Source organism: Urocitellus parryii, chromosome 4 (assembly GCF_045843805.1).
Source record: "Urocitellus parryii isolate mUroPar1 chromosome 4, mUroPar1.hap1, whole genome shotgun sequence".
In the NCBI taxonomy this organism is placed as follows: domain Eukaryota; kingdom Metazoa; phylum Chordata; class Mammalia; order Rodentia; family Sciuridae; genus Urocitellus; species Urocitellus parryii.
Window position 1 is genome coordinate 3,178,092 of NC_135534.1, and position 72,089 is coordinate 3,250,180.

At 39.6% G+C, this 72,089-nt stretch overlaps 1 protein-coding gene across 1 annotated transcript; it reads left to right on the top strand.

Moving 5' to 3' along the window:
- Positions 1-22,926: 22,926 nt before the first annotated feature.
- LOC144254550 (MARCKS-related protein) lies at positions 22,927-24,238 on the top strand. The gene has a single exon (XM_077797864.1). The coding sequence runs from the start codon at positions 22,927-22,929 to the stop codon at positions 23,530-23,532; it is 606 nt and encodes a 201-aa protein (XP_077653990.1). The 3' UTR covers positions 23,533-24,238.
- Positions 24,239-72,089: the final 47,851 nt, after the last annotated feature.

Below are 72,089 nucleotides of genomic sequence, written 5' to 3' on the forward strand. Positions count from 1 at the left end.
GACACAATAAAGATCTATTAAAATGTTAAGTGGATTTCCTTTAAGGAAGCTCTTTATTGCCTAATGATTCTTACTGTTTAAGGCAAGGATTAATTTTAGTAAATAAATTCACATCCTTGATTAAACACTAAATATATTAAACTGCTGACTTAAATCCCAAATTTGACAATTCTCCTTGGAGACTAAATTTGATTCAAAGACACTGCTGAAATTTACAAATTACTCTTTTTTTGCTGGATAGTTGTGAGATTTGGGAGAACATTGATGCTCTCCAAATTAAAGTCATACATTGATTTTGAGCAATAATGATTGCAAAATTTGTTGGAAATTCATTGGTATTATATAAGTTCTTTGATTATATCTATTATCCATAAAATAATGGTAAGATTTGCATGCTACTCCATACACTGGGAAGTAAGCTTAATCATATTTTATAAAAGACACTTAAGAGACACCTATTTAAAGGATAATATTCTGAGATATAGAGATATTTTGGGGCCTTTTCTCAAAAAGAGATTGAGGGCTCCCTGTAATTTCAACTAATGATATTATGATTTATACCAGTCTTTTAAATAAAAAAGGGGAAAAAGACAGAACCCCACAGGCTGCTGACTTAGATCTCATTTTTAAGAATTTATCTCCTTGGAGACTCAATTTGATTGATTCAAAGACACTGCTGATTCTTACACATTACTTTTGTTTGCTGGATAGTTGTGAGATTTGGGAGAACATTTTATTAGGATTGATATTCTTCAAATTAAACTTGTACATTGGATTTGAGCAATAAAAGTTGCAAACTTTGTTGGAAATTCATTGGTATTATTTAAGTTCTCTGATTGGACCTATTATCCATTAAAAAAATGTGGTAAGATTTACATACTACTTTCTATACTGGGAAGTAAGCTTAATCATATTTTCTAAAAGACAATTAAAAGACACTTATTTAAAGAATAGTATTCTGAGATATAGAGATATTTTATAATTTGAACTAATGGTATTATGATTTATACCAGCCTTTTAAATAAAGAAATGGGGGAACACTGGACCCCACGGGCACACAGTAGATCTTACAGATATTTTAAAAAATTTTTCTTAAAAATGTAATAATGTGAGTTTTACTTTCCTGAACATGATTCAGTAAATTAAAATCAGATTTCAAAGAAGAGTTTAAACCTGTCATCATGAAAATAACTGAAAAACCTGACACAGGAAGGTAAATCTCCCAACTGCAGAGTTTATAACCACGCAGCTTCATGAGCTTATCAGGTAAGTAAAAATTTTGAAGAGATTTCTTTGGATCCATTTCTCAGGTTCACCTTTAATGTGCCTTGAAGTGTGGACTGGAAAGCCCACCCATGTAACTAGATTAATTGTACTGACTGTAATGTTCAATTATACCTATATGTTGATCCCATGGTAAACAGGCTGTCTGGGAGTGTCTTTTGAGAAAAAGACAGCATATAAGAAACCTAAATCTGACAATCATGCTGGTCCTTAAAGATTAAGACTATATTTACTTATCTGGACATTTGTCAGAAAGATTATTAAAATGGATTTTTTTCTATACAGGCCAGTTATTTATATAAGATATCCACCAATGTATTATTGTCCTACTTATTCTACAATAGGAATTGGCACATTTCCTAAGTGGATAGATTGTGCAAATGTCTTGCCATTGCAACACAAGATATATAGAAATAGTGGATATATTTTAGGCTGGTCTCCTAGAATTGACATTGGTGATTATGCAAGGATGCCATGACACCTGGAGGTTTATTGTTAATAATCTAACCCTCAGTGAGAATGGCACCCAAAGAATGTTTTGAAGTTTGACTTTCACCTTCAAAATATTTACATTACTGACAGACCTAAAAAACTCCTTCAATATGAGAATTAAGAGAAAGGATGATGAATATTGTGTACCCTATAAGAATACAACTTATCTTATTGTATCACTAGTTATTGCCAGCTGACATTTCAGAGCTATAATATGCTGAAGTTAATGGTCAGGCTTTGAAACAGGTGCATGCCAATTAATCAGACCTAGGTACACTCCTATCTCATGATATTTGAAGTGACTATGTTAAATATAATTCTTTGCTTCTATAATTATAGCTTTTATGGCTATGTTTTAAACTTACAACATGTGAATTTCCTTAAGATTTTACTTAATTACTTCCAAGATCCTTCACAGTCAGATAGGTTTTAATGGAAGAATTGAACTAAGTTAAAATGTTCTAGAAGACAATGTAATGAATAATGCAAATGAGCCCTCTGCTCTATGGTTTGTAGAAAGGCTTAAATACCATGCCAATTAAATACATCTCTGTTACTATGGCCAAATTCAATACTTCCCAATAAAATCAGGAAAATATTAAAAATCTTCTGATGAGTTTTTGTCAGAGTAAACCTAGATCTTCCAAGTTAACTATGTTATTGAAGTGATATGTTTTCTACTAATTCCTTTCGTGTTTCAATAGTAGATTATGATGACCTCAAACCAAGAATCCAGTAACTGAAAGATATAATTCCCCAATTGCATTTAAATATTAAGAAAGGGGGAATATGTGGGGAGCCATTCAAAATGCATGCAGCTTTAAGTCCTGATGCTCCATAGGGATCAGAAAGATCATTGTAGTCTGGCACAATAGTGCAATAACTCATGACTTGGTCTTTTCTATCTTTTGGATAATAAGTTGTGGCCCTGAAGATGGTCCTAGGAGTAGGTGGCACCTAGAGGGGTTGAGCTATACTCACCTGTCCCCTTGTAATCATACCCCATGCTTCATTTGAATGGCTTCTTTCCAATAAAAGTGTTCAGCATGTGCTCCCTTCTCTCTTTTCACAGACCCCTAATGTTGGAGGAGACATCATAGAATCAAAGAAAAAGGTATTTCTCTGCCTCTGATTATTTTGCAAAGACTGATTCACCTGGAGTAACCTTGAGTGAGTCTCGACAGGACATGGGTGCATCTATAAAAGAATCATAAAGATGTGAGTACTGATATGAGATTAATACAAAATAAATGTTGCACCATAAGGAACATGTCAATGAATATCATGAAGATTATAGAAATCAATAATCTCTCAACAGGAGGTGACAGAGCTGAGCAGTTGTCCTTATAATAAGGCCTAACAAGGCCATAGAAGACAAGACTAAATTTGGGAATGTAAATCTTTAATATTGTCAGAATTATCAAGGATATAAACACAACATTTAGTTAAGCTCCTTAATGCCATCTGATTTTGTAAAATATCTTCTTATTGGAATGATCTCTCTTTTCATTTTAGCTGTATTTGTTAGGTATTCAAGATCAAGCTGGTCAAAGTGACCTTGTTCATACCTATCATTAAGAGTCACCCAAGCCCTCCCTCCCTCCCTCCCTCCCTCCCTCTCTCCCTCTCCTTCTCCCTCTCCCTCTCTCCTCCTCTCCCCCCACCCCTCTTTCCCTCTTCCACTCTCTCCCTTCTTCCCTCCCACTCCCCCTCCCCTGTCTCTCTCCTTTCTGATCATGTGAGCTGCTTTCTTCTGCCATGATGTTCTGCCTCACCTCAAGCTTCTAGAAATGGAGCCAGCCTTCTATGGACTAAGACTTCTGAATCCAAATAGGTCTGATGGATAAGCATCGCTCTGTCAATGGACTGAAACTACCTCCAAGCCACAGCCTGAAGCACAGTTCAACCCACCATAGACATGATAAGACATCTCCCAGAGCCGGAGCAGTGATGCCATATCAGAGCCGAGGTTGCCCCCTGAGCAGAAGTAATCTTCTCATGATCAGAACAGAACCATCCCTCCAGGGATGGTGACCTTTCCAGAGCCATACAGAACCAGTCCTGAGATAATGATCAACCAGAACAAGGCCTGACCAGAATGACCTCCCCAGCAGCGAGGCAAACCTCCTGTCTATGCAAGTCCCCAGGCCCTGCCTTCATTGCCCTTTTCTGTAAAACCACAAAGTTTCTGTCAGTCCCTGGAAGACAGATCTTTGGTCATTGCGCCCCAGTGTCAGTTTGTCCCAGCATGGCCATGTTGAAAAACTCCTTTCCTGGGCTAAGCTGGGGATGTCCCTTTGTGGTAGAGCACTTGCCTTGTATGTTGCAAACCCTGGGTCCCATGCAGAGAGAAAGAGAGAGAGAGTGTGTGTGTTCCAGAGCCAGTTCTCCCTTTCTCACCCTTTACCACAACTCATCTCTTTGATTGGCATAATGGGACAAGTGGCCAAGTTTGTCTCTTGGCACCCCCAGGACCTGTGCCTTTGCCCAAGGACTCTAGTAACAGTGCTCGATTTCAGCGATGCTGTCTCTGTGATGGTGTAGGCATTCACACCATGTTTGTAGAATTGATTTTGGTTGACAATGGTATCCTGAGAACTCACCCCATAATCCCTTCTCCTATGCCTCTCCATTCTTGGGCTGGGGCCTGTAGGAGATTCCAGCATGGAGGGAACATACTGGGTAGGTCCTCCTGCCTGGCACAGCAGGGTGATCCCTGAACCTTGTGAGCTTCAAGTTTTCCCTCAGATCTTAACAGCTGACTAAAATCATCTTGATGTGCTTCTGCTGTTTTCACATTTACTAAAAACAAACACACAGAGTACAGCAGTGTGGTACACTGGGCATGGTGGCAACCCTTTTAATCCCAGTGACTCAAGAGGCTAAGGCAGGAGGATCACAAGTTCAAGACCAGCCTGGGTAATTTAGCAAGATCCTTTTTAAAATAAAATTTAAACTAGGGTTTAATTCCTAGTACCAGAAAACAAAAGCAAAGTACAGCATTGTTAGATGCCACCCTGAGCTACTTATGGCCAACTCTGCCTCAACTGGTGGCAGCATGAGTGAGGGGATTTCAGTAGAGCACAGGAATTCTGGAGCCTGATGAACCTGGGTTTGCAATCTGGGTCTTCTAACCAGCTGTCCATCTCTGGGAATAACTGAACCTGTCTAGGCTGTTTTTTGTTTTTTGTTTTGTTTTTGTTTTGTTGTTTTGTTTTGTTTTGTTTTGTTTTTTGGTTTCTGGTATTGAACTCAGGGGCACTTGACCACTGAGCCACATCCCCAGACCTTTGTTTGTATTTTATGTAGAGACAGAGTCTCACTGAGTTACTTAGTGCCTTACCATTACTGAGGCTGGCTTTCACAATCCCACTGACTCAGCCTCCGGAGCCTCTGGGATTATAGGAGTGCACCACCATGCTTGGCTCTAGATTGTTTTTGTAGCAAAGGATGGAGCTAATGAAAGAGTTGTGGAGCAGGATGGTACAGGCCAGGAATGGGTTCTTATTCCTGGGTGTTGAATAAAATACCTGTGGTGTGGAACCAAAAAAAAAAAAAAAGTCACCCAAGTTTTCTTGTTTTATTGGGGTCTCTGTTGGGGAACTAATGAGCAGCTGTTTAGCTCTGCTAATGCCATCCACCAGGATAAGTCAAGATCTCACTGACCATGTGACTTTCCTTGGAAACACCAGGGATATCTATCTTTTCCAATGACTCTCCTCTTTTGCAGTATGTGTACTGATTGGATTTTTTAAGGTCCCTGTAATCCCCCTGATTGGGAGGTCATGTGACACAGAGTTGCAAAGCTCTTAGAGAAGTTCCCTTGTTCCCTGGGTTGAGCTGACTCACACAGCAAGAGCCAAATATTGGATTTCTTGTCCCCCAACTCCACCTTTTTAACTTTAATCTTTAAGCATTGATCTTAAACATTCAGCAAACCAGTCTTAAAGTAAGAGTACAGGGCTTTCACTTTAATGTTTATAACTTTACCCCTTTTATTTAATTGGGGTCTCTATTAGTATTGGAAGTTAGCATTATATACTATCTGTCTATAGCTGATGGCCTTATATTTAACTAATTTGGTTTGTTATATTGAAAGTTGTACTTTTGTAAGGAACTAACATATAGCAGTTAAAGTTTACAAGAAAAACTTAAAATAAATTAACAAGAGTAAAACATGTTTTGTTTGTATGTAATACTGAACCTTGTCTGAGTTATACATTATATCCTATGTTTGAGACCACAGTAATTTTTGTAATAAAACATCAATATTTTGAATACAAAATTAGTTGAATTCTGGCCTGATTGTGTTATTTAACACAAGATGACATTTATCTAAAATATGAGTTAAAGAAAGTCTAAGAGAGCTTTTAACTATTTTTGTGTGAAAAAAGTGGCAAAACATTTTTATGTTTTACAATATTAATCTTTAAATAGATCATGCTCCCATTATCTTTTAGAAATACATTTACATTTTTATCCCAGTGTAAAAAGTAACATAAGGTTTAGATTTGGTTACAGAATATTAAATGATATAAATGAATACTCAATAAAATTTGTTATCCTTATAAGTCTAAAATTACCATATGGACAACTTTAATTTGGAGATCACTAGCTTGATAAAATGTTATTTTAAAAATTTTGCTTTAAAGGCTTGTATACCTGAACAATATAAACACATTTAATATACAAAGAAGAGCAATAGAGTCATAATTACATTTATGTTTATATATTAATCAAGTTTAATTTTTGTTTTTAAAGAGAGAGAATTTTTTAATATTTATTTTTCAGTTTTCGGTGGACACACATCTTTTTTTAAATTTTTTTATGTGGTGCTGAGTAATGAACTCAGTGCCCCATACATGCCAAGCAAGCGCGCTACCGCTTGAGCCACATCCCCAGCCCCTAATCAAGTTTAGTTTTTAAAGGAATTTCTAGACTCTGTAATTTAGTACAATACTCTTAAGTAACAATATAAACCCTAGTTTTAACCTTAGTTGTTCTAGATAGTAAAACTTAACAGACTCAATGTTAAAGAGTAAATTAATATTTGAAGAAATATATTAATATCTTTATTTTTACTTATCTATGTTTTTATGTGATGCTGAGGATTGAACCCGGGTCTCACTCACAGCAAGGCAAGCACTCTACCACTGTAGATTAACTTTAATCTTTAAACATTGATCTTAAACATTCAGCAAACTTTACAGTCATCTACCACTGAGCAACAACCCCATCCCATGAAGAAATTCTTGTTCTTTCAACATATAGATTAAACTTTGATTTATATCAGTACACCAATATTTGACTTTAGGGGAAAACCTTCAATATATCAAACTGATTGTGTTACTTATGTTTAAACAACTAATTACACACAACCTTTTAAAATTTACCCTTTATTTACATAGATATTTTTATCACTTAATTAGATTCTCTTATTATTTACATTGATTACAACTTTACTACATAAAGACTCTCTTACCCAGTGTAAAGTCCTTGCTTATCATCTGGATGGCCATCTTAAGTGACAGTTGCCATCTTAAGAAAAGGTTTCCTGCCCAAGGGCCTTTCTGAGAAAGGTTCACCACTTCCTCATATCAGCCCTATCCTTCATCACCTACATTAGAACCCAGTTCCTCTAATTTCTGAGCTACCCCTATAAAAGTCACAAACCTGAAGCTTGTATTGCCTCTATCTATGGAGAGATGTGCCTTTATTTTTCAGCTTTGACACAGAAACTTTCCTTTGTATGTCTGCCTGGTCTTTGTCTTTTATTTCTAGCTCTCCCATCTCATATCCCAGTTCCTCACTTTTCTTTCACCAAGAAATTTTTTTAAAGTATATAATATATATGTTAATATAAAATTAAAAATATATATTTAAGAAATTATATATATATATATATATATATATATATATTTGTGTGTGTGTGTGTGTGTGTGTGTGTGTATGTGGTGCTGGGAATTGGACCTTGTTCATGCAAGTGAGCACTCTACAAACTGAGCTATATATCCTTGGACCACTAAATATATTTTTATACCTAGAACCTTTTAATTTTTTATTATTGATTTATGAAAACACCAATAATGTTTAAAAATGTTATCTTATGGAATTTAGGAGTTAACAGTACTTGATATTATATTTAACAGCACTTTAACTTTGTAAATTAATCAGATGTCTCTAACAAACACATTTATGATTAATCTCATATGTCAAATCTTTGTTTTTTAATTTAATTTTATTTTAACATAAATGGAGAACAACTTTTCATTTTCTTGTTGTACATGATGTAGAGTCACACCATTCATTCAATCATACCTGTACATAGGTAAATAATGTCCATCTCATTCTACCATATTTTCCCCACATACACACTCTCCCCTCTCCTCTTTCCCCTCTGCCCTATCCAAAGTTCCAAGTTCCTCCATTCTTCCCTTTTCCTGCTCCCATTATGGATCAGCATCCACATATCAGAGCAAATGTTGGCCTTTGATTTTTTGAGATTGACTTACTTACTTTACTTGATATTCTCCAACTCAATGTATATATGTCAAATCTAATTTATTTATTTTTAAAAACCAAGGTATCAGAGGAATGTATCAACAGCATTAGTAATCTCTTTCTTAGTGAAGAAGAATCCTAGAAACATTTTATAAACATCAAAATTTTAGTAGTTTTTTTGACCACCTAGATAAACCTGTGAGTTATTAATTTTAAAGACATATTTATTTTTATTTGTTTACCTTATTTATTTATTTTTCTTTTCTTTTTAAAAATTTATATATGCCAGTGGAATGCATTACAATTCTTATTACACATATAGAGCACAATTTTTTATATCTCTGGTTGTATACAAAGTATGTTCACACCAATTCATGTCTTCATACCTGTACATGGGATAATAATGATCCTCACATTCCACCATCATTAATAAACCCATGCCCCCCTCTTTTTCTCTCCAATCCCTCTGCTCTATCTAGATTTCATCCATTCCTCCTATTCTCCCTGCTATCCCACTATGAATCAGCCTCCTTATATGAAAGAAAACCTTTGGCATTTGTTTTGGGGGGACTGGCTCACTTCACTTAGCTTTATCTTCTCTAACTCCATCCATTTACCTGCAAATGCCATGATTTTATTCTCCTTTATTGCTGAGTAATATTTCATTGTGTAAATATGCCACATTTTTTAATCCATTCATCTATTCAAGGGCATCTAGATTGGTTCCACAGGCTAGCTCTTGTGAATTGTGCTGCTATAAACATTGATGTGGCTGTGTTTCTGTATATACTGTTTTTAAGTCTTTGGGGTATAGACCCAGGAGAGAGATAGCTGGGTCAAATGATGTTTCCATTCTCAAATTTCCAAGAAATCTCTATACTGCTTTCCATATTGGCTGCAGCTTTTTGCAGTCTCACCAGCAGTGTATGAGTGAACCTTTGTCCTCCACATTTTCACCAACACTTATTGTTTTTGAATTCATAATAGCTGCCATTTTGACTAGAGTGAAATGAAATCTTACAGTGGTTTTGATTTGCATTTCTCTGTTAGTGATGATGAACATTTTTTATGTATTTGTTGGTTAATTGTATATCATCTTCTGAGAAATGTCTCTTCAGGTCCTTGGCCCATTTATTGATTGGGTTATTTGGTTGTTTTTTGTTTTGTTTTGTTTTGTTGGTGTTTAGCTTTTTGAGTTCTTTATATACCCTAGAGATTAGAGCTCTACCTGATGTATGAGGGGTAAAGATTTGCTCCCAAGATGTAGGCTCTCTACTCACCTCACAGATTGTTTCTTTTGCTGAAAAGAAACTTTTTAGTTAGAGTCCATCCAATTTATTGATTCTTGATTTTAATTCTTGCACCACAGGAGTTTTATAAAGGAAGTTGGGGCCTAATCGCACATGATGGAGATTAGGACCTACTTTTTCTTCTATTAGACACAGGGCCTGTGGTTATATTCCTAAGTCCTCAATTCATTTTGAGTTGAGTTTTGTGCATGGTGAGAGATAGGGGTTTAATTTCATTTTGTTGCATATGAATTTCCAGTTTTCCCAGCACCATTTGTGAAGAGGCTATCTTTTCTTCAATGCATATTCTTGGCACCTTTGTCTAATATAAGATAATTGTAATTTTGTGGGTTAGTCTCTGTGTGCTCTATTCTGTACCATTGGTCTATCAGTCTGTTTTGGTGCCAATGCCATGCTGTTTTTGTTACTATTGCTCTGTAGTATAGTTTAAGGTCTGGTATAGTGATGCTGCCTACTTTACTCTTCTTATTAAGGATTGCTTAAGCTATTTTGGATCTCTTATTTTTCCAGATAAATTTCATGACTGCTTTTTCTATTTCTATGAAGAATCTCATTGGAATTTTAATCAAAATTGCATTAAATCTGTATAATGCTTTTGGAAGTATGGTCATTTTGATAATATTAATTCTGTCTATCCAAGAGCAAGGTAGATATTTCCATCTTCTAAGGTCTTCTTTGATTTCTTTCTTTAGAGGTCTGTAGTTTTCATTATATAGGCCTTTCACCTCTTGTTAAGTTGATTCCCAAGTATTTCATTTTTTTCAGGCTATTGCAAATGGGGTAGTTTTCCTCATTTCCTTTTATGAGGATTTGTCACTGATATACAGAAATGCCTTTGATTTATTGGTGTTGATTTTATATCCTGCTACTTTGATGAATTCATTTACTAGTTCTAGATGTTTTCTAGTAAAATTTTTTTGGTCTTCTAGATTTAGAATCATATTGTCTCACATAGTGCCAATTTGAGTTCTTCTTTACCTATGTGTATACCTTTAATTTCTTTAATCTGTCTAATTACTCTGGCCAGTGTTTCAAGAACTATGTTAAATAGAAATGGTGAAAGAGGGCTTCCCTGTCTTCTTCCAGTTTTTAGAGGGAATGCCTCCAGTTTTTCTCCATTTAGAATGATGTTGGCCTGGGCTTAGCATAGATAACCTTTATGATGTTGAGATATGTTCCTGTTATTCCTAGTTTTTCTAGTGTTTTGAACATAAAGGGGTGCTGTATTTTGTCAAATGCTTTTTCTTCATTTATTGAGATGATTATATGATTCCTATTTTAAGTCTATTGATGTGATAAATTAGATTTATTGATTTTCAAATGTTGAACCAACCTTGCATTCCTGGGATGAATCCAACTTGATCATGGTGCACAGTCTTTTTGATATGTTTTTGTATTTGATTTGCCAGAATTTTATTGAGAATTTCAGCATCTATGTTCATTAGAGATTTTGGTCTGATGTTTTCCTTTTTTGATGTGTCTTTGCCTGGTTTTGGAATCAGAGTGATATTGGCCTCATAGAATGAGTTTGGAGGTGCTGCCTCTTTTTTATTTGCTGAAATAAATTGGAGAATATTGGTATTAGTTCTTCTTTAAAGGTCTTGTAGAACTTGGCTATGTATCCATCCAATCCTGAGCTTTTCTTGGTTGGTAGACTTTTGATGGTGTCTGCTATTTCATCACTTGAAATTGACCTGTTTAAATTGTGTATATCATCCTAATTCAATTTGGGCAAATTATATATCCCTAAAAATTAGTTGATGTCTTCAATATTTTCTATTTTATTGGAGTACAAGTTTTTCAAAATAATTTCTGATTATCTTCTGTATTTCTGTAGAGTCTGTTGTGATATTTCATTTTTCATCACATACGTCTGTGATTTGAGTTTTCTCTACTTCTGCTCATTAGCATGGCTAAAGGTCTGTCAGCTTTATTTATTTCTTCAAAGAACTAACTTTGTGTTTTGTCAATTTTTTCAATTGTTTCTTTTGTTTCAATTTCATTAATTTCAGCTCTGATTTTAATTATTTACTGTCTTTTGCTGCTTTTGGTGTTGATTTGTTCTTCTTTTTCTAGGGCTTTGAGATGTAGTGTTAAGACATTTATTTGTTGACTTTTTCTTCTTTTAAGGAATGAATTCCATGCAATGAACTTTCCTCTTAGAACTGCTTTCATAGTGTCCCAGAGATTTTGATATGTTGTATCTATGTTCTCATTCACCTCTAAAAAACTTTTAAAAATCTCCTTCCTGATGTCTTCTGTAACACATTGTTCATTCAATAGCATATTATTTAGTATTCAGGTGTTGGAGTGGATTTTATTTCTTCTTTTATCATTGATTTCTAATTTCATTCTATTATTATCTGATAGAATGCAGGATAGTATATCTACTTTTTTATATTTGCTAAGAGTTGCTTTGTGACATAATATATGGTCTGTTTTAGAGAAGTATCCATGTGCTGCTGAGAAGAAAATATATTCTTTCATTGAAGAATGGAATATTCTTAAATGTCAGTTAAGTCTAAGTTATTGATTGTATTATTGAGAGCTTTTGTTTGGAAGATCTATCTAGGGATGAAAGAGGTGTGTTAAAGTCATCCAAAATTATTGTGTTGTGGTCTTTTTGACTCTTGAACTTGAGAGAGGTTTTTTTGATGAACATAGCTGCTCTGTTGTTTGGGGCATATATGTTTATAATTGTTAAATTTTTTGGTGTATGGTTCCCTTGAGCAGTATGTAGTGTTCTTCTTTATCTTTTTTTTAAATAAGACTTTATTTTTAAGAGCAGAACTAGCTTCACAGAAAACTTGAGTGATTTCTCTCATAACTCCTAGCCCCCTCTTCCCCCATCAGAGTGGTAGATTTATTGCAGCCGAAGAACCCACACTGACACAGCAGTGTCAACCAAAGTTTATAGTTGATATTAATCTTCACACTTGGTGTAGTGCATGTATAGGTTTTGACAAATATAATGATATGTACCCCCATGATGGTGTTATACAGAGTAGTTTCATCTTCATAATAACCCCCTGTACTTCTGTATGTCAGTCCCCTTTAACTAACCCAGGACAATTGTTAATGCTTATTTATTTTTATTGTTGGATAGTATACATAATTTTTTTCATTTTTTTATTAGCTACACATGACATTACAATGACCTTGGCAATTCATATATTTGAATCAATTGGGGTAAAATTTCTCATTTTTCTGATTGTACAGATTGCAGAATCACACTGGTCATAGAGTCACCTACATGCATACAGCAATTATAATGTCTCTTCTATTCTGCTGCCCTTCTTATCCACACTTCCCCTCTCCTCCCCTCCCATAATTTCTCTCTATCCAATGTAATGTGACACACTTTTTTTTCTTTTTCTCCTCACAACATCATACGTGTATTCTATATAACGATGAGGGTCTCCTTCCATCTTCCATGCAACTCCCCTTCTCCCTCCTTTTCCCTCCCACCTCTCTTCCCTATTTAGTGGTAATCTTCTTCGCATGCTCTTCCTCCCTATCCCATTTTGAGTCACCCCCCTTGTATCAGAGAAGACATTTGGCATTTGTTTTTTAAGGATTGGCTAACTTCACTTAGCACAATCTGCTCTAATGCCATCCATTTCCCTGCAAATTCCATGATTTTGTTATTTTTTAGTGCTGAGTAATATTCCATTGTGTATAAATGCCACATTTTTAAAATCCATTCATCTATTGAAGGGCACCTAGGTTGGTTCCACAGTCTAGCTATTGTGAATTGTGCTGCTATAAACATTGATGTGGCTGTGTCCCTGTAGTATGCTCTTTTTAGTTTTTTTAGGTATAGTCCAAGAAGGAGAATAGCTGGGTAAAATGGTGGTTCCATTCCCAGCTTTCCAAGAAATCTCCATACTGCTTTCCAAATTGGCTGCACCAATTTGCAGTCCCACCAGCAATGTATGAGTGTATCATTTTCCCTGCATCCTCACCAGCACTTATTGTTGTTTGACTTCATAATGGCTGCCATTTTTATTGGAGTGAGATGGTATATTAGAGTAGTTTTGATTTGCATTTCTCTGATTGCTAGAGATGATGAGCATTTTTTCATGTATCTGTTGATTGATTGTATATCCTCTTCTGAGTAGTGTCTGCTCAGGTCCTTGGCCCATTTGTTGATTGGGTTATTTGGTTTTTTGTTGTTTAACTTTTTGAGCTCTATCTGATGTTTGAGGGGTAAAAATTTGTTCCCAGGATGTAGGCTCCCTATTCACCTCACATATTATTTCTCTTTCTGAGAAAAAAATTTTTAGTTTGAATTCATCCCATTTGTTGATTCTTGGTTTTAACTCTTGTGCTATAGGTGTCTTAAGGAATTTGGGGCCTGCCCCCACGTGATGAAGATTAGGGCCAACTTTATCTTTTATTAGACACAGAGTCTCTTGTTTGATTCCTAGCTCCTTGATCCATTTTGAGTTGACTTCTGTGCATGGTGAGAGAAAGGGATTCAATTTCATTTTGTTTCATATGGATTTCCAGTTCTCCCAGCACCATTTGTTGAAGATGCTATCCTTTCTCCATTGCATATTTTTAGCACCTTTGTCTAATATAAGGTAGTTGTAATTTTGTGGATTTGTCTCTGTGTCCTCTATTCTGTACCATTGGTCTACCAGCCTGTTTTAGTGCCAGTACCATGCTGTTTTTGTTACTATGCTCTATAGTATAGTTTAAAATATGGAATCACAATACCACCAGTTTCACTCTTCCTGCTAAGAATTACTTTAGCTATTCTGGGTCTCTTATTTTTCCAGATGAATTTCATGATTGCTTTTTCTATTTCTGCAAGGAATGTCATTGGGATTTTGATAGGAATTGTATTGAATATGTAAAGTGCTTTTGGTAATATAGCCATTTTAATATTATTAATTCTACCTATCTATGAGCAAGGTAAATCCTTCCATCTTCTAAGGTCTTCTTCTATTTCTTTCTTCAGGGTTCTGTATTTTTCATTGTATAGATCTTTCACCTCTTTTGTTATGTTGATTCCCAGATAATTTATTTTTTTGAGGATATTGTGAATGGGGTAGTTGTCCTCAATTCAATTTCAGAGGATTTGTCACTGATATACAGGAATGCCTTTGATTTATGGGTATTGATTTTATATTCTGCCACTTTGCTGAATTCATTTACTAGTTCTAGAAGTTTCTTGGTTGAACTTTTGGGGTCTGCTAGGTATAGGATCATGTCATTGGCAAATAGTGCTAATTTAAGTTCTTCTTTTCCTATATGTATGCCTTTAATTTCTTTCGTCTGTCTAATTGCTCTGTCTGGTGTTTCAATAACTGTGTTGAATAGAAGTGGTGAGAGAGGGCATTCCTGTCTTGTTCCAGATTTTAGAGAGAATGCCTTAAATTTTTCTCCGTTTAGAATGATGCTGGCCTGAGGCTTAGCATATATACTTTTTACCATGTTGAGTTAATTTCCTGTTATCCCTAATTTTTCTAGTGTTTTGAACATAAAAGTATGCTGTATTTTGTCAAATACTTTTTCAGCATCTATCGAGATGATAGTATGGTTCTTATCTTTTAGTCTATTGATGTGGTGAATTACATTTATTGATTTTGTATATTGAACCAGCCTTGCATCCTGGGGATAAATCCCACTTGGTCATGGTGCATAATCTTTTTGATATGTTTTTGTATCCACTTTGTCAGAATTTTATTGAGAATTTTTGCATCTATATTCATTAGGGACATTCGTCTGAAGTTTTTTTTTCTTTGAAGTGTCTTTATCTGGTTTTGGAATCAGGGTGATGTTGGCCTCATAGAATGAACTTGGAAGTACTCCCTCTTTTTCTATTTCCTGAAATAGATTGAAGAGTATTGGTATTAGTTCTTCTTTAAAGTTCTTGTAAAACTCTGCTGTATATCCATCTGGTCCTGGGCTTTTCTTGGATGGTAATCTTTTGATGGCTTCTTCTATTTCCTCACTTGATATTGGTCTGTTTAGGTTGTTTATGTCATCCTGACTCAATCTGGGTAGCTCATATGCCTTAAGGAACTTATTGATGCCTTCACTATCCTCTATTTTAGTAGAGTATAGAGTTTCAAAATAATTTCTAATTATCTTCTGTATTTCTGAAGTGTTTGTTGTGATGTTGCCTTTTTCATCCCGTAAGCTAGTAAATTTGGGATCTCTCTCTTCTCTTTGTTAGCATGGCTAGTGGTCTGTCAATCTTATTTATTTTTTCAAAGAACCAAATTTTAATTTTGTCAATTTTTTTGATTGTTTCTTTTGTTTTGATTTCATTGATTTCAGCTCTGATTTTAATTATTTCTTGCCTTCTACTGTATCTGCTGCTGATTTGTTCTTCTTTTTCTAGGGCTTTGAGGTGTAGTGTGAGGTCATTTATTTGTTGGCTTTTCCTTTTATTAAGGAATGAACTCCATGAAATGAATTTTCCTCTTAGTACTGCTTTCATAGTGTCCCAGAGATTTTTATATGTTGTATCTGAGTTTTCATTTACCTTTAAGAATTTTTTAATTTCCTCTTTGTTGTCTTCTGTAGCCCTTTGTTTCATTTAGTAGCATATTGTTTATTCTCCATGTGATGTAGGAATTTTTTTTCTTATTTTATCATTGATTTCCAATTTCATCCCATTATGATCAGATAAAATGCATAGTAATATCTCTACTTCTTTGTATTTGCTAAGATTTGCCCTGTCACATAATATATGATCTATTTTTGAGAAGGATCCATGTGCTGCTGTGAAAAAAGTGTATCTGCTTGATGTTGGGTGGTATATTCTGTATATATCAATTAAGTCTAAGTTATTAATTGTATTATTGAGCTCTATAGTTTCTTTATTCAACTTTTGTTTGGAAGATCTGTCCAGTGTTGAGAGAGGTGTGTTAAAATCTCCTATGGTTATTGTGTTGTGGTCTATTTGACTCTTGAACTTGAGAAGAGTTTGTTTGATGAACGTAGTTGTACCATTGTTTGGGGCATATATATTAATGATCATTAAGTCTTTTTGGTGTATGGTTCCCTTGAGCAGTATGTAGTGTCCTTCTTTATCCCTTTTGATTAACTTTGGCTTGAAGTCTATTTTATTTGATACAAGTATGGACACCCCTGCTTGCTTCCCAGGTCCTTATGAGTGGTATGATTTTTCCCAACCTTTCACTTTCAATCTGTGTATGTCTTTTCCAATCAGATGAGTCTCCTGTAGGCAGCATATTGTTGGATCTTTTTTTTTTTAACCCAGTCTACTAGCCTATGTCTTTTGATTAGTGCATTTAAGCCATTAACATTTAGGGTTACTATTGAGATATGGTTTGTTCCAGCCAGATTTCTTTATATATATTTTACTTAACATGATTTGTTTTTCCTCTTTGATTAGTTTTTCCTTTACTGTACTACCTCCCACTGTTGGTTTTTATTGTTATTTTTCATTTCCTCTTCCTTTAATGTTTTGCCAAGGATGTTTTGAAAAGCTGGTTTTCTAGATGCAAATTCTTTTAACTTTTGTTTATCATGGAAGATTTTTATTTCATCTTCAATCCTGAAGCTTAATTTCACTAGGTTGGAACCCATTTTCTTTCAGCATTTGAAATATGTTGTTCCAGGATCGTCTAGCTTTCAGAGTCTGTGTTGAAAGATCAGCCATTATCCTGATTGGTTTTCCCCTAAATGTAATCTGCTTCCTCTCTCTTTTGGCTTTTAAGATTCTCTCCTTACCCCAGGGCAGCAGAGGAGGTGGCTGCAGCCGGATCGGGGAGCGCTGCTTGCTGCGGCTTCTCGCGCAGCCAGTGCCTGAGGCGGGGGCGGCGGCGGCAGCAGCGGCGGGGCCTCAGGGTGAAAAGAGTTCAAAAATCGTTATTAAATTATTAAAATCTGGCTGCTTAGGAATTACAGCCACAGAAGAAAATAATGCAAAAGGGAAATAGAACGAGTATCTTTGAGGGTTACTTATGGAAATTGTGGATTACCTGGACATCTTAAGACCCAGGAACCCGTTTATTAAGAATCTGCTGTCTTGAAAAATGCATTTTATGAATGCTTTGGATTAAGAAGGTGTAAACAGTGGTTTGTCAAGATAATCTGAATCAGTTCCCTCGCAATTGCCCAGATGCCAAAAACTGGCAAGAACTCGTACTTGGAGTGGTCATCCTTCAATAGGAAATACAGAGCTACCTATGTACTATATCATTAATTCTTAACTGCAAATATTGAGAGCAAAAAAAAAAAAAAAAAGATTCTCTCCTTATTCTGTATGTTGGGCACCTTCATTATTATGTGTCTTGGTGTGGATCTCTTATGATTTTGTACATTCGGCCTCCTGTAGGCTTCTAGGATTTGGATTTCTGTTTCATTCTTCAAGTCTGGGAAGTTTTCTACTATTATTTCATTGAACAGGTTGCTCATTTCTTTGGTTTGGACCTCTATACCCTCTTGTATCCCAATAACTCTTAAGTTTGGTCTCTTTATGTTATCCTATATTTCTTGGATGCTCTGCTTATGGTTTCTTAATAGTCTCGCTGAGCTGTCTATGTTCTTTTCAAGTTGAAATACTTTGTCTTCGTTGTCTGATGTTCTATCTTTTCATACTGCTCATGTTTCTTTCCAGTTTTGTGAAACTGTTGTGTTAATTATTTTCCCCTTATATATTTATATTGCTCTTATATAACTCCAAAATCCCTGTATCAGCCTCAGAACCATGCTGGTAACCATGCCCCCATTGATGGGTTTTAAGGGCTTCCTCCTCTGGTCTCTATTCTTTATCTTTTTGATTGACTTTAGTTTGAAGTCTACTTTATTTGATATCAGGTTGGAAACTCTTGCTTGCCTCCATGGTCCATGTGAGTGGTATGATTTTTTTTCAACCCTTCACCTTCAGTCTGTGATTCTCTTTTTCTATGAGATGAATCTCTTGGAGGCAGCATATTGTTGGGTCTTTTTAAATACAATCTGCTAATCTATGTCTTTTGATTGGTGAGTTTAGGCCATTAATATTCAGAGTTATTATTGGGACATAATATGTATTCCCAGGCATTTTTGTTGATTTTGGTATTTAACATGACTTGGTTTCTCCTCTGATTAGATTTTCCTGTAGTGTAATCCCTCCTTTTGCTCATTTTTATCATTGTTTTTTATTTCTTCTTCTTGGAATATTTTGCTGAGGATGTTCTCTAGTGCATGCTTTCTAGTTGTAATTTTTTTAACTTTTTTATCATAAAAGGTTTTTGTTTTATCACCAATCTAAAACTTAGTTTTGCTGGATACAAGATTATTGATTGGCATCCATTTTCTTTCAGAGCTTGGTATATGTTGTTCCAAGATCTCTTGGCTTTGATGGTCTGAGTTGAAAAGTCTGCTGAGATACAAATTGGTCTCCCTCTATATGTGATCTGATTCTTGTGTATTGCGGCTTTTAAGATTCTATCCTTATTCTGTAAGCTAGGCATTTTCATTATAATGTAGATATGTTGTAATTTTGTACATTTGGTGTCCTGTAAGCCTCTTGTATTTGGTTTTCCAATTCGTTCTTCATGCTTGGGAAATTTTCTGATATTATCTCATTGAATAGATTGTACAGTCCTTTGGTTTCAAACTGTGTGCCTCCCCCTATCCCAATAACTCTTAGATTTGGTCTATTGATGCAGTCCAATAATTCTTGAATGTTCTGTTCATGGTTTCTAACTTTCTTCACTGTGTGGTCAACTTTATTTTTTTAATTGCATACTTTGTCTTCATTATCTGACGTTCTTTCTTCCAAGTGGTCTAGTCTGTTGGTTATGCTTTCTACTGAGTTTTTTATTTGATTTATTGTATCCTTCATTTCAAGTATTTCTGACTGTTTTTGTTTTGTTTTGTTTTGTTTGAGGCTCTGTCTTTGTCTTGAAGTAATCTTTTGGTACCTGTATTTACCCTCTTATCTCATTGTTGGAGTGATCAATTTTTGCTTGTATTTGCTCATTTAGGTCATTCTTTAATTCACAGATCATTTTAATTATGAACCTTCTGAACTCCTTCTCTGACATTTTATCAACTTTGCTGTCCATGAGTCTGTTATTATAGTGTCCTGGCTTGTTTGGAGCACTTTCTTTCCTTGTTTTTTTCATGTTGTCTGTATGTCTTCTTTTATTGCAGTGTGGGTCTGAGATATTACAGCTTCTTCCCTATATTCTTCCCTATATTCTTGGTGCCTCTCAATATATACTACTGCATCCTGGATCTGGGTCCTTTATAAGTTGGAGTGGCTGTATCTGGGCTGCTGGTCTTGACCTCCTGTGGTAGTCTGCTGGTCGGAAGGGGTGGTTCTGCATCCAAGGCAAGGCTCTGGCAGTGTGTACCTCATCAGCAGAGTGGTGAACCAGGCCTACTGAAATCCTGGATCCTGCTTGGGCTGGTGTGGGCTGTCTGGGCTGGATCTCAGCTCCCACGCTGTAGTCTACTGGTCAAGAGGGGATGTTTACCTAATTTAAATCAAACCATTTAAATCATGTGAGCCGAAGGTATTTGAATTCATTTTTTAAAACTTTAACCTATGAGTTTATGTGCCAGTTTTGATACTAAACATGTAGGGGCTGGGATTGTGGCTCAGCAGTAGAGCAATTGCCTAGCATGTGTGATTTACTGGGTTAAATCCTTAGTACCACATAAAAATAAACAAACAAAATAAAGGCATTTTTCTATCTACAAGTAAAAAATTAAAAAGCAAAAAAACAAACAAAAAAACCACATGTAGACATGACAATATTTTGGTGAACATCACATACAAAACAAACAAAAGCCTTGAAGCCTTTAAAAATCTATTAGATTGAGAGATAAATCTTGTAAGTTGTCCACTACACAAAGCAGAGTGTATATATAATAAAAGTCTATAGCTGTATAAACTAGGTCTGATTAGAAAAAACACATTAATCTAGGTGCAGTGGATCAAAATCATGAACTCAAAAATACAGAATTTTAAAAACAAGATTCCTGGAAAAAATAACATTGCCTTTAAGAGTAAAACAGCATGAGAAAGCAAGAAAGAGACACAGGGAGAGAAAGAGAGTGCACTGAAACCATTGTTTCTGTGTCTCAGCCAGGGAGAAGGTAAACTAAAACTTTTATTCAGTTTCAGATTGGTCCCCTCTGAAGACTTTTGGCAGCTGTTTACATTCCAGTGCAGGCCTTAGTGAGCTGCCTAGGGCTTTTTAACCATTTTTCTCCAGTTGACAATCAGGCCACTTTTGCATTAGGTTTCCCATGACAACGCTAACAATTTAAAGAACTGGCAGAAATAGAAGGAAGGTTAAAGTGAAGAATTTGACAAGGTCTGAAGATGGGGGTTTCTGAGTTGCTGATGAGTCCAATCTGTCAAAATAAAAAGAAAGTAGGTGCTGGGGTAAACAGACAACAATGTCAGGAACAGATGGATGGACATGAACAAACAAGGGACAGACAGTGGTGGGCAAGACACTGTCTCTTCCAATACCCAGACAAAAGACTTTCATCATGGCCCACTTACTGGCTTTCTGGGTTAATGACCAAGGTCCCATCAGATACACTTTCACAAAGTGCTGGGGTTACAAGTTTGATTCTCATCATATCTGGGTTTACAGGCATGAGCCACACAACATACATTCAGCAGCCTTGAATTGGTCACTGCAGGGGTTCCAGAACCTCATGGAGCAGAAGGCGTCCAAATTTGAGAGAAAGGGCACACATCTCTGTGTCCAAGGATCTGGAATACTGGTGTGCTCACAGCCCAGACTCCAGGAATCTTACTGGATCCTCCAAATGTTGTGGTGCATTTGAAATGAAACATAAGTTCAGTTTTGAAGCAAAAAATAGAAATTTAATCAATGGCAGGTCTGGGGCAGTAACCAAATTGCCTCTGCAAATCTCTATGCCTTGCAGAAGGCAAGATACCTCTTTTATAGCCTGAAACCACAAGCAACCAGTAAGTCAAAACAATAGCAATGTATGAAGTGGACCAGAATGACCCAGTACCAGATAGAGAACACTGTCCAAGAAAAATGGGAACTAAAAGAGAACATCATACAAATGTATTTTTTTAAAAAAAAATTCTTTGTTTTATTTATTTATTTTTTAAATGTGGTGCTGAAAATTAAACCCTGTTCCTCATGCATGCAAGGCAAGTGCTCAACCACTGAGCTACAACCCCAGCCCACAAATGTATTTCTTAATAATACATTGTATATGAATAATAGGAACATGTTTCAAACACCCTGGGTTGCCAAACTGGCTGTGCTTAGCAGGAGATGGCAGATGCAGAGTTTTCTCAAAGAGAAGCATTTCTTAGATGAAATGAAATCTCAGATTAAAATGGAGTTTATCAAGTTAAGGCACATACAGTTTGTTCCATAACATTGCTCAGAGTCTCAGTGGATATCATGGTCTCCTTCAGACTCACAGACATGATCAGAAAGTTCTCTCAGAAAATTGATGTTTTCTTTCCTTTTCTCAGAAATTTTAGGGGAGGTCTTGAACACTCCCACCATGTCAGTGTGATTAAGGATGTTCTCCAGGTTTTCAAAGAACAAAAGGACTAGCTCAGCGACACAGTGAAACTCATTTCCAGATTGGCTCTCAGATTGATTCAGGGCATTATGAAGTGCCTCAATCATATTTAATGTTATTTGTAGAGTCTCAATTGTGATTAGATAGTTCCACAAGAACACACTGGGTTCGGGGTTTTTCCAGGATCTCACTAAATCTCTGAACCTTTCTCACATTCTCAGTGTAGTTATTGTCATTCCTAGGGTGACAGGGCTGCTGAGGGCCAACCCAGAGTCTGAGTATGCCCCCAGGACGTGGGTGCCCAGGACCTTAAGCAGAATCTTTGTGATGTCATTGCCTTCTAAGACAATCAGTGAGCTATTGTATTCACAGGTTACTTTGATGACAAGGACCTGCCAAAGAATTTTAGTGGTGCAATGGCCTTCTTCAGGGAACCAGAGAAGCTCAGGGTCTTTCACAGTGTCTGTGGGACTCAAGCCCATCCTAGAGTCTCAGAAGGTTTCGAGGAAATTTAATCTTGTTAGAAAGGTCCACATTATCTTCATCATGCTAGAAATGTTGCCCACTGTTTAGAAGGGGTCCAAGCTTCAACCAGGATCTCACATTCATAAATTTCATTTACTGGCATTCTGGCGCGGAGCGCGGCGGCGGCGGCGGGCGCAGCTAGCGGGTCGGCCGCGGAGCGGGGGTGCAGCTCGCTTCCCCCCCCCATACCCCTCCCCCTCAGGCGCCAGCCCCACCCCTCCGCCCGCCGGGCCGACCCCGCCGGACTATCCCCTGCGGCGCGAGCCCGGGGCGGCTCCGGGCGCCCCCCAGCAGACCCCCCCACACTATGGGCAGCCAGAGCTCCAAGGCTCCCCGGGGCGACGTGACCGCCGAGGAGGCAGCAGGCGCTTCCCCCGCAAAGGCCAACGGACAGGAGAATGGCCACGTGAAAAGCAATGGAGACTTATCCCCCAAGGGTGAAGGGGAGTCGCCCCCCGTGAACGGAACAGATGAGGCAGCTGGGGCCACTGGTGATGCCATCGAGCCAGCACCCCCTGGCCAGGGCGCTGAGGCCAAGGGGGAAACTGCTCCCAAGGAGACCCCTAAGAAGAAGAAGAAATTCTCTTTCAAGAAGCCTTTTAAATTGAGTGGCCTGTCCTTCAAGAGAAATCGGAAGGAGGGTGGGGGTGATTCTTCTGCCTCCTCACCCACAGAGGAAGAGCAGGAGCAGGGGGAGATCGGTGCCTGCAGCGAGGAGGGCACTGCCCAGGAAGGGAAGGCTGCTGCCACCCCCGAGAGCCAGGAGCCCCAGGCCAAAGGGGCAGAGGCCAGTGCTGCCTCCTCCAAGGGAGGAGACACAGAAGAAGAGGCAGGGCCCCAGGCTGCAGAGCCGTCCACTCCCTTGGGGTCAGAAAGTGGCCCTGCATCAGCCAGCGTTGAGCAGAATGAGTAGCTGGGTGGGGACAGGTGGGTGATCTCTAAGCTGCAAAAACTGTGCTGTCCTTGTGAGGTCACTGCCTGGACCTGGTGCCCTGGCTGCCTTCCTGTGCCCAGAAAGGAAGGGGCTTGTTGCCCCCTCCCAGCCACGTTCCCTTTTCTCCTTTCCCTCCTGTGGATTCTCCCATCAGCCATCTGGTTTTTCTCTTAAGGCCAGTTGAAGATGGTCCCTTACAATTTCCCAAGTTAGGTTAGTGATGTGAAATGCTCCTGTTCCTGACCCTACCTCCTTCCCTGTCCCCAGCCCTGCAGAAGGCAATTGCTGGTTTTCTCTCCCAGTTCTTTTCCAAGTAGGTTTTGTTTATCCCACTCCCCAATCCCTGAGCCAGAAGTGGGGTGCTTGTACTCCCAAACCCTGAGTGTCCAGCCTTTCCCCTGTTGAGTTTTTAGTCTTTTGTGCTGTGCCTAGTGGCACCTGGGCTGGGGAGGACACTGCCCCTGTCTAGGTTTTTATAAATGTCTTACTCAAGTTCAAACCTCCAGCTTGTGAATCAACTGTGTCTCTTTTTTGACTTGGTAAGCAAGTATTAGGCTTTGGGGTGGGAGGGAGGTCTGTAATGTGAAACAACTTCTTGTTGTCTTTTTTTCTCCCATTGTTGTAAATAACTTTTAATGGCCAAACCCCAGATTTGTACTTTTTTTTTTCTAATTGCTAAAACCATTCTCTTCCACCTGGTTTTACTGTAACATTTGGAAAAGGAATAAATGTCATCCCTTTAAAAAAAAATAAAAATAAAAAAAAATAAATTTCATTTACTTTTGCCTAAGTGGTGTTCAAAATATTCTTAGATTTTTAAGAAGGCAGAGGGCTATTCTTTACATTGACAGATGTGTGCATAACCTTCCCAAAATTCATAGTGGTACCATTGCCTTTCCAGAATCTCAGTGTGGATTAGCACCATCCACAATATCATCATCTACTCAGGGTCTTCCAAAGGGTCTCAATATTTCTCATTCCAATTTGCAGGGGAACACTGAGTTTCAGAGCCAAAATCAGAGGCTCTTATTATTTTAGTCTTTTACAGGTTGTTAATTGGGCTCAGTTCTATTCTTCAGAGTCTGTGTGATGCTCAGCACTTTCTTTCAGCCTCAGAGCAAGGCTCTGAATCTTCCCAAAGGAAACAGTGGAGTGGGTTCAGGGCCATTCAAGGTTTCTCAATAAATTTCAGGGCATTGCCCAGCATCTCTGTGGAGCTAAGTTCTCTGTGGAGCTAATTCTCAGCATCAAAATTGTACTTAGCATCTTCTCACAGTTTGATTGTGTGTCAGGGCCTTCCTCATAATCTTAGCAAGGACAAGGACCTACCCTACTATTTCAGTAGATTTAAGAATTTTGCACAATATTTAGTGGTGCTCAGATTCTTCCAAAGTATTCTGGGAAAAAAATGGCCTTATCTACTGTCTCATTGAGGAAAAGAGCATTAACCAGTGTGTTACTATAACAGAGAGATATTCCCCTTGTCAAAGTGGTGCTCCGGGCTTTCACCATGGTGTCAGCAGTACTTAGGGATACCCCCATGTATTTTAGTGAAAGCTCAGGGCTTTCTCCAGAGTCTCAGTTGGCTCAGTGCTTTCTCCAATGACTTATAAGGGCTCAGGAAATTCTCTAGGGTCTTTTTTGAGATCTTACATATGAGTTGGTGTCAGATTTTTCCCCAGAGTTTTTGTAAGGCAAGAGGACTTCAATAAATACATTTACAGTAGGGTTCAGGGCCTCCACCTTGGTCCATGTGAAATTGTGGATCTTTCCCATCTCTTTGTGTCTCAGTGCTTTTCCAGCTCATATATGAAGATCACGGCTTCCCCATGTCCTTCAGTGGGCCTCAAAAGCTTACACTTTGTATCTGTAGTTCTCGGGACAATCTCCAAAATATCAGAGTGACACAGGTCAGGTCTCTCCACAGGATTTCAAGGGTATTCACAAGTTTCCGTGAGTGTTGTATCTCACAACTAAAACACTCAAGGTCACTCCAGGTGAACTGGGTTGCACAAAATAATCACACAAGGGACAGAGATACCTTTTTCTAAGGGTCCTGTGATGGCTTTTCTAATCTTAGAGATCTGTGGAAAGAGCAAGAGAGAGAACTCGTGCTGAACCCTTTTACTGGGGAGAAGCCATTTAAATGAGGTAAGGAGTCATGTTTCGGGGGGTGAGTTTAGCTTCCTAATGTCTGCTGTCGGTAGATTGACTGACCTCTGGGGAGGCTATGTGCATCTCAGGAGCTCTGTGGGATCATCACACAGTAAGAGAAAAGACTGGAGCAAGACCCACCCTTACCAAGGGACACAATCAGTTTATTCCACTTTGTGCACTCAAGGCCCATAGTTCACACACACAGCCCATGGCTGGCTTTTGCCATATCTCCACCTTCTCACTACTCAAGGCTAAAGGGTGCTCATTTCCTATGTGGCAGCTCCTGACACATGAGTTTGTGTTATTCAAAGGTCTTTTAAAAAGTCTCTTGGCATCAGGTCCTTTATTGGTTTGTAATTGGTATTCAGAGCTTTTACCAGTATATCACTTGAATTTAGGGATTTTGCAGGTCTCTAATGAGGTTTGTGGACTCTGGACTCTGGTACTGATTCAGTGGATTGTGGATTCTTGCCAAGGGTTTCAGTGGTTTTCATGGTCTCCTGTAGTCCCAGAGTCTTGCTCAGGGTGTTCCCTGAGAATCTTAGAGTTCTTTTTCCAATGCTTGTGCATTCAGTTGACCTCTTGGACATTTCCAGCAACTGAGTGTGGTTCAGGAAGTTTCCCAGATATTTAAAGAGCCAAAAGCTTTGCCCATTGCCTCAGTAGAACTCATGGCCATACCAGGCTCTTTGTTTTCTCAGGACTTTTTCAAGTGTCTTAGTCATGTTCAGTGCTACTCCCAGAGTGTCAGATGAGATTAGAAAGTTCTCCAAAGGCACACTGTGTTCAGATTTTTTCCATGGCCTCAGTAAAGATCAGCACAGTTTCCAGGATATCCATGGAGTTCCTTGCCATGCCAAGGGTCACAGTGTTTCTCAGGTACAGCCAAGTATCCTACTGAGTCTCAGGGCATTCTCCATGGTCACATGTGCCCAGAGCCTTCATGAGAGTTTTAATGGCATCATTGTATTTCCAGACATTCAATAAAGCTATACTATCCCCCAGGAAACAATAATGGCAAATACTTACCCTAGAGTCTTAGTGACACTCAGGGAATATGAGGGGATTAAGGTCTTTCCCAGTGTCAGTGGGCCTCAGGACCTGCCCTAAAGTCTCAGGGGGGCTCAAGAACTTTGCAGAATTTTAACCTTGTTTAGAAAGGTTCACATCATTTTTATGGTGCTTGTAATATTGCCCAGTGTTTAGAAGAGGTCAAGGCATCAACAAGAGTCACAGATTCATTAATTTTTTTATATGACAGCAGAATGCATTACAATTCTTATTACACATATGGAACACAATTTTTATAGAATGTATATTCACATCTATTTATGTCTTCATACCTGTATTAGGATAATAATGATCCTCACTTCTACCATTATTAATAACCTCATGCCCCCTTTCTTTTTCTCCAACCCCCCTGCCCTATCTAGAGTTCATCCATTCCTACCATTCTCCCTGTTCCTTTCACACTATGAGCCTCCTTATATGAAAAAAAATACATTTGGCATTTGGTTTTGGTTTTTTTTGGGGGGGGGATTGGCTAACTTCACTTAGCATTATCTTCTCTAACTCCATCCATTTACCTGCAAATGCCATGATTTTATTCTCTTTAATTGCTGAGTAATATTCCATGGTGTATATATGCCCCATTTTTTTATCCATTTATCTATTTAAGGTCTTTCCCGGTGGCATTGGACCTAAGGCGTACCCTAGAGTCTCAGGAAGGCTCAAGAACTTTGCCAGATTTTTTAATCTTGTATAGAAATGTCTGCATGGCCTCCATGGTTCTTGAAATATTGCCCAGTGTTTAGAAGACACTCAAGGCTTTGACAAGAGTCATAGATTCATTAATTTCATTTACTGTTGTCTCAGTGAGGTTCAACTATTCTTCAGATTTGTAAGAATGCTAAGGGCTATTCCTTAGTTTGACAGAAGTGTGCACAACCTTCCCAAGAGTTTTGATGGTCTTACTGTCTTTCTAGTCTCTCAGTGCCAATCAGTACCTTTCATAATTCCATCATGTTCTCAGGGCCATCCCAAGGGTCTCAATAGTTCTTATTGCCTTTTGCAGGGAAACATTGAATTGCAGAGCCAACCTCAGAGTCTCTCATTATTTTGGGGTCTTTTTCAGGTTGTCCATGAGGCTCAGTGCTATTCACAGAGGCTCAGTGATGCTCAGTCCTACTTCAAGCCTCAAAAAGAGGCTCTCAATATTCCCAAAAGAAACACTGAATTCTGGGTATTTAATTCTGGGAAGTTTTTATAACATGAATTTTACAATTGTGACAGGGTACAGCCAAGCATAGTCCAAGGGCAGATAGCAGATTTATTACCTACATTTTTTAACATCTCAAGGTAGGGAGCAGACTCAGATTTCAACATCAAAGTTAATGAGGATCAACTGGGATTTCAGGGGGGTAGTTATTTGGTCAAGGAGAGCTGGGCATGAGTAAGTTCAAATAAAGAGCAGGAAGCAAGTTTTTTTTTTATTGTTGTTATTTGTTTTGTTTTTTGTTTTTTCCTAAAAAACAAAACATAGTTAGGGCAAATAGAAATCTTAGCATTTTATAGTAAACCAGAAATGAATTTTTTATGACCTTGTGACAAGATGGCTCCTAATCTGAAGATGGAATACAGCTGGGTTCATCACCATGACAAAAAAAACTTTTACTGTCCTGGGCTGGGGTTGTAGCTCAGCTGTGGAAGGCTCACCTAGCATGGGAGAGGCCCTGGGTATGATCCTCAGTACCACATAAAAATAAATAAATAAAGATATTGAGTTGGACTACAACTAAAAAATAAATATTAAAATGAAAAACTTTTACTCTCCCTCTTTCTTTCAATATACCAATTCAAAATACACTATTCCACAATAGTCTAATCCACAATATGCTAAACCATATTTCAAGAGAGGGCCAAACATCCACTAGTTACCCTTTGATTCCACGAAACAAGAATGTTACAGGTGCAAGTTCCGGCTGAGTCTGACACAGGTGGTGAGAATGGAGTTCCTCTTTGTGGAATGGACTGGCTGTGGAATAAAAGCTAAGAAAGGTAGGCTGGTGAAAAAACCACAGGACACAGAAAGTAATTTTAAAAGTGGAGGCAAATCTGGCTAATCTGGCTAGCTGATCTTAGGGATAGTGCTTCCACACTAAAAAGAACAAAATGATCCCATGCTTGATTTATTTATATCAGAGAACATCAAAGGTTTTCCATGAAATGTTCTTTGCAAAATAAGGTAGGCGGTAGGCTGTCCAGTTCCCAATGTGTTAGCCCAACTCTGGAGCTACAAGAGGGGTCTTCCTAGGAGAGCAGAGAAAGAGGTCATGTACCTTGGGCAATCTAATGCATGTGGGGAAGCCATAGATAGTTCCCAAAGATAAATCTCCATGGCTTGATACCAAGAGAAGACCCTCAAAAAATTCATGGGTGGTTCTCCACAGAGGGGAGCACAGGGCTTTCTGCAGAGTCCTAGTGGTGTCATTGACTTTTTGGGCACACAATAAAACTTGAGCCTTCCCAGGTCACACTGAAAATGAGGGCCAAGCCTACTAAATGTAGAAGAGTAGCTCAGAAGTTCTCTGATGTCAGTAGTACTCAGAGCCTGCAGTAGAATCTCAGGTGTGTGCAATGCATTTCCTAGAACTTGTCTCTTATTTAGATGGTCCACATGGTCTTCATGGAATTTTGAATATACCCCAGTGCTTAAAAAGTCTCATATTGATCAATTTAATTGACTATGGTCACAATACTGTTCAAAATCTTCTTCCAAATCTTTGAAAGGTAAGACCCTTTCCTGAAGTCGACAGATATCTACAAACTTTGTTGAGAGCCACAGCCAAAGGGGCCCCAGCAAACTTCCAGCTGCCAGCAAACTTCCAGCTGTCGGCTGATGATTGGCTCACAGTGGCCCCAGCAACATCTAGCTGATTGGCTCCTCTGCGGTGATGTTCATTGGGCTGTTTCCCTGCCCTTCAATGCCGCAGTCTGGCTGGGCACAATTCAGGAGCCACTTGTCAAAAGAAACAAACTTTATTTTTAAAACTACAAACGCCAAACAAAACAGCTCCTCAGGAAAAACCCTCAGAGCCCAACTGCCACCACCGGCTTCCACAAGCCTCTCCACACACCAACCACCACCTCCCACAATCCTCCTGCTCTTGAGGCCGATTGGTTAGGTCGCGTGGGCGGAGCCAAAGAAGTCCCCCAATGAGCAGTTCCGTAGTCTGAAGGGCAGGGAAACAGCCCAATGAACATGACCGCAGAGGAGCCAATCAGCTAGATGTTGCTGGGGCCACTGTGAGCCAATCATCAGCTGGCAGCTTGAAGGGCAGGGAAACAGCCCAATGAACATGACTGCAGAGGAGCCAATCAGCTAGATGTTGCTGGGGCCACTGTGAGCCAATCATCACTGGCAGCTTGAAGGGCAGGGAAACAGCCCAATGAACATCACCGCAGAGGAGCCAATCAGCTAGATGTTGCTGGGGCCACTGTGAGCCAATCATCAGCCGGCAGCTGGAAGTTTGCTGGCAGCTGGAAGTTTGCTGGGGCCCCTTTGGCTGTGGCTCTCAACATCTCCCCCTCTCTGTTTAAACAACAAGCATGTGGCTTAGGGACCGTGCCTGCCTTAGGTTGTCCAATACTACATATGGTCCTTACCCGTCTTCGGATGAGCTGACCTCAGGGCGTCAGCCTCCTGTCTTAGGTTGGTACCATTGTAATTGGATCTTACCCGTCATTGACTACCGGTCCAGTATACAGCCACACCTGTGGAGAGGTACCAGCGGGGGGGTGAGGTTCTTTGCCTCACCTCTGTTGGCCCCCAAATAGCTGAACGATCATTACAAGCAGAAGGGAGGAAGATATACCAAATCAATACTCCAACACTACCACAAGTCGCTGCACCAACAGATAGTTCACAATGCATACAAGTGAGTTTACAATGCATACAAGTGACACATAGTTTAGGCAAGTTCTGTAAGCGGTTCAGTGATGGCTATTGCAGAAACTGTAGATTAGTTTTATCTTTGTCTTCACCGGCACAGGGATGAAGATAGGAATTCTGGCAATAATGGCTAAAGAAAAAATTATATAACATTCTAGAAGGTACTAAAAGAAAACAATTTTCTTAACAATTCTTCACTGGCACTGGGATGAAGATAGAAATTCTGGCAATAATGGCTAAAGAAAACATTGTGTAACATTCCAGAAGGCACTAAAAGAAAACAATTTTCTTAACAATTTACATTATCTTCACTGGCACTGGGATGAAGATAGGAATTTTGGCAATAATGGTTAATATTAATAATTGTGTAACATTCTAGAAGGCACTAAAAGAAAACAATTTTCTTAACAATTTACATTATTTTGAAAAGAATTATTAAATATAATGAAAAGAATAGGTGAAAGTAAACAAACAGATCTGTTAACCTTCTTAACAGTTATTTACCCAATTTAAATTAAACCATTTAAATCACGTGAATAAAAAAAAATTTTTGGATCCATTTTTTTTTATGAGCGCTCAATCATATATGATATATGGACATATGTACATTCAAACATATAACACAAAACACAAGTGTGCACACATAATATAATACATACAACACATAACATAATAGTAAAGGCCTTATAACTTTTTACAGGTGAAATCTCCATTGCAATGTTTAAATACTCAATAGTCAAAAAAGAAAACAAATAGAACTGATCAGCAAAACATTAACCTAGGTCTGTATGAGCTCAAAAAACAAAATAGAACTTCATGATATGGGAAAGGGCAATAATAAAACAGATATTGAAAAAAGCATCCTGGTTCTGTCGCAGATGTAAGGATAGCCAAATTGGAGTTTTGGATATCAGCTATTATTGATTTGAGCCAAATCATCTTCTTTTTGGTCTGTAGAATTCGCTTTAGTTAATCTCTCTGGAATCCAAATTGGCTGCTGTTCTCCCTGTGGAAACACACAAACAGACCCTCGACTCCAGACAATCACTGGGTCAGGATTTTAGTTAATCTCTCCGGAATCCAAATCGGATGCTGTTCTTCCTGTGGAAACATATAAACAGGCCCCCGACTCCAGACAATCACTGGGTCAGGACCTTGGTTAATCTCTCTGGAATCCAAATCGGCTGCTGTTCTTCCTGTGGAAACACACAAACAGACCCCCGACTCCAGACAATTACTGGGTCAGGACCTTTCCATTGTCCTGGTAGAATATCTTTCCAAAGTACCTTGGGCTTATGTACATTTTTTGGACACATATGCCTTTCTGCAGCACTAAGTCCTGATGAATCCAAATTTAAAAAGTTTAGAGTAAAAAGGGTTATTTTAAGTTTATCTTTGGGGAATATATACCCCTTCCCAATTCCGTCTTTTTGCTTTAATAAGTACATTTTAATAGTTTGATGAGCTCTTTCAACTATGCCTTGTCCCTGTGGATTGTATGGGATTCCTGTTATATGAGTAATGCCAAATGATGAACAAAATTGTTTAAAAGAAGTAGACGTATAACCAGGGGCATTATCTGTTTTTAACTGTTTTGGAATGCCCACAGTAGCAAAATTTTGTAAGCAATGAGCTATAACATCTTTAGTTTTTTCTCCGGCATGAAGGGAGCCCATCAAAAATCCAGAAGAAGTATCAACTGTAACATGCAAATATTTTAATTTTCCAAATTCTGGCAAGTGTGTGACGTCCATCTGCCAAATATGGTTAGGTATCAATCCTCTAGGATTGACTCCAAGATTAACTTGTGGTAAAAAGGTCACACAATTTTGACATTGTTTTATTATTTGTCTAGCTTGCTCCTTAGTTATTTTAAAACGCTTTTGTAAAGTATTAGCATTGACATGGAACCTTTTATGAAAATTTATAGCTTCTTCTAGTATAGAGAAAATATGTACGTCATGTGTAGTTTTATCTGCTAAATCATTGCCCAAACTAAGGGCTCCAGGCAATCCTGTATGTGCCCTGATATGTCCTATAAAGAATGGATCTTTTCTGTCCCAGATTAAACTTTGTATAGTGGAAAACAAAGAAAAAACAGTAGAAGAAGGCGAAATCCTACCAGCATCTTCAAGGGATACTATAGCATTAACTATATACTGACTATCAGAAAATAAATTAAATACAGAATCTTTAAACATCACAAAAGTTTGTAATACTGCATTAAGCTCTACCTTTTGAGCTGATTGTTTGGGTACTAAAAATGTAAAAGTTCGATCAGGTGTAACTATTGCTGCTGTACCATTATTTGACCCATCAGTGAATATATTTGGAGCATTCATGATAGGTGTTTTTCTTGTCATTTTTGGAAAAATTACAGGATGCAATGACCAAAAAGACAATAAAGGATTAGATGGTAAGTGGTTATCAAATGAAACATTAGATTTGCACATGATTATTGCCCAAGTATTTAACTCATTAGCTAATTCATCAATTTGATTCATAGTATATGGAGTAATAATTTTATTAGGAGAAATTCCAAACACTGCCTTTGCTGTTTTTATTCCTTTGAGTATTAATTGTCCTACAGCCTCAGGATACCTAGTAAGAATAGTGTTAGGAGAATAAGATAAATGTATCCATAATAATGGACCTTCTTGCCAAAATACTCCTGTAGGAATATTTTTTGTTGATAGTACAATAAATAATAAAGGCAAACTTATATCAATTCTATCCAAATGCATATTTTCCATATATGTTTCAATGATTTTTAATGCCTTTCTTGCTTCAGGCGTCAACATTCGGGGTGAATTTGGATCTGATGGACCTTTTCGGATATCAAATAAAGGTCCCAATTCTCCTGTTGGAATACCTAGATAAGGCCTTATCCAATTTATGTCTCCTAATAACTTTTGAAAGTCATTAAGTGATTTGAGTTGATCTACTCGTATTTGAATTTTTGGTGGACGGACCATGGTTGAGGATAATAGAACTCCCAAATAATTAATTGGAAAATTTAATTGTACTTTATCTATTGCTATCTCTAGATTATAATTTTTTAATAAGTTTGTAAGTGTGGCATAACATTCTAGCAATGTGTTTTTAGCTTTGTGTGCTAATAATATGTCATCCATATAGTGAAATATTTGTAGCTCAGGATTTTGATTTCTAAGTGGCTAGATTACTTTGTTAACATAAATTTGACACATAGTTGGGCTGTTAGCCATCCCTTGAGGGAGTACTTTCCATTCATATCTCTGATCAGGACCTTCATGATTCAGTACAGGGATAGTAAATGCAAAACGTGGACTATCCTCAGGATGAATTGGAATTGAAAAAAACAATCTTTAATATCTATAACTAAAACATACCAAGTTTTTGGCAAAGCAGACAACTGAGGAATCCCCGATTGAGCAGGTCCCATAATGACCATTTCATTATTAATGGCTCTTAAATCTTGCAATAATCTCCATTTACCAGATTTCTTTTTGATGACAAAAATGGGAGTATTATGGGGAGATACAGAAGGTTGTATATGTCCTTCCACTAATTGTTGTTTGACCAGATCATGGGCTACTTGTATCTTTTCTTTAGTCAAGGGCCACTGAGGAACCCATACTGGTCTTTCTGATTTCCAGGTAATTTTTATCGTCTCAGTGGCCCTTTGTGAAAATCCAACCCATGTCTGTCTGTTCCTTGATTTATTTGTATTGGTGCTGCTATACCTTGTTCTTGTTTTTCTAATCTTTTTCCTTTCCTAAAACCTTGTCTAGCCATAATAGTGGGTGCATTTTGATTGATATTATTTGTTAATGTTAAACCTAATTGATCTAAGACATCTCGTCCCCATAAATTTACAGGAAGATGATCCAATACATATGGCTGTATAGTTCCTTCACATCCTTCAGGATCCTTCCAATCTAATACCATTGCAATTTTATCGGGATTATTCGCCACTCCTAGGCCTCGAAGCGTTTGAGTGGCTTGTTGTAATGGCCAATGTTTTGGCCATTCTTGACGAGAGATAATGCTAAGGTCTGCACCTGTATCCATTAACCCATTAAATTCATGTCCTTGAATATTTAGTTTTAGCATGGGGCGAGAATCTAAATTTAAAGAAAGCATAGCCCAATCTACACCTGTGGAGCCTAATCCCTTGGAACCTCTTTCTACAGCATGACTGGAAAATTTATCATGTAGGCATGGTATTATTAGTAACTGTGCTATTCTATCTCCTGGTGAAATTACTGATATACCCTTTGGAGAACTGGCTATAATTTTTATTTCACCTTCATAATCGGGATCAATTACTCCAGGACTTATCAAAAGTCCTTTTAGAGTAGAAGAGCTGTGTCCCAATAATAAGCCTACTGTTCCTTTGGGAAGAGGTCCTTTCACCCCTGTGGGAATGATTTGAACTCCCATCTCTGGAGTTAGTACTGATTTGACGGAGGCGCAGATGTCCAACCCTGCGCTCCCTCTAGTCTGTCTGACGAGGGATCTGATGCCCTGGGCACTACCCTGATGGGGTTGCTGGGGTTGCTGGGTTCCTCCAGAGCTCCGTATATTTGTGGTTTGGGGCCCCGGAGCATTGGGGTCCCCTGTCCGTTTTTTGGCAACGGAGCCTGATGCCTTTGTCCACGATATTGTGGATAAAAACCTTGTCCTTGCTCGTTTTTTGATAATGGAGTACCCTCTATGGTGGTTTGAGAACGGCATTCATTAGCCCAATGTCTCCCTCTACGGCATCGTGGGCAAATACCCGGTATTCTATTCCTTTGATACCTAGTATTGTTAAACCCTCCTCCTATGGGGCAATTCCTTTTAAAATGTCCTGCTTGTTGACAATTGTAGCATGTTCTTGGCCCGGCATCTAAAGCCTGTTTTACTGCAGCTGCCACAATTTGCCCTTGTTCATTAATGTCTCTGGCATCTAAAGCCTGTTTTACTGCAGCTGCCACAATTTGGCCTTGTTCATTAATGTCTCTGGCATCTAAAGCCTGTTTTACTGCAGCTGCCACAATTTGCCCTTGTTCATTAATGTCTCTGGCATCTAAAGCCTGTTTTACTGCAGCTGCCATGACTTGCTCTTGTTCATTAATGTCTCTACACAATTTAATATATTTGTTTAAATCTTCCTGTTTCCATGGTCTAATGATATCTCTGCACCAACGATTCGCTTGGTCATAAGCCAGTTGTTTTATTAATGGCATTGCTTGTTCTGTATTCCCAAAAACTCTGGTAGCTGTTTGAATAAGCCTATCTACAAATTCAGCATAAGGTTCATTAGCTCCTTGTATTATCTTAGATAATTGACCTTGTAAACCTCCATGTCCTTGTAAAGTCTTCCATGCCTTAAGTGCATCTACAGCAATTTGTGCGTATACACCAGGATCATATGCAAGTTGTTGCTGCCGATCCTCATAAGGTCCCTTTCCTAACAACATATCTAGATTTCTCTGAGGATAACCAGCTGCTGCATTTCCCATAGCCGTCTCCTTGCAAAATTCCTCATTAGCAACCTTCCATAACAGGTATTGTCCTCCAGTTAGCACAGCTTTACACATATTAGCCCAATCTGCTGGCGTCATATTTAAGTTGGTAATGGATTCGATCAAGCTTACAGTGAAGGGTGCTTGAGGACCATAGGTTGTTACAGCCTCTTTTAGCTCCTTCACTGTTTTGTAAAATAAACCCTGGTGAATTCGCTGCCCTCCTACCTCAAATACAGGGCATACTTGAGATCCTGTCTCAGGATCCCAACTATCAACTGCGGGGGTTGGGAGCCTCCTAGCATATGGAGGTGGTGCTGTTGGTTGGAGACTTTCACTCTCTAATAGAAAGATGTTATTAACAGTCTCCTGTTGTAACTTTTCCCCTGATGGCTTTTGCTGCTCTAAACTTCCTTCCTCTACCTTTGTCTGAACTGAAGGCTTTGGACTAAGCAAACCAGATACGTTCGCCCACAATGTCAATGTGCCAACTGGCAGAGTCCCTGGGTTGTACTTTTCTATTCTTTTTAAATCTTCACCATGATGGTTCCATTGTGATATATCTAACAACTCCTCCTTAAAAAGCCATGGGCTATATTTTTGTATTGTATCAACGTATGCCCTGACTGCTCTTGATTTTACTGGGATGCCTCCTTCGTCTAACAATTTACTTAACACTCTTTCGGTTTGTTTTTTACTAATTGCTGATCCCGTATTTCTACTATAATACAACCCAGCAAGATAACACCAAAGCAAACCGAGACAGAATCCAATAAAAATGGAACAACAAAATTTCATTATAGCCTTTCTATCCTCCTGACATGTGCATCCGTCCTTTCTCCCTATCTGTTCCTCAGACGTAAATAGTTTTTCCTCAAATGTGAGCGGTTTTTCTTCCGTCTCACTCATCTCCAGGGACTGAAATGTCCATCCTTCCTTTCTCCCTATCTGTTCCTCAGACGCAAATAGTTTTTCCTCAGATGTGAGCGGTTTTTCTTCCGTCTCACTCATCTCCAGGGACAGGCAACTTAAAACAAAAATGAAGCAAAACAAAAGAGTAAACTTAGAATGGCTACCCATCCTCTCGCCCTGCCCTCAGGGGCGAGCAGCTTACTTACCCTCAGTCGCTCCCCATGCGAGCCACCAAATGCCGCAGTCTGGCTGGGCACAATTCAGGAGCCACTTGTCAAAAGAAACAAACTTTATTTTTAAAACTACAAACGCCAAACAAAACAGCTCCTCAGGAAAAAACCTCAGAGCCCAACTGCCACCACCGGCTTCCACAAGCCTCTCCACACACCAACCACCACCTCCCACAATCCTCCTGCTCTTGAGGCCGATTGGTTAGGTCGCGTGGGCGGAGCCAAAGAAGTCCCCCAATGAGCAGTTCCGTAGTCTGAAGGGCAGGGAAACAGCCCAATGAACATGACCGCAGAGGAGCCAATCAGCTAGATGTTGCTGGGGCCACTGTGAGCCAATCATCAGCTGGCAGCTTGAAGGGCAGGGAAACAGCCCAATGAACATGACTGCAGAGGAGCCAATCAGCTAGATGTTGCTGGGGCCACTGTGAGCCAATCATCAGCCGGCAGCTGGAAGTTTGCTGGCAGCTGGAAGTTTGCTGGGGCCCCTTTGGCTGTGGCTCTCAACAAACTTGTCATGACTCTCAGTGTTCTCCTAGCCTTCCCAAGCTCTTAGTGCATATCAGCACCATCCATGTTTTCCCCATGTGTTCGGGGCCTTCCCAAGATTCTGAAGTTCATGGTGTAGTTGGAAGAAGAACACTGTGTTTGTCAGCCACCCTGAGAGGCTCCTTTTCTTTCAGATTATTTTTGAGGTTGTCCCATGGGCTAGATCTCTTCTCAGAATCACCATTAGCTCTGTGTTTCTTTTAGACTCAGGGTGAGTCTCTGAATCCTCTCCCATGAAACACTGAGCCCAGGGAACTTGAGCCTTGCTCTACAAATCACAGGGCTTTCACAGAGTCTCTGAGAAGTTCCATGCCTTTAGCAGAAACAGAGTGTCACAGCATCTTCCCCAGAGGTGAGTGTATTTGAATGTGTGTCACAGCCATCCCCCAAATCCTAGTCGCTTCTAGGGCACACACTACTTTATCAGTGGATTGAAGAACTTTGCACGCCATCTAGTGGTGCTCAGGTTCTTCCACAGCATTCTGAGAAAACAAGGGGTGATGTGAGGGTTTCAATAAGAAATAGAGCCTTGCCCAGTGTGTCATTATAACTGAGAGATACTCCCATTGTTCTTGTGGGGCTCAGGGCCTTTCCCACTGCATGGGGGTCACTCAGGCTCCCTCATGCTTTTGAGTGTAAGCTCAGGGCTTTGTCCAGGGTCTCAGTCTGGCTCAGTGTATTGAGAAATGACATCCAGGGGCTCAGGGATTTCTCTGGAGCCTTTAATAGAACCTCAGGCATGATTGATTCTCAGATTTTCTTCCCGAGCTTCTGAGAAGCTAAAGGCTTTGAATAAATAGATTAAGAGTGGGTTTCCAGGCTTCCACCAGATCCAAGTGGGGTTGTGAGTCTTTCCCAGGGTGCCCCATGTTTTCATGCTTTTCCAGCACAACAATACAGCTCCTGGGGTTCCCTTGTTCATTAGTTGGCCTCAATGCCCTGCACAGTGTATCGGTAGTGCTCAAGACAATGTCCAGGATTTCAGTGTAACTCTGGCTTGTATAGTATTTTGATGTGAGATCACAAGCTTTCCATGAGTTTGGGTGACTCACATGCCTTCAGAAAGGTCTCTGGGTATTCAGGGCCTTCATTGGTTTCCAATAGTTATTCAGGCCTCTTCCGAATGTTTCACTGGAATTCAAAATTTTTGCAGGTCAGGAATGAAGTTCATGGACACTGGTACAGATTCATTGGATCGTGGGTGCTTTTTTTAATATTTTATTTTATTTTATTTATTTTTTTATTTTTTATTTATTTATTTATTTATTTTTATTGGTTGTTCAAAACATTACATAGTTCTTGATATATCATATTTCACACTTTGATTCAAGTGGGTTATGAACTCCCATTATTACCCCTTATACAGATTGCAGAATTACATCAGTTACACTTCCATTGATTTACATATTGCCATACTCATGTCTGTTGTATTCTGCTGCCTTTCCTATCCTCTACTATCCCCCCTCCCCTCCCCTCCCCTCCCCTCTTCTCTCTCTACCCCCTCTACTGTAATTCATTTCTCCCCCTTGTATTATTTTTCCCTTTCCCCTCACTTCCTCTTGTATGTAATTTTGTATAACCCTGAGGGTCTGCTTCCATTTCCATGCAATTTCCCTTCTCTCTCCCTTTCCCTCCCACCTCTCATCCCTGTTTAATATTAGTCCTCTTCTCATGCTCTTCTTCCCTACTCTATTCTTAGTTACTCTCCTTATATCAAAGATGACATTTGGCATTTGTTTTTTAGGGATTGGCTAGCTTCACTTAGCATAATCTGCTCTAATGCCATCCATTTCCCTCCAAATTCTATGATTTTGTCATTTTTTAGTGCAGAGTAATACTCCATTGTGTATAAATGCCACATTTTTTTATCCATTCGTCCATTGAAGGGCATCTAGGTTGCTTCCACAGTCTTGCTATTGTGAATTGTGCTGCTATGAACATCCATGTAGCAGTGTCCATGTAGCATGCTCTTTTTAGGTATTTAGGGAATAGACCAAGAAGGGGAATAGCTGGGTCAAATGGTGGTTCCATTCCCAGCTTTCCAAGAAATCTCCACACTGCTTTCCAAATTGGCTGCACCAATTTGCAGTCCCAACAATGAACAAGTGTACCCTTTTCCCCACATCCTCGCCAGCACTTGTTGTTGTTTGACTTCATAATGGCTGAGAATCTTACTGGAGTGAGATGGTATCTTAGGGTGGTTTTGATTTGCATTTCTCTGACTGCTAGAGATGGTGAGCATTTTTTCATGTACTTGTTGATTGATTGCATGTCCTCCTCTGAGAAGTGTCTGTGCAGGTCCTTGGCCCATTTGTTGATTGGGTTATTTGTTATCTTATTGTCTAATTTTTTGAGTTCTTTGTATACTCTGGATATTAGGGCTCTATCTGAAGTGTGAGGTGTAAAGATTTGTTCCCATGATGTAGGCTCCCTATTTACCTCTCTTATTGTTTCTTTTGCTGAGAAAAAACTTTTTAGTTTGAGTAAGTCCCATTTGTTGATTCTAGTTATTAACTCTTGCGCTATGGGTGTCCTATTGAGGAATTTGGAGCCCGACCCCACAGTATGTAGGTCATAGCCAACTTTTTCTTCTATCAGATGCCGTGTCTCTGATTTGATATCAAGGTCCTTGATCCATTTTGAGTTAACTTTTGTGCATGGCGAGAGAAAGGGATTCAGTTTCATTTTGATGCATATGGATTTCCAGTTTTCCCAGCACCATTTGTTGAAGATGCTATCCTTCCTCCATTGCATGCTTTTAGCCCCTTTATCAAATATAAGAAAGTTGTAGTTTTGTGGGTTGGTTTCTGTGTCCTCTATTCTGTACCATTGGTCCACCCGCCTGTTTTGGTACCAGTACCATGCTGGTTTTGTTACTATTGCTCTGTAGTATAGTTTGAAGTCTGGTATCGCTATACCACCTGATTCACATTTCCTGCTTAGCATTGTTTTTGCTATTCTGGGTCTTTTATTGTTCCATATGAATTTCATGATTGCTTTCTCTATTTCTACAAGAAATGCCATTGGGATTTTGATTGGCATTGCATTAAACCTATAGAGAACTTTTGGTAATATCGCCATTTTGATGATGTTAGTTCTGCCTATCCATGAACAGGGTATATTTTCCATCTTCTAAGATCTTCTTCAATTTCTCTCTTTAGTGTTCTGTAGTTTTCATTGTATAAGTCTTTCACCTCTTTTGTTAGGTTGATTCCCAAGTATTTTATTATTTTTGAGGATATTGTGAATGGAGTGGTTGTCCTCATTTCCATTTCAGAGGATTTGTCGCTGATATACAGGAATGCCTTTGATTTCTGCGTGTTGATGTTATATCCTGCCACTTTGCTGAATTCATTTATTATCTCTAATAGTTTCTTTGTAGTCCCTTTTGGGTCTGCTACGTATAGAATCATGTATTCTGCAAATAGTGATAATTTAAGTTCTTCTTTTCCTATTTTTATGCCTTTAATTTCCTTCGTCTGTCTAATTGCTCTGGCCAGTGTTTCGAGGACTATGTTGAACAGAAGTGGTGAGAGAGGGCATCCCTGTCTTGTACCAGATCTTAGGGAATGCCTTCAATTTTTCTCCATTCAGAATGATGCTAGCCTGAGGCTTAGCATAGATTGCTTTTACAATGTTGAGGTATGTTCCTGTTATCCCTAGTTTTTCTAGGGTTTTGAACATAAAGGGATGCTGTACTTTGTCGAATGCTTTTTCTGCATCTATCGAGATGATCATATGGTTCTTGTTTTTAAGTCTATTGATGTGGTGAATAACATTTATTGATTTCCGTATATTGAACCAGCCTTGCATCCCAGGGATGAATCCTACTTGATCATGGTGCACAATTTTTTTGATATGTTTTTGTACCCGATTCGCCAGAATTTTATTGAGGATTTTTGCATCTAGGTTCATTAGAGGTATTGGTCTGTAGTTTTCTTTCTTTGAAGTGTCTTTGTCTGGTTTAGGAATCAGGGTGATGTTGGCCTCGTAGAATGAATTTGGAAGTTCCCTCCTTTTTCTATTTCCTGAAATAGCTTGAAAAGTATTGGTACTAGTTCCTCTTTAAAGGTTTTGTAAAACTCTGCTGTATACCCATCAGGTCCTGGGCTTTTCTTAGATGGTAATCTTTTGATGGTTTCTTCTATTTCCTCAATTGATATTGGTCTGTTTAGGTTGTCTATGTCCTCCTGACTCAATCTGGGCAGATTATATGACTTAAGAAATTTATCGATGCCTTCACTATCTTCTATTTTATTGGAGTATAAGGATTCAAAATAATTTCTGATTATCTTTTGTATTTCTGAAGAGTCTGTTGTGATATTGCCTTTTTCATTCCGTATGCTAGTAATTTGAGTTCTCTCTCTTCTTCTCTTCATTAGCATGGCTAAGGGTCTGTCTATTTTATTTATTTTTTCAAAGAACCAACTTTTAGTTTTGTCAATTTTTTCAATTGTTTCTTTTGTTTCGATTTCATTAATTTCAGCTCTGATTTTAATTATTTCTTGCCTTCTACTTCTTTTGCTGTTGTTTTTCTCTTCTTTTTCTAGGATTTTGAGATGAAGTATGAGATCATTTATTTGTTGTTTTTTTCTTTTTTTAAGGAATGAACTCCAAGCAATGAATTTTCCTCTTAGAACTGCTTTCAATGTGTCCGATAGATTCCGATATGTTGTGTCTGTGTTTTCATTTAACTCTAAGAATTTTTAAATTTCCTCCTTGATGTCGTCTAAAACCCATTGATCATTCAGTAACCTATTGTTCATTCTCCAAGTGATGCATGATTTTTCCTTCCTTCTTTTATCATTGATTTTCAGTTTCATTCCATTATGATCAGATAAGATGCATGGTATTATCTCTACTCCTTTATATTGTCTAAGAGTTGCCCTGTGACATAATATATGATCTATTTTTGAGAAGGATCCATGTGCTGCTGAGAAAAAAGTGTAACTGCTTGATGTTGGGTGATATATTCTATATATGTCAATTAAGTCTACGTTGTTAATTGTGTTATTGAGTTCTATAGTTTCCTTATTCAATTTTTGTTTGGAAGATCTGTCCAGTGGTGAGAGAGGTGTGTTGAAGTCTCCCATGATTATTGTATGGTGGTCTATTAGACTCTTGAACTTGAGAAGAGTTTGCTTGGTGAACATAGCTGCACCATTGTTTGAAGCATATATGTTTATGATTGTTATGTCTTGTTGGTGTATGGTTCCCTTGAGCAGTATGTAGTGTCCCTCTTTATCCCTTTTGATTAACCTTGGCTTGAAATCTATTATATTTGATATGAGTATGGACACTCCTGCTTGTTTCCGCAGTCCATATGAGTGATATGATTTTTCCCAACCTTTCACCTTCAGTCTATGTATATCTTTTCCTATCAAATGCGTCTCCTGTAGGCAGTATATTGTTGGGTCTTGTTTTGTGATCCATTCAACTAGCCTGTGTCTCTTAATTGGTGAGTTTAAGCCATTAATATTTAAGGTTATTATTGAGATATAGTTTTTTCTTCCAGCCATATTTGTTTATTAATGTTACTAAACCTGATTTGTTTTCCTCTTTGATTATTTTCCCCCCTTTACTGTCCTACCTCCCACTGTTGGTTTTCATTGTTATTTTCCATTTCCTCTTCCTGTAATGTTTTGCCAAGGATTTTTTGAAGAGATGGTTTTCTAGCTGCAAATTCTTTTAACTTTTGTTTATTGTGGAAGGTTTTAATTTCATCTTCCATCCTGAAGCTTAATTTCGCTGGATACACGATTCTTGGTCGGAACCCATTTTCTTTCAGTGTTTGAAATATGTTATTCCAGGATCTTCTAGCTTTCAGAGTCTGTGTTGAAAGATCAGCTGTTATCCTGATTGGTTTACCCCTAAATGTGATCTGCTTCCTTTCTCTTGTAGCTTTTAAAATTTTCTCCTTATTCTGTATGTTGGGCATCTTCATTATAATGTGTCTAGGTGTGGATCTCTTATGATTTTGCACATTAAGCATCCTGTAGGCTTCTAGGATTTGGGATTCTGTCTCATTCTTCAAGTCTGGGAAGTTTTCTCGTATTATTTCACTGAATAGATTGTTTATTCCTTTGGTTTGGAGCTCTGTGCCTTCCTGTATCCCAATGACTCTTAAGTTTGGTCTTTTGATATTATCCCATAGTTCTTGGATGTTCTGCTCATGGTTTCTTAGAAGACTTGCTGAGCTGTCTATGTTCTTTTCAAGTTGAAATACTCTGTCTTCATTGTCTGATGTTCTATCTTCTAAGTGATCCACTCTGCTGGTAGTATTCTCAATTGAGTTTTTAAGTTGGTTTATTGTTTCCTGCATTTCTAGGATTTCTATTTGTTTGTTTTTTATTACCTCTATCTCCCTGTGAAATTGATCTTTTACTTCCTGGATTTGTTTATGTAGTTCCTTGTCAATGTGATCTTTCATTGTCTGATTTTGCTGTCTCATGTCTTCCTTGAGACTCCAGATCATCTGAAGCATGTATATCCTGACCTCTCTATCTGACATTCCATCTGTTGCAGCTATTACCTCTTCTAAAGTTGAGTTGACCTGCATTGCCTATGGTCCTTTCTTTCCTTGTCTTTTCATACTGCTGGCATTTCTTTCTGCTTGGTGAAACTGTTGTGTTTTTGAAATTTTCCCTCTATTTATTTATATTGCTCTTGTATAGTTGAAAAATCACCCTTGCAGGGCAGGTAGTGGCTGTGATCCTCCTCCAATTGGTGTGATCCATCTACCACGCTGGCGGGCCCTAGGTCTGCTCTGCTGGTCGGTCAAAGGTCCGCCTACCCAGCAGGCACAAGGGGCACCTCTGTCACTCCGCAGGTTGCTGGGCCTAACCTCCCGATGGGTCTCAGGTTTGCCTACCTTGCAGGTGCAGGGGGAGGGGGCGGCTCCGCCCCTCAGCAGGCCGCTGGGCCTGATCTGCCGGTGGTCACAGTCCCGCCTACCTTGCATGCACTGGGGGAGGGGTCTCTTCCAGTTTAAACAGAGCATACTTCCAGAATTCTTTTTATACCCCTAAAGGTAGTACTGGCATAGGTTCAATGACCACCAAAGAAGCCCCATGTGTCTTCCTGGGGAGGTATATAAATTTGCCACTCAAATTCAGGAGACTGCCGCTCCTGGCCCACAGGAGCAGCTGAACTTAAGGTTGCTTATGTGAATTTCCAGGGAAAATAAATAAAACACAGACACACACTTCACCTTTAAACAATCTTCAGGACAGTTCCTGCACTCTCAGCCTCAAGCTCCACAAATGGGAGAATGAGGGATAGTCACAAGAGGCTTGATAGAGAGAGAGAAAGCATGTTCATTTGTAAGTGGGCTTTTATTGGGAGGATTCTTACCATCCCTAAAAGGTAAGAAAGGGCAGATTTACAAGGGACATGTGACTGTAATTCGCCCCAAGGGCTGTAGGGCTATGCCTATGTCTGAAGATGCATCCTCAAGCTTCCAGGACCAGAGCAATGTCCAAGTCTCTATGAAATGTAGTCACAGTCAAAGCCTCTATGCTCCAAGATGGAAGACGTGAATCATTTAGAGTGGCTCCACACTGGAGACTTTACCCAAAAATGCTTTCAGATATTTTTTTTTTGCCTCATTCTCATAGTGTTAAAGAAAAAAAATTATTATTCCGGAGGTAATTGATTCTGATTATTACTGGTATAATATATGTCCCAATGTGGTCCATATGCCCTTAAGCCTCCCAAAGGATCCTTTATTGCTCAATTAATTCTGATCCCCTAGTTACAGCTCAACAGCCTTTAAACAAAAGAAAAATGCAAGGCTTGGCTGTACTGGCATGGGAGCATGTATACTGATCACTGAAAGTAGACCTAAATTGACTCTTTACTTAAATGAACAGCCAATTATTGGATTATTGGACACAGGTGGTAATGTCACTGTCATATCCCTTTTGGTATGGCCTCATACATGGCCCCTTCAAAGGGCAACTCTGGTTTGGGGCAAAGGAGAGAATAATAAACACATGTCCAAGCACTCCCTGTGGTCACAATGCTCTGCCCCTTCCAATTCAACCCAAATTATCACCCATGTGCAGCCATATGTGATGGCAGAACCTTTTCCTATATGGGGCAGAGACATGCTACATAAATTCCAGATGTCTGAAGAATCACCTTTTCTGTAGAGGCCTCTGCAGATGTGACTGCCTTGTCAATAAAGTGAAAATTCCCCACCCCTGTCTGGGTTAAATAATGGCCATTTTCAAAGGAAAATGTGGAGCTGCAGAGGCCTTTATTCAAGAATAGCTACAATTGGAACATATTGAACCTTCTACTAGCCCTTGGAATATGCCCATTTTTGTTATAAAAAAAGAAATCAGAAAAAAATGGAAATTATTACAAGATTTAAGAGAAATTAATAAATGTATAAACCCATGAGTCTGCTTCATTGTGGATCACCAAACACAAATTTAATTCCTTGGGATTTTTCTTTTAAAACTATTCCTCTTTTTCCTGATGATGAGGAATATTTTGCTTTTACTGTCCCCATTTTTAACCATCATAAGCCTACTAAAAGATTCCATTGGAAAGTTCTCCCACAAGGAATGCTAAATAGCTCAACATTATGTCAATATTTTGTTAATAAAGACTTGCTCTCTTTTGGTCAGAAATTTCTGCATTTACTTCTTTATCATTATATGGATGATATATTGCTTACAGAATGAAACACCACAGATGGAATTCTTCAAACATTACAGGAAGTGTTATTATGATCAGGACTCCATGTTGTTACAGAAAAAAAATTTATCATTAACTCCCTGACAGCTACTTGGGACATACATTACTTCAAAAATATTCAATTCCTCACATCCAAAATTTGACCCTTTCTTCTAAATTTACAGCAATTTCTAGTACATTTAAATTGAGCATGTTCTTATAGTCCATTAACTATTGATGTGCTCTCTCATTTTTTCTAGTTGTTAAAGAAACAACACTATACTGCCTTATTCAAGCTCTACAAACAATTAACAGGAAATTGTTGCCAATAATGGTGAGTTGACCTCTTTATCTAATGTGCCATTATTATTGGTAATTTTTGTTGGAAAATTTTATGCTTTATAGCAGTAATTGCTATTCATAATCAAGGATTGTGTATATTAGAATGGTTACACTCTCTTCATTTTTCAGGCTGGAATATTCTGCCTTTTGCTGATACATATGCATAATTAACTGCTGATGGTTGCACTAAAATTTTATCTTTAACAGGCATGGACATTCATATTTTATATCTCACTTATGGAAAAATTCTACATCTTTAATACTTACAATTTTCCTCCTACTCTCAAGTTCTATTAACAGATTTTTCTTAGCACTGATTGTTTTTCACGTCTCATGATGGATGAGAATCTTTGTTATGTCAGATTACACACTCCCCTTCTTCCCCGGTTTCTACCAGTCCTCTTGTAGATGGGTTGATGTTGTATAAGATGGAGGTAAGCAAAGATGGGTAGTATCTCTGTTTTCACTAATGATAAATTTCTGGACCTCTGATGGAAGGTAACACAAAACATGAAGCTGTGAGATCTCTTTATCCTAATTTTCAGATGCTGTAGATTCTCATTGATATTTTCTTCAAAACACTTGCTCACTAATAAAGATATTTTCTATTTCTTCTCAACAGGCTTCAGCCATTATCAATAACTGTTCTCACTGTATGCCCTTCTGGGACCCTATGTGGGAATCTGTAAATCCACAGGGCCTACATTCTAATGCACTTTGGCAAATGGACATTATCCATTTCCCTTTCTTTCATCCTTTTTCCATTCTCCATGTTTCCATTAAGACTCATTCTGGGTTCATTTGGGCTAATGCCCATGGGTTTGCAAAGATACCTGTTTTCATTTCTTATTTATTACCATGCTTTGTCACTATGGGCAAACCTACTTATTTAAAAATATACCCATTTTTAAAACATAGGCCCCTGAATATATGTCCTGTGCTTTTGCATAATTTTGTACTCATTGGATTGACTGTCAGGGCTTATAAACAATGAAATTGGCTTGTGCTACAGTAAAATATATCAATCGTACCTCTATGGAAATCAATGCTACATAAAGAAGAAAAAAAATAATTTTCAAGTCATTCTTGACAATTAGGCTGCAATTGATTATTTATTATATTTATATCATAAAGGCTGTAATGATCTTAACAATATGTGTTGCTTTAATTTAAGTGACAATAGTAACTCCATTTCAAAAGAGTTAGATAACCTTAAAGACATCATTAAAAGGTTCATCAGGATTATGGAAGTTTAGATTTACTGGATTGGTTAACCTCATGGTTACCCAATCTTACTTGGATTAAACAAATAGTCATAGGTGGTGTTTACTAATACTGGAATTCTTCTTTTGTGTTTGTTGTTGTCGATGCCTACCCTATTTTTTTCCTCCAAAATATTAAACAAAACAAATATTATCCATCCAAAATGCCACACAAATCAAAAAAGGAGGCACTGTAAGTGTTCTGACTGTAGAAATGTACTAAACAGAAATTTTATTTGGTGAGCAAACTCCCAGACAATAATAAGTGTCTTGTTTCCCACAGTTGGAACATTCTGCAGTTTCTTTCAGTCACTATTAAGATAACTACTGCAGGTTTGGCCAGAATACCTTTCTGATTATTAACAAGAAATCTTCCATTATAACTCAATGTATCCTACTCAGTGATATAATGAATAATAATGTATTAATGGTCCATTGAGCTAATGTAACCTAACAGTATAAATAAAGACAGCCGCTTAGACTAGCAACCATTTTGCCTCTGCATCTTGCTTCCTTCTCCTTTTGTTTCCTTACAGTCTCAGGACCTTCCCCAGGGTTATAGATGTGTGCACCAGGCTCTTCAATGTTTTGCTGGGTTCTTTGCCTTCTCATGCAGCCATTGGAGCTTAACAACATCGCCACGTTCACAGTCATGCATTGTGCCTGCCCCTGAGCCTTAATGATGCTCAGGTTTTTCTTCAGAGTATCTAAAAAGCTTAGGTCTTTTCTCAGCATGAGTGAATCTCATGGCCAACCCTAGCATCTAAGTAGGTCAGGGCCTACCCAGGTTTGGCCAGAATACCAAAACTCAAGGACTTCTCCAGAATTTTGATCATGTTTAGAAAGGTTCTCATGGTCTTCATGGTGCTTATATTATTGCCCAGTGTGTAGAATAGGCTAAAGGCCTCAAAAAAAATCTCAGATCAAGTTCTTTCACTGTTGACTCAATATTGTTCAAAATCTTAGAGTATTAGGGAGCTCAGGGTCTTCCTTGGGTTGACAGATGTATGCATGGCCTTGCCAAAAATCTCAGTGGACTCATTGCCTTTCCAGGTTCTCAGTGAAGCACAGCACCATTCCCAAGGTCTCTAAGTGTTCTGGGCCTTCCTGGAGGTTCTCAATAGGTCTCATTGCTTTCTCTAGAGGCTCACTGAGTTTGAGAACCATTCTCAGAGTTCCCTGCTCTTTAAAGGTCTTTTATACCTTGTCTATGAGGCTCAGTGCTATTCTTGGGATCTCAGTGATGCTCACTGCTTCTCTCAGCCTCAAAGCTAGGCTCTGAATCTTCCCATGCAAACAATAGGTTCAGGATCTTTCAGAGTTTCTCATTGAATCCCAGAGAATTGCCCCGAGTCTCTGTGGAGCTGAGTACCATTTCCAGCATCATAGTTGTGCTCAGAATTTTCTCCAGGGTTTGATTTTATGTCAGGGCCTTCCCAAGAGTCTTAGTGAGATCTAGGGCCTACTCTTCTATTTCAGCAAGTTTAAAGACTCTTCAAAATATCTGGTGGTGCTCAGATTTTCTGCAGTATTCTGAAAAACTAATGGCCTTTGTTAATGTCTCAATGGGAATTAGTGTCTTCCCCAGTGTGTTCTTGAACTTCTGGGACATTCCCATTGTCACAGTGGTGGTGAGGGTCTTCCACAATGTGTCCTTAGTCCTCAGAGTCACCTCAGGTATCTGAGTATAAGCTCAGGGCTTTATTCAACTGCTTTCAACTCTGAAGTATTCTGCATCAGGATTATTAGGCCCTTGTCTGTCAGGTCTGGTCTGCTCACTTCACCCATAACATCAGTGCAGTTGTAATAGGGTGTCCTGCTCTGATAGGCAGCAGAGATGCTGGATTTAGAGTCCAGACAATTTCAATGTGGATATGTGGATTTTCATAGAACATGCCCTGGTATCTGACCTTTCTTTCATTATTCAGCCAACATTATCCTTTGTATTCTAATAATGTCAAAATCAATGAAGAACATAGACACCTAATTCTTGTTCCATAGCCAGTTTATTAGCTTCCAACATCAGAAAGTCCATGGCTACAAGGGCCCATAAGCATGGTGGCCAGCCTTGAGCTACATATAGAGTCCAGCTGTTTAGATAGATAGGTCACAGGATGTGTCATGTTCCCAGCATTTGAGTCAGGACCCCTACAACTATGCCATACCATTCATGGACATACAGGAAGAAAGGCTTTGTGAGGTCAAGGAGTCCTAGTCCAGGTGCATTGGTGAGTGCTTGTTTAGTGTCCTCAAAGGCCTTTTGTTTTGTTGGTCCCCAAATAGCAGATCCTGTTCTCCCCCTTTTGGGTCTTCATAGAGGGGTTTTGCCATAACTGAAAAGTTGGGGTTCCATACACAGCAGAGGTAAGCTGCACCAAGATCTCTGATTTGACAGCAGGTTGAAGGGACTGGAATTGAACAGATCACCTGTTTCCTCTTGTAGCCCAGTTGCCACTGTCCCTGAGTCAGACAGAAACCAAGGTACTTGACTTTTTCTTGACAGATCTGGGTTTTCATTTTCTTTCTTTGCAACCAGCCTTTCATAGGAGATGAGAAAAAGCTGTGTTCCTTTTGTGCAGTCTTCTCTGGTTGCTCCAGCTAGCTATGGATCATCTACATATTGGAGCAATGTGCATCTACATCGTTTTGCAGGAAATGCTTTTAAAACAGAGGCCAGCACCATCCCAAAGATGGTTGGTGGGTTTTTGAAACCTTATGGTAACCTTGTCCAGGTCATTTGGCCTTTGTTCCCATTGGAGTCTTCTCTTTGGAAGGCAAAGAGTGGCTGACTCTGTGGTACAAGTTGTATGCAGAAGAAGGCATTTTTAAGGTCCAGGAATGTGAGTTTGACTGTCTTAGCTGGGGGAAGACTTAAGGGATTATATGGATTGGGGACCATAGGATGTAAGGTGACTATGGCTTGGTTACTGCATGTAAATCTTGAACTGGCCAATAATCATCAGTTCTGGTTTATAGACAGGCAAAAGAGGTGTATTTCATGATGATTGGCAAGGTCTGAGAATTCCATATTGTAAAAGTGTCCAAATATTTTTGAATTCCAAGTTTTGTCTTATAAAGAATATGATGTTGCCTAAGGTGTACTGGGATGGCTTCAGGTTTTAATTCCATCACCTCTGAGGGAAAGTTTTGGGCTAGTCCAGGTGGTTTGGCCTCTGACCATCCTCCTTGTACTTGCAAAGGGATGTCTGGTTCCTATTATGATATTTTACTAGGCTAAAGAGATGCCACTCCTCTTCCCAGGGAATTGTGAGGGTTAAAATCTTTGTTTCAGATTTTCCCCATGAAACAACTGACTGGACTTTTGCATCAACAGATATCTGGACTTGGAGCTTTCCTATCAGGTCTTGACTCATCAATGACACTGGGCAATCTGGCATGTACATGAACTCATGGACTACTTCATGGCCTGCTAAATTGAAATGCTGAGGTAACAGGAAACAATTATGAGTTTTATTGCCTGGGGCCCCCACAATTGTGGTCTCTTTCTTTGAAAGTGGGCCCAAAGGTTGGGTCACAACCAAATGGTGAGCTCCAGTATTCACCATAAAGTCCATAGGTTTGTTCCCTATAAGCATTTGAACCATAGGCTTCTGGGGGCCCAAAGGGATGGGGCCCAGTCAGTCCTAGTTCTCATCATAATTTACATGGCTTCCAGTCCCACAAAATTTTCTCATGGAAATCATAGGGGTGTCTGTGGCATTGAGCATCATGGGGGACACATTTGTAGGGCTGGTATCATCCTTCAATGACTTGGCCTCTTTTATCCTGGTGCAAAGTAGCAGGAACTCTGTTGACTCCTTCAATTTGGGGCATTCATTTTTCCAGTGGCCCTCTAGATGGCAGTAGGTGCATTGGTTTAGTCTCAGGTGAAGTGGTTGGTGGAGACCATCCTTCAGCCCTGCATCTAGCCCCATTTTTTTTAAAGAGAGAGAGAGAGAGAGAGAGAGAGAGAGAGAGAGAGAGAGAGAATATTTTTTAATTTTTTTTTTTTTTTTTTTTAGTTTCCGGCAGACACAACATCTTTGTTTTTGTATGTGGTGCTGAGGATCGAACCCAGGCCGCACACATGCCAGATGAGCATGCTACTGCTTGAGCCACATCCCCAGTCCCTGGCCCCAATTTTGATATTTGTTTTGGCTTTGTCCTGGTGGGAACCCCTTTGGGTGACTTCTGGGTTTGTAGTAAGGCCAGCTGCAAGGAGAAACCATCTTCTTCATCTTTTAGTTTGCTTCTTGCTGGGTCTCTTGGTCTTGATTGACAACACTGTGGTGGCCACTTCAAACAGCTCACTGCCATTTTTTCCAGCAAAACCCTCTAGTGTTTTGTAGTTGTGGTGACTGTCACTCTGGGCCTGTTCCACAAATGTTGTGTTAACCATCTGCTGGTTATCTGGTGCCTCAGGATCAAAGGGAATGAAGAGTCAGAGGCTTCACAAAGTTGTTATAGAACTGGCTGGGGCTTTCATCAGGCTTTTGGAGTACTTCTGATACCTTGGTCATGTTTAGGACCCTCCTTCCCCTTCTTTCAGTTCTCCTATGAGGGCTTCTTGATATCCCTTTATTTTTTAAAGGTCTTCCTCTTTGCTGGGGTGTGGGAAGCTGTTCTCAAACGTGATTGGGTACCTCCCTGACTGGGTGTGAGGTGCTCAGACCAGCTGTTTCAGAGCCTTCCCCACCCTTTCCAGGTGTGAGGGCTTGTCCGTGTGGGGGTGTGACTGACCATTGACCTGGAAACCAATCACTGACCCTGACCTTGGAATGCTGTCCCCCTCAACCTTCATTGGATGGAATTTTCCCCTGAATTTTTTGTTCCCCAATAACAGCCCACTCTCTGGCGTGCTTCTTCCTCTTTCCTGCTGGTCTCTTGTATAAACCTTGCTACTGCCAGGTGGCTGGAGGCTGCTGCAGTCCGGCTTCAGCAGATGGTGGCCCATACCGGGAGCCCCGGGACACTCAGGGGTAAGTGACGGAAAAAAAAGCTGCCCGTCCCTAGATAGGACGGGAGCAAATCTGCTCGTCCCTAGGCAGATAGGGTGAGAGGAAAAATGGCCATTTTGAGAAAATGGAGAAGATTGATACAGTATGTTTGTGTCTTGTTTTGTCTTGAAATGTTGTATTGTCTTTGTGACAAAAATATGGAAGGGGTGAGAAGTAAATTACTAAGGGAAGAAGGCACCCCAGTGGAACCAAAAGCAGTTAGGGCATGTGTTGATAAGAGCCTGGAAACTCTAGTAAGAAAGAAAAAGAAAGTTCAGAGGAAGAATTATCAGGAAAAAAAAAGTTGCAGCAAAAGGCTATTACTGAAACTTTTCGTTACCAGAGGGTGCATGAATTGGTGCAGCGGCTGCCACATGGGAGAGCTGGTCATGGCGCAGCAAGGACTTTCCAAGCTGTGGCGGCCGGCTCTTCCCCACCCCCACCCGGGGAGCAGGACGCCACTGTGAGAGCCCAAATCCAAACCTGTGCCAGGAAGCAGTTTGAGTCCGGGACACTCCCCAGGGCCATCTGGGCCTGCCCGGGATGCTGCAGGGGGAAGATGCTACCAGAAGACACTACCTGCGTCCCTGAAGTTTGATGGCTTCCAAGGCCAGTAACTACAATGGTTCTCCCACACCTGGAAGCTATTGAGTAATGAGCACTATTAAGGCTTATTTCAAATGTGAAAAACCTTGAGATAATGTACTAAGTTGTTCAGAAGGTTGTTTTCTTAGTGCTTGCTGGAATACTACAGGATTTTCTTTAGCATCATTGCCAGAGTTCCTGCCTTCGTCCCAGTGCCAGTGAAAATGAAAGTGGAAGAATTTCCAGTGTTGCTGAGAACTTCGGATCAAGATAACTGCCTGCAGAACTTACCTGGACTGTGATTTACCTGAACTGTGAGTTAATCTACTGAGACACTGCTTTACCTGGACTGAGACAACAAACTAATCTACAACAAATTGTAACTTGGTATCTTTGCTAACGGTGTCATTGCTGGTATAATTTTTCCAAGGGCTTCTTGCATGGAGCCATCAATTGGCTTGGTATTGTGGCATTTTGTATCATCCCTTTCTGTTTGTAGCAGGTAATTTATGGTGTTTCTGTAAAAACCACTATGGTCGTTATTTAAATTAAACAAAAGGGGGAAATGTTAGAGTCTGTAAACAAGTCTGGATGGCGCCTGGCAAAATGCCAGAGGGAGTGGTTTGTGAAGTAACACCAGCGAGCCATTAAGTGTGGAGATTTCTTATTGGTTGACTGATGTATCTAGTTTATGCTAATTAAGATAAGCTGTGTGGAATGTATAAATACCACTCCTGTCCTACAATAAACGGCTCCCACTCCTGCTGTATCAATCTACACAAGTTGCTCGTCACCCCCCCCCCCGTTATTTTGCTGCAGCAGGACTGTAGCAGGAGGCAGGAGCCAGGAGAAGCCATCTCTTAGCTGGGCAAGAAAAAGGTAAATTGAGTTTTATGTGTCTTTATTTTGATCTCACTAGTTAACTTCTATGTTTGGAACCTCTAGTATGAAGCTAGTGTGCTGGTCACATGGCAGACTGGGGTCTCACCCTGAGTCTGTGTTGAGGAACTAGTCCTAGGCATAGGCTTGGATGTTGCCTTGTGCATTTGGGGCATGTTCCTCTAGCTATCTTAATGCACTCAGGTCACCTATTTGCCCTCCTCTGTATTGAATGGAGTAAGAAGTAGCTGGCAGCAGTTCCCCCAGTGTTTTAGTCAGCTGTTTTGCTGCTGTGACTAAAAACTCTAACCAGACAATTTTAAAAAATGAAAAGTTTATTTGAGGGCTCACAGTTTCAGAGGTCTTAGTCCATAGAAGGCTAACTCCAATCCTTGGGGTTCTAGGTGAGGCAAGAGGTCATGGCAGAAGAATGTGGCATGGCAGAGGGAAACAGCTCACATGTTGATCAGGAAACAGAGAGAGAGAGACTCCACTTGGCAGATACAAATATATATCTAGAGCCACATTTCAAATCCCATCTCCTCCAGCCACACCCTATGACTTTAGTTATCAGTCAGTTAATCCCTATTAGGGTATTAAATAATTAATTGGGGTAAGACTCTTACAACCCAATTATTTCTCCTCTGAACCTTCTTGCATTGTCTAATGTGAGCTTTTGGGGGACACTCACATCCAAACCATAACAAGTAGGGAGGTTAGTAGGTCTGGATAATGGATTGCATCATATCAATCATGGTCTGAGGTTTCTCTGTATAGGAAGTAGTATGATTTTTCCAATATCAGAGATCATTGAAGGTAAAAGCCTGATACTTGAAAATGCATTGGGCTCCTCAGACAATTTCCTCCTGGTCAACATAGGCAGGTCCTCTAGTCTCTCACAGGGGCATCTGGAGAGCTCTCAGCTGGGTTGTGGCTCTGGTCTTAGGATGGGATCCCATCGTGGTCTTACAAGTTAGAGGAGGAATCTTTGGCCCTGGAGAAGGCTCTGGCCTTGAGAACCTCACAGAGGAAGGAGTAGCTGGTGTGAAATGGCCATAATCTGCTCTTTCTGGGGATGAGGGGGCTGAGAAGACTGCCAATTGTCTTAGTGGTCTTGGAAATGTCGGGTAGAGTGACATGTAAGGTGGTGGGTTCTATTCTGGCTCACCTGGAAAACCTGGTTCTTTTTCTATCTCTTCTTGATCATATTTTCTCTGCTTAGTTGCCTTTTTTGTGGGGTGAGGTGGGGGGTCTTACAGGCCTCTATAATCTGAGCTAACATTAATTTGTATTGTCCATCTAGACAGGCTCTCAACCAAGGTGGTGTTTCTAGACTATCTCTTTTGCCTGCAATCAAGGGAACTCTTCTGGATGTCCAGGGTTCCAGCAACTATTAAAAAGACCTCAGCAATGATACTTTCAATTAAATATCTTTCTGGTAGCCAGACCACAACAAAGCTTGGGCATTCTAATTCACAGAGAAAACAAATCTTTGCTGAGTAAATTTCACCCCATAGTCTCCCATAAAACCTTTCTTAAGGTTTCTCAAAAGACATTCCAAGAGGTTTAAGGGATTCAGTTACTTTGTGTGCCTCCCATGTTTCACTCTCCATTGGTGTCACACACTTATGACAAGAATCACTTGGTCCATCTCCATCCTTTCTCCTCTCAGGGACTTTGGGTCCTCTTAACCTTGTGGGTCCATATCGACTCCAAAACTGGAGCTTGCACCTAAACATTGGTTGGTGGAATTCTGTTACAGACTGTATGAGGTTTCATGGTACCATGAACTGGGACTCAGCACTCACTTTGGTACTTTGGTTGGGTCTGAATTCTTCCCTTATCCATCTCATTTGCACTTTCCCACAGACATGGTGTTATGGGCCAGGCTATATGAGCAATGACCAAACAGACTCCATTTTATCCTTTCATGAAAGAAATGCTTGTCCCATGAGAAAATTTTGCCTCTGCCATCCTGATCCAGCTTAGAGCACCCTGCTTAGAAACACAATTTTTTTCTTATACAATGTAATCTTTTTGTGTTTTTCATTTTTCATGAACAATGTAGCCTGTCAGGGAATGATTTTCTAGATGTTAGTAACCATTCTTTAACTGTACTCAAATAGTGTTGTTTTGACCCACTTCCCCTTCTGCTTATGATTTTAGATCTCATGATGTTTGTTTAGTTTGAATCATAGCAATAGCCTCTTATGATTAATGTGGTTTTGGACTATAAAGCTGTACTCTAACCCTTGGAGGGGGTTGAAGAGTATAAACTCGCAGTCTTCCCCTTAGTCCCTGAGCTGGTAAATCCAGACTTTCAGCTGGGGAATAAATGTTCCACCTTCTTCTTAAGATATGCTTAGTGACTTATTGCAATCTTGCCATAACAATGGTCAGAGTAAAGTTTTAAAACCCCCAAATTACACAAACAAAAATGGAGTCATGCTTTCCCTTATGCTTGCTGACCCAAAACAGAGATGTTAGATGACTCCCTGGGTTCTTTTTGGCTCCAACTCCTTTTGGAGGTTATTCAGGACCCTCAGATGTTGAACAAGCCTATCTTCCACCTACTTAGGCCTCTTGGGGGAAGTCAGGTGGGCTACCACTGAAGGACTCAGGACCTAGCTATTTGGTCAGGTGGTGCTCCAAGTTTTCTGTCCTTGGTTCCTGCTCCTCGTGAGTTCTGTTGTGCTTCAGGGTGGCAGATATGAGATGTCAGGTGAGTTGTTCCTCCTTCAGCCAAAGAGTTGCCTCTGTGCTGTGCTAAGGAAAGCCACATCCTCCAACATCCCAGAAAAGCCAGATCCCAAGACAAGAGAGGCAACTTCACCATTTCCATCCCATGTGGATTGTCAAATGATGTAGAACAGATGAGATTGAACACCTGAGGAATTAGCAGAAAGCAGGTTTATTGGCTACAGATGGTTCAGAGTGTGGTTATTGTGTAAAATTTCCTCCTCTGAACCTTGAGTCTAGAAATTCTTTGAACTTTATACCCACTGGGAGGAGGGGCTTGAATTTCCACTTTTGCTATAGTCTACCTAAAAGTGTCTTTTTTTCTTTGAGTTCATAGAGAGTGCTTTTGTTTCACTTTTTTTTTATTTTTAGGTTAGTCAGAGGTTATATATTTTACCACAAAAGCAGAAGCAACATAAAGTCCGTTGCCAAACTTAGCTTTTATGAGACACAGTAACAGGTAATAGTAAATATAACCACATTTAAGCTCTTTTGCAGATATTGTTGTTGTTATTCTGTTAATAAGGACAAATATGTTGAAGGTACCTGAGAAGCGTAATTAAGATTCATTGGTGGAAGAGGGGACACCACTATACTCAGAGTCTTCACAGGGTTTCAATAGGCCTTATTGAATTTTCCTGGGGCTCATGGAGTTTCAGAGCCATTCTCAGAGTCTTTTTTCTTTAGGATCTTTTAAATGTTCTCCATGAGGCTCAGTGCTATTCTCAGAGTGTCACTTTTGCTCAGTGTTTCTTCCAGCCTCAGAGCAAGGCTCTGAATCTTTCCAAAGGAATCACTGGGTTCAGGATCTTTTGGGTTTCTCAATAAATCCCAGGGCCTTGCCCAGGGTCTCTATGGAGCTAAGTGCCAATCCCAGCATCACAGTGGTGCTCAGCATCTTCCCCAGAGATTGACTGTGTGACAGGGCCTTCAAAGGGTCTTAGTGAGGCCTAGGGCCTATCCTACTGATTCAGTGGCTTAAAGAACTCTGCACATTATCTAGTGGTATCTTTCATAGTGTTCTGGGTAACTAATGGCCTTCACCAGTGTCTCAGAGGGGAATAATTCCTTGTCCCATGTGTCATTCAAACTCAGGGAAATTCCCATTGTCATTGGGGGGCTCAGAGCCTTCTGCAGCATCAGTGGATCTCAGGGTCACCACATGTTTTTGAGTGTAAATCTGCTTGCAAGTTTAACAAAACTACGTATCAAAAGGGTAGAATAACGGGTTTTTGCCCACGATTCCATAGAGGGAGACATTGGGCTAATGAATGCTGTTCTCAAACCACCATAGAGGATACTCCATTATCAAAAAACGGACAAGGACCAGGTGTTTACCCACAATATTGTGAAGAAAGGCATCAGGCTCCATTGCCAAAAAATGGACAGGAGGGCCCAACCGCCTGGGCCCATGACCACAAATATATGGGGCACTGGAGGAACCCAGCAACACCATCAGGGTTGTGCCCAGGACACATTATCCATGAGATCCCTCACTAGACAAACCAGAGGAAGCGCAGGATTGGACATCTGCACCTCTGCCAGAGTAGTACTAACTCCAGATATGGGAGTTCAAATCATTCCTACAGGGGTAAAAGGGCCTCTTCCCCAAGGAACAGTAGGCTTATTATTGGGACACAGTTCTACTCTAAAAGGACTTATGATAAGTCCTGGGGTAATTGATCCCAATTATGAAGGTGATATAAAAATTATAGCCAGTTCTCCAAAGGGTATATCAGTAATTTCACCAGGAGATAGAATAGCACAGTTATTAATAACACCCAGCCTACATGATAAATTTTCCAGTCGTACTGTAGAAAGAGGTTCCAGGGGATTAGGCTCCACAGGTGTAGATTGGGCTATGCTTCCTTTAAATTTAGATTCTCGCCCCATGCTAAAACTAAATATTCAAGAACATGAATTTAATGGGCTACTGGATACAGGTGCAGACCTTAGCATCATCTCTCATCAAGAATGGCCAAAACATTGGCCGTTACAACAAGCCACTCAAACGCTTCGAGGCCTAGGAGTGGCAACTAATCCCCATAGAAGTGCAATGGTATTAGATTGGAAGGATCCTGAAGGCTGTAAGGGAACTATACAGCCATATGTATTGGATCATCTTCCTATAAATTTATGGGAACGAGATGTCGTAGATCAATTAGGACTAACATTAACAAATAACATAAATTCAAATGCACCCACTATTATGGCTAGACAAGGTTTTAGGAAAGGAAAAGGATTGGAAGAAAAAGGACAAAGTATAGTGGCACCAATACAAATAGATCAAGAAATAGAGAGACATGGATTGGATTTTCAGGAGGGGTCACTGAGACAATAAAAATTACTTGGAAATCAGAAAGACCAGTATGGGTTCCTCAGTGGCCCCTGACTAAGGAAAAGATACAAGCAGCCCATGACCTGGTCAAACAACAATTAGTGGAGGGACATATACAACCTTCTGTATCTCCCCATAATACTCCCATTTTTGTCATCAAAAAGAAATCTGGTAAATGGAGATTATTGCAAGATTTAAGAGCCATTAATAATGAGATGGCTATTATGGGACCTACTCAATCGGATTCCCCAATTGTCTGCTTTGCCAAAAACCTGGTATGTTTTAGTTATACATATTAAAGATTGTTTTTTTCAATTCCAATTCATCCTGAGGATAGTCCACATTTTGCATTTACTATCCCTGCACTGAATCATGAAGGTCCTGATCAGAGATATGAATGGAAAGGACTCCCTCAAGGGATGGCTAACAGCCCAACTATGTGTCAAATTTATGTTAACAAAGTAATCCAGCCACTTAGAAATCAAAATCCTGAACTACAAATATTTCACGATATGGATGATGTATTATTAGCACACAAAGATAAAAACACATTGCTAGAATGTTATGCCACACTTACAAACTTATTAAAAAATTATAATCTAGAGATAGCAATAGATAAAGTACAATTAAATTTTCCAATTAATTATTTAGGAGTTCTATTATCCTCAACCATGGTCCATTCACCAAAAATTCAAATATGAGTAGATCAACTCAAATCACTTAACGACTTTCAAAAGTTATTAGGAAACATAAATTGGATAAGGCCATATCTAGGCATACCAATAAGAGAGTTGGGACCTTTATTTGATATCCTAAAAGGTCCATCAGATCCAAATTTACCCCGCATGTTAATGCCTGAAGCAAGAAAGACATTAAAAATCATTGAAACATATATGGAAAACATGCATTTTGATAGAATTGATATAATTTTGCCTTTATTACTTATTGTACTACCAACAAAAAATATTCCTACAGGAGTATTTTGGCAAGAAGGTCCATTATTATGGATACATTTATCTTATTCTCCTAACACTATTCTTACTAGTTATCCTGAGGCTGTAGGACAATTAATACTCAAAGGAATAAAAGCAGCAAAGGGAGTGTTTGGAATTTCTCCCAATAAAATTATTACTCCTTATACTATGGATCAAATTGATGAGTTAGCTAATGAGTTAAATACTTGGGCAATAATCATGTGCAAATCTAATGTTTCATTTGATAACCACTTACGATCTAATCCTTTGTTGGCTTTTTGGTCTTCGCATCCTGTAGTTTTTTCAAAAATGACAAGAAAAACACCTATCATGAATGCTCCAAATATATTCACTGATGGGTCAAATAATGGTTCAGCAGCAGTAGTTACCCCTGATCAAACTTTTACATTTTTAGTACCCAAACAATCAGCTCAAAAGATAGAGCTTAATGCAGTATTACAAGCTTTTGTGATGTTTAAAGATTCTGTATTTAATTTATTTTCTGATAGTCAGTATATAGTTAATGCTATAGTATCCCTTGAAGATGCTGGTAGGATTTCCCCTTCCTCTGCTGTTTTCTCTTTGTTTTCCACTATACAAAGTCTAATCTGGGACACAAAAGATCCATTCTTTATAGGACATATCAGGGCACATACAGGATTACCTGGAGCCCTTAGTTTGGGCTATGATTTAGCAGATAAAACTACACATGACACATATTTTCTCTACACTAGAAGAAGCTACAAATTTTCATAAAAGGTTCCATGTCAATGTTAATACTTTACAAAAGCATTTTAAAATAACTAAGGAACAAGCTAGACAAATAACAAAACAATGTCAAAATTGTGTGACCTTTTTACCACAAGTTAATCTTGGAGTCAATCCTAGAGGACTGATACCTAACCATATTTGGCAGATGGACATCACACACTTGCCAGAATTTGGAAAATTAAGATATTTGCATGTTACAGTTGATAATTCTTCTGGATTTTTGATGGGCTCCCTTCATGCCGGAGAAAAAACTAAAGATATTATAGCTCGTTGCTTACAAAATTTTGCCACTGTGGGCATTCCCAAACAGTTAAAAACAGATAATGGTCCTGGTTATACTTCTACCTCTTTTAAACAATTTTGCTCATCATTTGGTATTACTCATATAACAGGAATCCCATACAATCCACAGGTACAAGGCATAGTTGAAAGAGCTCATCAAACTATTAAAATGTACTTATTAAAGCAAAAAGAAGGTATTGGGAAGGGGTATATATTCCCCAAAGATAAACCTAAAATAACCCTTTTTATTCTAAACTTTTTAAATTTGGATTCATCAGGGTTTAGTGCTGCGGAAAGGCATATGTGTCCAAAAAATGTACATAAGCCCAAGGTACTTTGGAAGGATATTCTACCAGGACAATGGAAAGGTCCTGACCTAGTGATTGTCTGGACTCGGGGGTCTGTTTGTGTGTTTCCACAGGGAGAACAGCAGCTGATTTGTATTCCAGAGAGACTAACTAAAGTGATTTCTATAGACCAAAAAGAAGATGATTTGGCTCAAATCCATAACAGCTGATATCCAGAACTCCAGTTTGGCTATCCTTACATCTGCGACAGTGGTTCTCCAACACCTGGAGGCTAATTAAACCAGGGTGCTTTTTTAATGTCTATTTTATTATTGCCCTTTCCCACACATCATAAAGTTCTATTTTGTTTTTTTGAGCTCATACAGACCTAGGTTAATGTTTTGCAGCTCAGTTCTATTTTTTGACTATGGAGTTTTTAAACATTGCAATGGAGATTTCACCTGTAAAAAGTTACAAGGTCTTTACTATTATGTTATGTGTTGTATGTATTATATTATGTGTGCACACTTGTGTTTTGTGTTGTATGTTTGTATGTGCTTATGTCCATATATCATATATGACCAGCGCTCATGAAAAAATGGATCCAAATATTTTTTTTCTTATTCACATGATTTAAATGGTTTAATTTAAATTGGGTAAACAGCTGTTGAGCATTGTTTTAATTTTGAACAAAAAAGGAGGTTAACAGATCTGTTTGTTTATTTTCACCTTTCCTTTTCATTATATTTAATAATTCTGTTCAGGATAATGTAAATTGTTCAGAAAATTGTTTTCTTTTAGTTCCTGTTGGAATGTTACATAATTTTTTCTTTAGCCATTATTGCCAGAATTCCTATCTTCATCCCAGTGCTGGTGAAGACAAAGATAAAACCAAACTACAGCTTCTGCAATAGCTACCACTGAACTGCTTGCAGAACTTGCCTCGACTATGTATCACTTGTATGCATTGTGAACTATCTGTTGGTGCAGCGACTTGTGGTAGTGCCGGGTATTTTTGCTGATGATGTCATCGGTGGTACAATTATTCCAAAAGGAGCCCTCAATTGGCTTGGTGTCGTGGCATTTTGTATCCTCCTCCCTTCTGCTTGTGATGGTCATTCAGCTAAGCAAATAGTTTTTCCTCAGATGTGAGCAGTTTTTCTTCCATCTCACCCATCTCCAGGGACAGGCAACTTAAAACAAAAGCAAAACAAAATGAAAGAAGAATCTTAAAATGGCTACCCATCCTCTTGCCCTGCCCTCAGGGGTGAGCAGTTTACCTTATTACTTACCCTCAGTTGTTCCCCGTGCAGGCCACCAAATGCCACAGTCTGGCTGGGCACAACTCATGAGCCACTTGTCAAGCAGGAATAAACTTTATTTTTAGAACGCACGCCACACCACGTGAGCTCTCCAGGAATTTCCTCAGAGCCCAACTGCCACCATCAGCTCTTCCGGGGAGCCTCACAACCCCCACTCCTCCTGCTCTTGAGGCCAATTGGCTGGGTCACGTGGTTGGAGCCAAAAGAGTTCCCCAATGAGCAGCTCCGTGGTCTGAAAGGGTGGGGAAACAGGCCAATGAGCATCACCACAGTGGAGCCAATCAGCTGGAACTTTGATGGGGCCGCAGTGAGCCAATCAGCTGGAAGTTTGCTGGGGCCACTGTGAGCCAATCAGCTGGAAGTTTGCTGGGGCCACTGTGAGCCAATCAGCTGGAAGTTTGCTGGGGCCCGTTCAGCTGTGGCTCTCAACAAATCCCTAACTCCAGGATCCAACTTTCCTGCAGAACCAGAACCACATAATTGGTGCCAAGGTCTATCACCATTTTGAGCAATAGCCAAGACTCCAGGGACCCTGGCTGCAGTGGCCTCTGAGTGTTGTGTAGCTGAGACTGTTAAAAAACCTTTCTAGTCCCCCTTTTGTAAGAAGAGTGCCCCATGGTCTCTTAAGAAAATTCTCACCTTTTCTCCCAGGAATTTGAGATAGGTGTGGTCTTGTCAGATTTTGAGATGCCTTCAAGCTATCTTTCTTATTGTCTCTGGTCATAGTCTTTAGTTTTTTGCTTTTTTTTTTTGATTTTTTTTAATGGCGGCATAACTTTAACAACTGCAACATGCTTAGCCCTAGTTTGTGGCCTTTCAGTTCACTTTTTCCAAATCTTTCTGCTCTTCTTTCTGCTCCTGAATATTACAATAAATTTAGCTAAAAGGTACCAGCAATATCTATGCCACTGCCTGAATGCTATGCTGCCTAGACATTTCCTCCACCACATAAAGAAGTCAATCACTTCTGGGACTAGGGTTGTGGCTCAGTGGTAGAGCATTCACCTAACATGTGTGAGGCACTGGGTTCAATCCTCAGCACCACATACAAAATAAATAAATAAAAATAAAGATATTGTGTCCATCTACAACTAAAAAAAAAATTGTTTTTTAAAAAAGTCAATCACTTCTAAAATCAGCCCCACTGAAAGTCTCAGGACCTGGGCAAAATGCAGACAACTTGTCAGCCAGAATATAACAGGAATGGCCTCTACTCCAAATTCAAATAGAGTCCTCTATTTAAACCCTGATGAGCCTGGTCTTTACTGACCAGTGTCCTATTGCCATTCTGGTCTTCTGAGCTACCACCTGAATCAGCCATTAATCTCTGCTTACACAATCTAAAGTATTTCCATCTTTCCCTGCTACACATCTCAAAATTCCTCCTGCCAATTCCAAAAAGCTCAAAATGCTTACTAAACATGTGATCACTTAGTCACAGAAATGAACCCACTTCTTGGTACCAATATCTGTTTTATTCAGCTTTTTCACTACTGTGACTAAAATAACCCTACTAGAACAATCACAGGGGAGGAAAAGTTTATCTGAGGGCTCATGGTTTCAGAGATCTTAGTCCACAGAAGGCTGGCTCCATACCCCAGAGCTTGAGGTTAGGGGGGACATCATGAAGAAAGGGTGTGGCAGAGGAAAGAAACTCACATGACCAACAGAAAGCAGAAGATAACTCCATTCACCAGATACAAAATACATACCAGAAAGCCATGTCCCAAAAGTCCCAACTCCTCCAACTGCACCCCAACCACCTTCAGTGATCACTCAGCTAATTCAAATGAGGGGACTGAATCACTGATTATGTTAAGGCTCTTAAGACACAATCATTTCTCCTCTGAACCTTCTTGCATTGTCTCACGTGTGAAGGTTTGGAGTACACCTCACATCAAAACTATAACAAGAGTTGTGGACCTTTCCCACGGTCTCCTTGTTTCTCAAAGATTTTTGAGATCAACAATGAAGCTCATGGCTTTCTCATGTTTGTTAGTGGTCCTCAGTGCCTTCCACAGAATATCCATAGTATTCAGGATCATTTTAGAATTTCAGTGAGACTCAGAGCTGTCTATATAATTTCAAAAATGTCCAGTTGGTATTGTGATTCAAAGGCCTTCAAAAGTGTCTCTTGGCATTCAGGGTCTTCACTGGTGTCTAATTTGGGTTCATGACTTTTCTCATTGTATCACTGGAAATGAAAAATTTTTCAGGTCAATAAAGAGACACACAGCATTTCATACTGATTCAATGGAGTATGGCACCTTTCCCATGGCATCACTTTGTTTCATGGTCTCCTCTAGTCTCATAGTCATGCTCAGGGTGTTTCTTCCAGAGTCTTAGTGTTCTTTTTCATTTTCTTGGGTATTCAGGGGTGATCTTAGACATTCCCACTCAGTTTGGTTCAGGATGTTCCCCATATTTTCAAAGACCTAGAAGTTCTCCTTAGGACCTCAGGGAATTCCATGGCCATTACCAGGATCTCAGTATTTCTCATGGCTTGTTGCAGTGTCTGAGTCATATTAAGTGCTATTCCCAGAGTATCAGCTGGAATTCGGTAGTTTCTTGAGGAAACCACCTTCAGGGTTTCTGCCAGAGTCTCAGAAAATCTCAGCACATTTTCCAGGTTCTCAGTGGAGTTCAGTGTCATTCCCAGGATCACATTGTTTCTCAGGACCAGTCCAGAATCTTATTAATTCTCAGGACATTCCCCAGGGTCACAGTGGTGCACAGGCCCTTTGACAGAATCTGAATGGTATCATTTTCTTTCTAGGCTCTCAGTAAAGTTATAGCCTTCCCAGGTTACAGTGATTCTAATGGCCTTTCCCAGAGTCATAGTGATACTAAGGACCTTCTTCAGGGTATTAGAGGGGCTCAGGGTCTTTCCAAGTACCAATGAGATACAGGACCTACCCTGGAATCTCAGAAGGACTTTAAGGTGTTCCGCAGAATTTCAATTTTGTTTAGAAAGGTCCACATGGACTTCATGGTGCTCAGATTATTTCCCAGTGTTTAGAAAGTCTAAGGTCTCAACAAGATTTAAAGAGTTGTCAAGTTCATTCACTGTTGTCTCCATGGTGTTCAAACTCTTCTTCAAAGTCTTTGAAAGGCTAAGGGCTGTCCTTAGGTTGACAGATGTATTCACATCCTTCCCAAGAGTCTTAGTGCTCTCATTGCCTTCCTAGGCTCTCAGTGCAGCTCAGCTACCTTCCCAAGGTCACCATGTGCTCAAGGCCTTTCTGAGGGTCTCAATAGGTCTCATCTCCTTTTCCAGGGCTTACTGAGTTTCAGCACCATCCCCAGAGTCTCCTTTTCTTTTCTGTGTTTCTACAGGTTCTCCATGAGGCTCAGTGCTATTCTCAGAGTCTCAGTGATGTTCAGTGCTTCTTTAGGCTCAGAATAAGGCTCTGGGTATTCTCAAAGGAAACACTGGGTTTGGGCCATTCAGGGTTTCTCAATTAAACCCAGAGCACTACCCAAGGTCTCTATGAAGCTGTGTCATTCCCAGCATCACAGTGGTGCTCAGCATCTTCCCAAGAGTTTGATTAATTGTGTCAGAGCATCCTTTAGTGTCACAATGAGGCCTAGGGCCTACCTTACTCTTTCAGTTGGTCTACAAACTGTGCACAATATCTAGTGGTGCCTAGACTCTTCCCCAGTATTTTCAGAACTTAATAACTTTCACTAGTGTCTCCAAAGGGACTAGGGTTTTGCCCAGTGTGTTATTATAACACAGAGATCTTTCCATTATCACACTTGTGCTCAGTTTTCTCCCCAATGTGTCAGTGGCATTAGGGCCACCCCATGTTTTTGTAAATAAGCTCAGGGTTTTCTTCAGATATTAACTCTGATTTAGTGCTTCCTCAATGACTTACTGGGTTCAGAGAATTCTCTAGGGTTTTTTTGTTTGTTTGTTTGTTTGTTTGTTTGTCTGTTTTGAGTTCTCAGGTATGATTGGTTTTCGGATTTTCCCTAAGAACTTCTGTGTGTCTAAAGCCCTTCAGTAGATTATCAGGGAGTTTGGGGCTTCCACCAGGGTCTAAGTGCATTTGTGGACCTTTTCCAGGATATCCTTGTTTCTCAGTGCTTTTCAAGCTCAACAAAGAAGCTCATGGCTTTCCCATGTTCTTTACTGAGCCTCAATACCTGCCACATTATATCAGTAATTCTTAGAATTATCTCTAGGGTGTCAGTGAGACTCAAGGCTGTCCTTAGTATTTCAAGGGTATTCAGATGCTTTTCACAAGTGTGTGATTTAAAGGACTTCAGAAGTTTCTCTTAGAATTCAGCCACTTACTGGTGTCTAAATAAAATTCAGGGATTTTCTCAGTGTATCACTGGAATTTTTAGGGTTTCTTCAGGTCAGTATGAGACTCATGGCCTAACATACTCATTCAATGGAGTGTGATCTTGTCCTTGCCCAGAATCTCAATGAGTTTATGGTCTCCTCTATTCTCATAGTCATGTTCAGGGCAGTCTCCCAGAGTCTTAGTGTTCTCCTTCCCTTGCTCAGGCATTCAGTGAATCTCTCAGATATTCCCAGAATCTCAGTGTGGTTCAGAATGTTCCCAAAATTTTCACAGAGTCAAATGCATTGCCCATGTCCTTAGTGGGACTCATGGCCATTACCTGGCTCTCACTTTTTCTCAGAGTATTTTGCAGTGTCTCAGTCATGTTCATTGCTATTTCCAGAGTCACACCTTGGCTTTTTCTCAGAGTATTTTGTAGTGTCTCAGTCATGTTCAGAGCTATTCCCAGAGTCTCACCTTGGGCTTAGATAGTTCCCCAAATACACACTGGGTTCAGGGTATTAGTCAGTGTCAGTAAGTCTCAGCCCCTTCCCAGATCCTCAGTTGAGTTTACTGCCATTCCCAGGGTCACAGTGGTCCCCAGAGCCTTCTCCAGAGTCTTCTTGGTGTCATTGCCTTTCTAAGCACTCAGTGAAGCTATTGTCTTCCCAGGTTACACTGATGATCAGGGTGTACCCCAGAGTCTTCATGATACTCAGGGCCTTCTTTATGATATCAGAGAGGCTAAGGAACATTTTTTTGTGTGTGGCTCATGGTCTACCCTAGAGTCTCAGGTGGGCTCAAGGCCTTCTAAGAATTTCAGTCACATTTAGAAACTTCCACATGTTTTTCATGATGCCCAGATTATTACTCAGTGCTTTTAAGAGGCTGATGGCTTCAATAAATGTCTCTGCATTACTATTCAACCACTGTTTGCTCAGTGATGTTCAAAATTTCTTCAGTCTTAAGAATGCTAAAGGCCTTCCTTAGATTCAAAGATGTATGCATAGCCTTCCTAAAAGTCTTTGTGGTCTTGTGACCTTCACAGGATCTAAGTGCAGACAAGCACCATTCCCATGATCACTTGTGCTCAGGTTCTTTCCAGGGGTCTTAATAGTTCTCATTGCCTTTTCCCAGGTATCCCCAACTTATTGGATTTATAGAGTTCCTCAATAGGCTCAGTGCTATTCTCAGAGTATCAGTTGATGTTCAGAGCTTCTTCCAGCATCAGAGTGACACTGAATCTTCCCAATGGAAACATTGGGTTCAGGACCTTTCAGGAATTTTTACTAAATCCCAGGGAATTTTTCCAGTGTCTCTGTGAAGCTCAGTGCCATTACCAGCATCACACTGGTGCTCAGGATTTTCTTGGTGTTTAATTGAGTGTTAGAGCCTTTTCAAGTATCATACTGAGGCCTAGGGCCTATGCTAATCTTTCAGTGGGTTTTAGGATGCTTCACAATATCTAGTAATGCTTAAATTTGTTCCCAGTATTCTTGCAAAATATTGGCCTTCACTAGTATCTCAATGGGGATTAGTTCCTTGCCAAACTCAGGTATATTCACACTGTCATAGTGTTGTTCAGGGCCTACCCACTCTGTCAGTGGTACTCAAGGCTATTTCATGTTTCTCAGTATAAGCTCAGGACTTTCCCCAGAGTCTCATTCTGGCTCAGTGCTTATCTCAATGGCTTATAGGACCTCAGAGTATTTTCTAGGGTCTTTTTTCAGATCTCAGGTATGATTGGGTCTCAGATTTTCCCCAAGTTCTTCTGTGAGACTAAAAGCCTTAGTACTTCTCAGTGGGGTTTTGGGCCACCACCAGGTCTAAATGGGTTTGTGGACCTTTCCCTGATTCCCCTTGTTTTTTCTGCTCAACAATGAAACACAAAGTTTTTCCATATTCTTTATTGGGACTCATTACCTTCCATAGTGTATCAATAGTTCTCAGTACTATATCCAGTACTATATCCAGTATCTCAGTACTATATTGCTATGATTCAGGGCTTACCATAGTATTTCAGAGATACTCAAATGCTTTTTAGGATTTTTGGGGATTTAAAGGCCTTCAAAAGTGTCTCTTGGCATTCAGGCCTTCACTGGTGTCTAATTAGGGTTTAGAGCTTTTCCCATTGTATCACTGGAATTCAGGGCTTTCCCAGGTCACTAATGAGGCTCATGACCTCTGGTACTGATTTATTGGATCATGGAGACTTGTGTTGTGTTATGTTCTAGATAAATCACTGGAGGAGGCTTAAAGGATGACATGGACATTTATTCACTGGCTGGTCAAGGGCCACCGACCACATTGCCTCTGCATATCTCAACCTCTTGCAGAAAGTAGGGTATCTCTTTTATAGTGAAAACCTGCAAAGTACCAGTAATTCAAAACCATAGCAATGTTGGAAGTCAGTCAGAATGACCCAGTTCAGGGTACAGTACACTTCCAATGAGAAATATCAACCAAGAGAGGACATCGTACAATTGTATTTCTTGATAAAACATTGTATAAAAATAACTGAAATATTTTTCAACCCACCATGCTTTGCCAAACAGTGTGTGGTTGGCAGGAGGTGGTAGAGTCAGGGTTTTCTCATGGGACAAAGCTTTCTTATATGCAATGAAGTCTTAAGATAGAATGGAGTTTGTCTGGTCCAGGTACACGTAGCTTGGCCCATAATATTTTCCTCTTTTTTTTAGAAACAATCAAACCCTTGATTTACCTTTTGAATCAGGTAAGAGGTTGTAATTGCCATGCATATATATTAATTTTAACTGACAAAATATGTGATTTTAGCAGCTTGGGCTTTATAAAATAGCCTAAATAATAGAAAAAAAAACATGAGTAACATTTTTTATTCTTATGGTGGTTGGGGTCTTTAAAGACTATCTATTTTTTTTTCTTCTTTAGGAGACATCTTTGTGCCATAGATATAGTCTCCTGTCTGGAATGGGTGTTGGAAATCAGTGGTCTCTTGGGTTTTGTTCTCCCCAAGGAATTTATGAGCTTCAGGTTGAAACTGTTGGAGAGCCTTAACAACAGGTTGAATCAGGAGAAGGTGATCTTAGTAAGGGTGGAGGAAGGGTTCTGAAGGTACTAACAATTTAATCCCCCAGAGGTGGTCTCTCTTTGGACCAAAACTGGTCTCCAATTTTGTGATCTGACCCAATTATCTACACTGACTGAAGTTTTTATTTTATTTTCTCATCTAATTTTAGGGACTTCTTGCTGCTGGAAGAAAAAGGGTGAGGATCACTCTTACTGCTACAAGCTGAGAGGGGGCATCATAGGGTGGGGAAAGCAGTTTGGAGTCCCCTTTCAGAGATAGGGTTCGTCAAGGGGTCCATGGTAAAAGTCTGGCTTGGGAAGAATAGGTTGTAAAGTCATCTAGGGGTGGGTATGGGAAGCTACTCCTGAGCTATTTATCATCTTCACTAGGCCTTGAGCCAAGGAGATTTTGGTGTGGCATTGCAAGTCATTCTGTGGCTCCTCCCACTTAATGCATTATGCAATGAAAGTGATTTCAGCCTTAGCTTGGCTGGGAAAGCTGCTCTTCTAGCTCCAGAATTGGACTTGACTTCCTGGGCCTGAACAGCTCACCTCCTACCTTATTTGGCAGAAAAACATTCTATGCAAAATCTTTGAAGTTTCCTCCATATATAATAAAGCAAGCAAAAGAGGACTCTCTCTCTTCCCATTGTGGAAGGTGAAAGAGCCATGCCACCCCCACTTTTCATAATTACTTTCTGTGTAGTGTGGCTTATTTACTGCCTTTTTCTTAGCTTTATTTCATAGCCAACTCACTTCATGCAATGAAACCCAAATCCCACTACCTTTACAGCTCTTTGATCTTTTCAAAGATCACTGTAGTCTGGAGCAGTATTGCCAAGACTCTTGGGAGTAGCCCTGGGAATAGGCAGCACCCAGAGAGGTTGAGCTACTCTCACCTCTTCGCTTGTAATTCTACCCCAAACTCATTTGAATAGCTTCTTCCCAATAAAAGGGTTTAGCAACTGATCAGCTCTCTTTCCAGGAACCCCTAAGGTCAGAGGAGCCTTAGGAGGACCCAGTTCACCTGGAGTTACCTTGAGTGTTTCAGTTGTGAGACATGACAATTGGTGGCCCTAATGGAGACTCCAGGGTGAATTTTAGAAATTTAATGGGCTTGGAATTTCCCACCAGAAGTTAAGCACACTTAGAATTTCAGAGTGTTGTCAGCTGAATTGTAGAAAGTAAGTGAATTAGACAGAAGAAAAATCTGGGATATTAAACTTTTTAATATTTGGGAATATTTTGTCTTTGGAAAGAGAAAAAAATATTTTTTTTACAATTCTAGAGACTCTAAATAAATGTAAAGAATTATTAAGATGATTCATGGGATATGTTGTCAAGTTCAGTTCTCTACCATGGGAAAAGCACTTTTGTGGACTTTTTTGGGTTGTTTTTATAAATCTTTATATTTTGAAATATTAGGTAAAAATCTTTTGGGTTTA

What these genes read in the sequence shown, in the direction of transcription:
- LOC144254550 (XM_077797864.1), top strand. Translation starts at nt 22,927, where the DNA reads ATGGGCAGCCAGAGCTCCAAGGCTCCCCGGGGCGACGTGACCGCCGAG.